This window comes from Coffea eugenioides, chromosome 11 (genome assembly GCF_003713205.1).
Source record: "Coffea eugenioides isolate CCC68of chromosome 11, Ceug_1.0, whole genome shotgun sequence".
NCBI lineage: Eukaryota > Viridiplantae > Streptophyta > Magnoliopsida > Gentianales > Rubiaceae > Coffea > Coffea eugenioides.
This window is the reverse complement of record NC_040045.1, coordinates 25247376-25319464: the sequence shown is the minus strand read 5'-3', so window position 1 is coordinate 25319464 and position 72089 is coordinate 25247376. Positions and strand designations below refer to the sequence as shown.

General features: G+C 36.5%; 2 protein-coding genes and 1 pseudogene across 2 annotated transcripts; 1 reads left to right on the top strand and 2 right to left on the bottom strand.

The window, feature by feature from the left end:
• Positions 1-31381: 31381 nt before the first annotated feature.
• On the bottom strand, positions 31382-32800 carry LOC113752119. The gene has a single exon (XM_027296256.1). It carries the CDS (start codon positions 32798-32800, stop codon positions 31382-31384), a length of 1419 nt encoding a protein of 472 aa, XP_027152057.1.
• A 3177-nt stretch (positions 32801-35977) lies between these two features.
• On the bottom strand, positions 35978-41260 carry LOC113751444 (probable disease resistance protein RF45). The gene is made up of 4 exons (XM_027295458.1): positions 40747-41260; positions 38469-40245; positions 36842-36982; positions 35978-36226 (listed from the first exon to the last, which is right to left on the bottom strand). Exons 1-3 carry the CDS (start codon positions 40967-40969, stop codon positions 36922-36924), a joined length of 2061 nt encoding a protein of 686 aa, XP_027151259.1. The 5' UTR covers positions 40970-41260; the 3' UTR covers positions 35978-36226; positions 36842-36921.
• Positions 41261-43867: 2607 nt separating this feature from the next.
• On the top strand, positions 43868-50956 carry LOC113752118 (annotated as a pseudogene).
• The last annotated feature ends 21133 nt before the right edge of the window (positions 50957-72089 follow it).

Below are 72089 nucleotides of genomic sequence, written 5' to 3'. Positions count from 1 at the left end.
ATAAGACTAAATTGGGATTTTTTCAACCTCCGACCTGAAAATTCACAATAAGAGTGTTCAGAATTAAAAGAGGTCATTCAGAAGGCCCAATGAGATATCTTTTTTCCTTCATTTAACCTCAAAATAAAATCAGTCACATTGATTGATAAATTGCAAATTGGGACATTCTTTGCTTGGAAAAATCCCCATTGGTTTAACCGGATTCAATTCACATCTAAGTGAAAGCAAAAATGTGCATTATTCTTGTTTGTTTTGAAAATTTGGAATGATACTTTGAGCATTTGTTTCACTACCTATACAGATTTTTATCACTTGCTCTCCCATTTGAGCCTATGAAAGAATAATTTCGTTTCAAATAAAGGCCTTAATGATCTCTACCCTATATTGGAAAATTTTCAAATATCAAATAGGGGAATGGATTTTCAATGACCGTTTCGTTACTTTGGTTGTCATGAAGTGTAAGAATGATACTTTGGCCATCGTTTCTACAATCCAAACACTATTTATCCCTTGCATCCTCATTTGAGCAAAAATTGGTGGTTCTTTTCGACTGCACATATGATCGCACCCCACATTGGGGAAGGAGATTGGGGAATTTTGAAAAAAGAGAAAAGCAAAAATGCTAGAATAAGGAGGGAACCGCAAATTGGGGAAATTTGATTCCACTTGGGGTCCAGGTTTGAAAAAAAGAAGAAGAAAGAAAGGGAAGAGTTTTGTCCGCACGGATCGCCTACGTTTCACAAATATGGACGAACAAGGGTCTTCCTCAGTCAGTTAATTCAGATACACGCAAAAAATTTTCCATTAATGAAAATTTCCTTTCAGAGTTATTGTAAGGAACGGAATACAAGTCAGGCCATCTTCTTTTCCAATCAAACATTCTATCCCTAGTTATCCCTTTTGAGCCTTCAGAATAAAATACTTCATTTGGCACCCTCTGAGAATCGCAAACCCCACACTGGGGCAAGTTGGGTTGAAAAAGAAAATTTCAAGAAGCGAAAAAGTGAAAACCCACAAAATCAAAAGGCAAAAGAAGAAAAGAGAACCTCAGTTCAAAAGTAAACTGGGGCAAATTTTGTGAAATTTCAAAGAATGGCAAAAAGGCCGAAAAGTCAAAAGGAAAAAGAAAAATGAAAGTGAAAAGCCTCAATTGAGCAAAAACTGAGGCAGATTTTGATTTAACCCTGAAATAGGGTTGGCGCAACAATGCGATCTCGGATTTTTCAAACCACTTTGAAATCCGTTTTCAAGCCTTAACTTTTCTAAGCACCCCACCTGACCCCATTACAAAAGCCGAAAGCCCTGACTTCTGTTCTTAGCAATGGCCCTGTTAAGAAAATTTCTGATGTCGAAAATTTTAGCTGTATTTCTGAATTGATTTGGCGTGAGGTTGACACTGCTCTTCATATGAAACCCCGAGAAGGTATTTCTGAAAAGAGGGAAAAAGAAAAGAAAAACGAGCGAAATGAATGCAAAAGAAAGATGCAAAAAGATTTGATGTTGAAAGACCCTGTTGGGTGATGATAAAAAGTCAAACAAAGTCCAAGAATCTGGAGTCCAGATGAAGGCAATGTTGAAAAATGCGATCTGTGGTGTAATGTCCTTGAAAGTTTTATTCTTTAGCTATCGTTTTCAAGCCACATTACAAGCTCATAAAGTCTATCGTTGACTTATTCCTTCATGACAATCCAAAGTGACGACTATGCTCGTAAGAAATCCATCAATCATTTGTGATCATAAGGGAACAACCAGTTTTTTCATGTTTTAGCTATCGTTTCCATCCGTGTTATTGCAAGCCTATAAAGCTCGTATGTGGACTACGTTTTCTTAAGAAATAAGGATGATAAACTCTTTGCTTTCACCAAGATGTGGTATAGAAAGGGTTACATACCATCTGAGCACATGAATAAGACAAATCTTGACCTCCCATTTCCAAATCAGAAATAACGCCATTACCCAAAGCTTCGATGCTAAGGTAAGGAAGAAATCCTTTGTAATTTGGCATTATTTTGAGAAATTCATCATGAAATTTTCTTTCTTATAGTGTTCGCATAAATGGAAAGTCATCCAAACCAATTGTTTGCAATCAAATGGGCCCATACTGGGGCAAAATTTTTATTCGCAAGATTTCACAAAATAAGCCCACACTGGGGCAAATTTTTTATAGTCCATTTGAGGATTTCGTCAAAGACTCAAGCAAGACTTTCAAATCAATCACGCTGCCTTTTTCTTGAAAATTTGAGTGCATGTAAGCCCCCTGTGCAGGTATTCACAGTTGAAGTCGACGAAAAGCATCTGGCGATGTGGAAGGCCGATGCCGAAGAAAGGAAAGAAAGAAGGGAAAAGGGCCCTACACTGGGGCAAATTATTTTTGAAAAAAATTCTCTCGAAAAATCAGAAAAATTCAAAAGTCAAAAATCGAAAATCAAGTTCAAATTTTTGTTTCTTGGAAAATCAAAATTTAATTTCTTATATCTTGACAGATCAAATCCAATTTCTTGACCAATTGGATGGCAGGATTGGGTCTTATCCTGCTGACCATTCACCAGATCACGTTGGGCCTGGATTTTGTGCCGCCAACTTCACAAAGATCACGTTGGGCCTGGATTTTGTGCCGCCAACTTCACAAAAGTCATGTTGGGATTGGTTTTAATTCAACCGCCGTTAGCATCGAGTCTATCTCACTAACGTGCGTGTTTTCATTCTACCGCCGTTAGCATCGAGTCTATCTCACTAACGTGCGTGTTTTACTTCAACCGCCGTTAGCATCGAGTCTATCTCACTAATGTGCGTGTTTTCATTCTACCGCCGTTAGCATCGAGTTTATCTCACTAATGTGCGTGTTTTATTCTACCGCCGTTAGCATCGAGTCTATCTCACTAACGTGTGTGTTTCATCCTGCCGCCGTTAGCATCGAGTCTATCTCACTAACGTGTGCGCTTCCGTTCTACCGTCGTTAGCATCGAGTCTATCTCACTAACGTGCGTGTTTTCATTTCAACCGCCGTTAGCATCGAGTCTATCTCACTAATGTGCGTGTTTACTTCAACCGCCGTTAGCATCGAGTCTATCTCACTAACGTGCGTGTTTTCATTCTACCGCCGTTAGCATCGAGTCTATCTCACTAATGTGCGTGTTTTACTTCAACCGCAGTTAGCATCGAGTTTATCTCACTAACGTGCGTGTTTTACTTCAACCGCCGTTAGCATCGAGTCTATCTCACTAATGTGCGTGTTTTTCTACCGCCGTTAGCATCGAGTCTATCTCACTAACGTGCGTGTTTTACTTCAACCGCCGTTAGCATCGAGTCTATCTCACTAATGTGCGTGTTTTCATCCTACCGCCGTTAGCATCGAGTCTATCTCACTAACGTGCGTGTTTTCATTTCTACCGCCGTTAGCATCGAGTCTATCTCACTAATGTGCGTGTTTTACTTCAACCGCCGTTAGCATCGAGTCTATCTCACTAACGTGCGTGTTTTCATTCTACCGCCGTTAGCATCGAGTCTATCTCACTAATGTGCGTGTTTTACTTCAACCGCAGTTAGCATCGAGTCTAACGTGCGTGTTTTACTTCAACTAATCGTGCGTAGCATCGAGTCTATCTCACTAACGTGCGTGTTTTCATTTCAACCGCCGTTAGCATCGAGTCTATCTCACTAATGTGCGTGTTTACTTCAACCGCCGTTAGCATCGAGTCTATCTCACTAACGTGCGTGTTTTCATTCTACCGCCGTTAGCATCGAGTCTATCTCACTAATGTGCGTGTTTTACTTCAACCGCAGTTAGCATCGAGTTTATCTCACTAACGTGCGTGTTTTACTTCAACCGCCGTTAGCATCGAGTCTATCTCACTAATGTGCGTGTTTTCATCCTACTGCCGTTAGCATCGAGTCTATCTCACTAACGTGCGTGTTTTACTTCAACCGCCGTTAGCATCGAGTCTATCTCACTAATGTGCGTGTTTTCATCCTACCGCCGTTAGCATCGAGTCTATCTCACTAACGTGCGTGTTTTATTTCTACTGCCGTTAGCATCGAGTCTATCTCACTAACGTGCGTGTTTTATTTCTACTGCCGTTAGCATCGAGTCTATCTCACTAACGTGCGCGTTTTCATCCTACCGCCGTTAGCATCGAGCCTATCTCACTAATGTGCGTGTTTTCATCCCACCAACACTCCATCTCACTTCAATTCATCTAATTTAAATTTCTGTTCGGGTCTATCCCGTGGGTCTATCCCAATTTTACATTTCTGTTCGGGTCTATCCCGTTTTTACATTCATGTTCGGGTCAGTCCCCTTTTTTTAGAATTCTTGTTCGTTGGAATCATTTTGCAGCCCAATAACACAGGTAAGTATTTGGTGTCCACTTCTTTGTCTCAAGTTTTTTCAAAACTCAGACAAAGAGGGGCAAACTGTAGACACCAAATTTTGAATAATTTGTATGTGGCATCTACTTCATGATTTTTATTTTAGATCGCTTGCATTTAGTTCATTGTTGTGTGTTTTGCATTTTTTAGTTGTTATTTTATTTTAGTTTTATTCATTTTGCCCTTTTAGTTTGTCTATTTATTTTTATTTTGTCATTTTAGGTTTTTAATCACTTTTAAGTTTTAGATTTTAGTTTTTAGTTTTTAGTTTTTTTAGTTTTTAAGCTTAGCATAGAGTTTTTTGAAAAAGAAAAGGAAAACATCAAAAATATGTTTTAGTCATTTTGGTTTTTATTCAATGCTTTCTTGAAAGAAAAATGGAAATGAAAAATCATAAAAAAAGGAGAAAAAAGAAAATGTAGAAAAAGATGGAAAAATGGCCATTTTTGTTGTTTTTAAATTATTTTCATTATTATTACCTGGTTTTTGTCAATTTGTTATTATTATTATATTTATTAAGTTGAAAGTTAAAAAAAAAAAAAAAAAAAAAAGAGTGATACGCGGCAGCAAGCTGCGTTTTTCGCAGCTTGCAAAGAAATGTTCGGCAGCTCCTTGGGCTGCAAATATAGAAGAGCTGGCTTGAAGTTTAGGGTTATCATGGGATATAAAAGGAAAGCTGAAAGGTAGCCGCAAGAGAGGGGAGCTCGGTTAGGGAAAAGAAAAACAGCAGAGGAAAAGAAAGAAAGGCTGCGGGCTTTAGGGAGAGAACCAACAGAGTGAGCTTCATCGTGGGGAGAGTAAGAACGGCAAAAAGAAAAACTGAGAGCTGAGAGATTGAGAGTGGGGACAGCGAGAGAAAAACTGAAAGAGAGAGTTGGGGTTAGGGGTGATAGGAAGAAAAAGGGCTTAGAAGATCCAAGAAAACGAGAGAGGGAATCGGGGAGGCAAAGGGAGAGGTTGAGAGAGTTGACGGGCTGTAGGTAGAAACAAGGGGCTAGGAGTAACAGCTGAGGGTAGAGGGCTGCAAACGAAAAAACGGGGACGACCAAGGAGAAAACTGGGAAGAGAGGGACGGCTGCAAACTGAAAGAAAACAAGGAGGAGGCTGAACATCCCCAGTAGATTTCCTCATCAGAAGCTGTTTCCCTATTGTCGTCGAACCCAGGATGAAGCTTCAACTCCAACGGCAGTGAATAGGTAACTTTCACCCTTTTGTTTGTCTATTGTCATTTCATATGAAATCTGAGTTCTTGCTCTGTTATGGGTCTTGCATCAATCGCATGCTGTTTGTGTTCTTTTAAGACATCTAAAAATTTGCATTTTAGCTAGAAATGAACGTCATTTAATTGTTCATGACCGGTCCCTTTTTGTTTCCCATTCCCTCCTCTCATTTATTTGGTTCAAAAAGCTTGCCCATCTTGTCCGTGAGTTGAAGAGCCAAGCAGATGCTTGACAATCTTGTTGGAAAGGCTATCTCTTTGGTCCTTATTGGTGTAATCTGGATTTGTTAGAGTTCTTGGTTTGCATGTCTAAGCTAACGTTTTATGATGATTCTGGAATCTAATGTAAGCTCACTGAATGGCTAATGAAGTTGTAAGATCACAGAGAATTGAGAAGAGTTTTGCTGCATTTTTGTTTGGGCCGTTATAAAATTTCTGCCGCCCCTTTGTGTCTTTAGCAGTCATCAACCTGAATTTTCTTATTTGATCTTGCAATGAGTGTCTTATTTGGCTTGGTTGTTGATTTGGGGAATGTATTATGATCATTTGATTCAAAAGTTGAGGTTTGGCTGGTAATGTTACGGTAATGAAGCACAGCAAGTTGCAAAGAAAAATTTCTGCTGCACTTTTTCCATTCTTTTGTTGATTAGTTCCTTTTAATCCCTGACGGTTTGCTTAGATTCTTTGCTTTGGACCTGCAACAAAGTCTAGCTATTGTTTTAGTTGATAGCTGAGAGTTAAAATCCTGGTATTCAGTGAACCTGTTTGCATGAAATTTGTCTTGAATGAACAAAGAAAGTTGCAGCAGTTTTGTTCTTCAGATTTTTGCATATTTTTCCAGTATTTTTGCATAAGATCTTTCCAAATTTCTGGCCATTGGATTGTGATCATCATGTAGTTTCGTTGCTCAATTTAAGTTGAAGTCTAGATGAATAGTTCTGGATTAAATCTGGAATCTTTACTTGAAAGGAAAAGGCAGTAGTGTGCGCCTGTTCTTGATTGTCGAAGGTTTTGCTGCATTTTTTTCTTTTTCTTTCTTTTGCTGTTAGTTTTTCTTTTGCTGGTCAGCTCCAATTTTGTTTGTTTCAATCCCACCATGAAGTTGTGGGTTTAGTTGATAATCTTGTTTGCATGGTAAACGGATAGAATTGCATCTGGACATTGCCGCAAGCTTGGAACAAAAAGTCAGCAGAATTCATTCCTTTTAGTTGCAGAATTTTAAGTTCTTTACGTATGCATGCATGAAATAAATTCTAAAATTGGACTTTAACCCCCCAAGTCTCTCCTTATTCCACTAGGACCCAATCAATTAAATAATTTCATCAATTTGGTCCTGGGTAATTTTAATTTTTGCAACTTCATTACCGGTTTGCTTCAATTAACTACCATGCTTTGTTTAAATTGCACTTCATGCATGAATTTAAGAGCTTTATGACCATGTGAGCCCGTGTTTGCATGTTTTCTTTAATTTTCCCAAATAAATTGGTACCTTGACCATTTCTTTTATTTTGGAGGATAAATAAGTGATTTTACTTCATTGGGGCCCAATTTCAAGGGAGGTACACTCTACCCTTTCACTTGCACTTCATTTGACCCTATGTGCTCCTACGTGTTATGTGAATATGCCTGTCTACTTCGCTTTCCTTACCTCCTTGCATGCGTTTACTTACTTTTGCTTTTATTTAATGTTTTTATGGGGTATGTGTACACCTCTTGGCTTGTAATAGATAGGGCTCGGAGAGCATCTGGTCCACTTCCCCTTCCCCTTGGTTGCTTGTTTTTGTTGCTACATGTTTAATTGCTTTATTAGGCTCTTGCATCTAGTCGAGCATGCTAAGTGTTACGTGCTACGTGTTTACGAGCGTTTTGGCATGTCTACTTGCTTTCATAGCCATGAATGAATGGAATGGATGAATGTACGTTTCCGCTAGTCCAACGCTAGTCGGAATTCATAGAATGGGCTAGTCCAACGCTAGACCCTTAGGGATTTCCCCTCGTTAGCACATCATTTGCCTGTTCACTACATATCATGCATTTTTTCTTAGTTTTATCATTTGGCATGATCCTCGAACCCCTTTTCCCTCCATTTTAGGATTTTTGCATTTCATGCTAGTTATAGGGTTCATTTTGCTTGAGTGTCCCCTTCTGATAAGGGAAACGAGCGAGTGTGGCTACTCGATAGCCTTAGCACGCTAGTTTCGCCTTCTAATCAAAGGGAAAATCGAAGTCGAAAAGTTAGGAGTCATTCCCATACCCGACCTGATGCATTCCCTTAGGTTCATTCATTCTCATTTATCACTTACTCATTCTTTTCAATTCACATTTTCCTTACTGTTCATTTTGATTTCTACTTCACCAAATTGCACTTAATTACACCTATATGCACTTATCACTATATTTCATACACTTGCACACAAACACTTGGAATTTTCATACAATTGCACACGTGCACCTTTTCATACACTTGCACACAAACACTTGGATTTTTAATTTCTTTCATGCACTTTCACACTTGCACACTTGAGTCACATTTGCATTAATCGACCTCTATGAGGTTTTCCTTTGTTGGCCGCCACAATTCATGTGGTTTGGGACCAAAAGCCTCACGAGAGACATCGTAGAATTTAGGATTGCATTTTCCTTTTCGTTTTGCATTCATATAGTCATATCCAACGTGCGAACATACATTGGGTAGAAAACTAGGAAAGGTAAGGTTAAGTCGCGCAACTAGCCTTGGCTAGGTCAAAGGGGTGCCTTGGATTCTATCCTTGCCTTCCCCTTTGTCAAACGTGACTCCCGAGCCTTTTTCTTTGGCTTACGTGGACTAGGAGTCGTTTTTAAAAGGGTTTTACTATTTTGTCTTTAAAAATTTATTTTTAGGTGACTTGGTACACCTTAATCATTACCAAGTGGCGACTCCAATTTCTCATTCAAAACCCTTTTAAAAACTGTTTTTTGGGTCGAATCGTCGCTTTTTCAAGTCCCATATTAGACCCATATCTTTTTCAATCAAAATTCAATCAAAAACATCTTTCTCAAACCATTTATTTTTCAATCAAAAAATGGGGCGCGACAACTATAATGTCATTCACTTAATAGATAATTCACAATATGATGCAAGGGTTAAATAAAATCAAGAAAAAGTAAAAAGGAGAAAGAAACCCAACCTCTTTTATTCTCTATCAATGACCATTCATTCTTTCTCCTTTTCTTTCACTCTTGTAAGAACGATTCTTTCTTCCTTTCTCTTATCGTCTCTATGCCCTTCCTTTCCTCTTACCTCTTCTCTATATCCATATATCTGTTTATCTTAATGATGACCAATCATACCATAACCATCTCTATTTACTTGATGAATATGGCGCTATTTTACTTGCAGGAGCATATTTCATTTTCAACTAAAGAGAAATGAATGTGCTTGTAGTGATGATAAAAAAATAAATAATGCAATTAATAATTAGAAGCATGGACGAGGAGGGATTAGTAGAAAATTTGTTGGGTTGATTGTTATCCTGAAAACTTGTATAGGATGTTAATAAATGCATTTTATTTTCTTTACTTAATTAATATTGTTGGTTCTTGTTTTGTTATAGATGGTTTACTCTGTTTTACGACGTTAATATATATTTCTATAGAGGTCAAAGTATCGGTCTACTGGTGGTGGTAGGTGAGATTATTTTTTGTTTTGTGGCAATGATGGATATTGAATTGAAATTTAGAGTGTGAGTTTGGTCGTTCTTTGTCAAGGAAGAATTGATTTTTTAAAAACATTTAGGCTGGGATGATATTACAAGACAGGATTGAGATTTTTGGAGCTGCTAAAATTCTTGAATTGTCAACCTGTTTGCTTAGTAGGTTTGTCGCATGTTTGGAAATCATTCGATTTGGCGTTAATATTTGAAGTGTTTGCTTGATAGTGGTGTTGTTGCAATTTTGGAAGAAAATGTTGAGAAAACTAATTTTCTTTTGTCTTTTTATAGAACAAGGGTAGTTTAGGGTGTTTGAGAAAAAATCTAGCCTGATGGGTCTATATTCTTACCTAAATAGTAAAAACAAGGGTAATTTCTAACAGCTAGTTTGTGAGTTTACTACAGAAAGGAAAGGATGAGAAAACTTAAGTTATGAGAGAAGAGAAGAGATGTAATTCTAATGTTATTTGGAAAATTTGAAAGAAATGGAATGATTTTGGATATATATGTTAATAAAAATTTCATTCAATAGTTTGTGAGGTTAAAATAGGTAATTTGAAAAAGTTTTGTAAGCTTCCATCAGTTTTCCTTCGCTTTCCGCCTGTTTTGGTCAGAAAAAATTTTGCATTACAACGGCACTTGGCATCCTTCAAAATCCGTTTGTTTCTGTTCTTTTCCATCTCACTTAAAAGTCCCAATTGTAAGAAAATCCACCTTTCTCTTCCTTTCTTTTTGATTCCTTTGAAATCTGAACTGCCAAACTAGCTGTAAAACTTGAGGGGAGCTTTCTGCAGCTGTTAGATACTTCAGGGGAGGTTTGTGCAATTATCTCCATGTACAAATTCTTTTGAAATTTCCACGTGGTGCATTATTATTGTTAGGCCCCACACGGTACTGGCCAGCTCGTTCCGTCCCCACACGGTGATTATTGCGGTGCACCAGACCATAATTAACATATATAGCTAAATGTGTGAATGCCATTTCCTCAAATTGAACTCAATTGCTGACGTGGCACTCTCCCATTGGTCAATTGGTGGTAGTCCTCCAATTGATTCCAATTTGATGAGTTGTCGTCCTCTGATTCGTTGATTGGTGGTAGTACTCCCAATTGCATCTGAAATTGATGATGTGGCGAGTTTTGATTGGATGAAAAGTGATAGTTCTCTAATTGCATATAGGATTGTACTAAAATTTTGCTTCTTCCTTTTTTATCCAACAAATCACATTAACAAAAAATTTGGGTTCCTTTTTTTTTTTTTGTCCATCAAATCACATCTAATTACCAATTCTTTGCAATTAATTGTTAATTGGTAATAGCTAATTTAATGTCGTGTTTTTTGTCATCATTCAACAAATTATGCTTAATTTATTTGTGCTAAAATTTTGCTTCTTTCTTTTTTGTCCAACAAATCACATTAACAAAAAAAAATGGATTTTTTTTTGTTGTCCATCAAATCACATCTAATTACCAATTCTTTGCAATTAATTGTTAATAACTAATTTAATGTCATGTTTTTTGTCATTCAACAAATCATGCTTTTTTTTTGTCATTTAACAAAAAATTTGGATATTTTTTTTTTGTTGTCCATCAAATCACATCTAATTACACAATTTTCGCAATTAATTGTTAATTAAATGTCATGCTTTTTGTCATTCGACAAAACACATTTAATTAACAAAATTGTTCAATTATTAGAAAAAGATTGCCTTCTTTTTTGTGGTTGCCCAAAAAACCAACTTTAATTATCAAAATTTTTTCTGGTTGTCCAACAAATCCCATCTAATAGTGTAAAGCTTTTGATCACCCAACAGATCGTGTCTAATTAACAATTGTTTGGAATTATTAAAAATTTTGCCTTCTTGTTTTGTGGTTGGAAAAAAAATGCATTTACTTATAAATTTTTTTCGGATGCCATAAAAAATGTCCTCTTTTATTTGGATTGTGCAACAAATTATGTTTCATTATCAATTTTTTCCAATTAAGTGTTAATTAATTAATTTAACCACTTCTAATGTTATTGAAACGGTGCTATATCCTCTGCTTTTTCTGTTTTTTGCCAACAGAGGACAAAGCAAATGATGATTATCAATTTTTACAATTGATTGTTAGCAATTAATTATTGCCTGATTAGTGCTGGTATGTTGGGTTAACAAAAAAAGTTATTTTTTCCCTCTAGCACTCATATTTACCTATTAATTTCACGATGCTAATTGTCGGTATTAAATTAATTTCTCGTTCCATTTATTCTATTGTCCAGGGTTTAATTGTTGGTCTTTCCTCATCATTCTATTTGTTATTGATGATAATGGTTACCTATTGTTAAATAAAAATATTTACCTATTTAACATATTAACATATATAGTAAATGTGTGAATGCAATTGCTTCCAATTGAACCCAATTGCTGACATGGCGCTCTTCCATTGGTTGATTGGTGGTAGTCCTCCAATTGATTCCAATATGATGAGTTGTCCTCCTCTGATTGGTTGATTGGTGGTAGTCCTCCCAATTGTTTATGAAAATAGTGATGTGGCCAGTTTTGATTGGTCAATTGTGATGAAATTTGTCCTTCTTTTTTTCTTCCCCTACGGATTTCTTTTTTTGCTATACTCAGGTGAATTGTTTTGTTTTTGATTTGTTAGATGTTAATGCAGTTTTTTTTATTTTTATCCAAAAAAATGCCTTTTTCTGCGATTAATGATTCGTTGGTTATTTGGGTCTTTTTTTTTTTGGGATCCAACGAATTATATTTAAAAAATGGGTTTTTTAAATCTCCTTATGTAATTTATTGTTCATGTTTACTTAATAATGGTGAAAAGATCATATTTAATTGGCAATTTCTTGCAGTAAATCGTATTTAAAAAATGTTCCGTTTAATTGCGTTTTTTAAATTGCGTTTTTTTCCTTGATGATGTTAACAACAAAATTGCCCTTTTTCTCTTTCGCGAAAATGCATCTATTTACCAATACTTTGCAGTTAATTGTTAGTAGCTACTTAATAATGCTTTTCGTTTTGGCCATCAAATGGATCGTCTTTAATTAGCGATTTCTTGCCGTTGTTAGAAAAAAAGTCTTTAATTAGCGATTTCTTGCCGTTGTTAGAAAAAAAAACCTTTCTCCTAAAACAAAATGATTATCAATTTTTACAATTGATTATTAGCAATTAGTTATTGTTTAATTGTTGGTTTTTCCTTGTCATTTTATTTGTTATTGTTAATAGTTACTTAATTAGTTGTCCTGCGTTTTTACCTATTATAAAAGAATACCTCTTTATTAATCTTTTCCTAAGAAAAAACTTCTTCCGTATATTTGCCTGGAAAGTTGCACTTTCCCGTTACTTGCATCGATTTTAGAATCTATTTTCTGCCTCAGCTATCACTTCCGATTACATTCATTTGGTGGACAGTTGTATTTGATGGACAAGTTAGGACGTCTATTTTACAATATTACCCACCCTTTGAATTTCAATTTGCTCTCTCTCTAATTGCGGTTCCTCTTTTTCTATTTCTTAATCAGGGTCATGTTTGTAAAAAAGCTATGGCCGTCACTGTGGAGTCCTGCCAGCAATCGCCTTTCACCTTGCTCTCTTCAGGGATAATCCGGTGCTTTCCTTTTGCACAGTGGTTTTTAGCATTGCCTGCCTTGCCATAGCAGGAGCTCGGCGGCTTACCATCATGATCGGTGGTAGATGTGCAGCTGCTGCATTTTTTCTTCTAATCCTTTCCAGTTGCTTTTTCGGTCGACACAAAAAAGGTGGGCTATCAACTTGCTTCTTCTTTTGCTCTCGCTTTTTCTAGACTTTCTCGTTGCTAATTTCTCAATTTGTTTCAGCTTGCAAAGCTGCTGTTGCTGGTGTGTTGCTGGTGAGTGTCTTGCTCCAACCTCATTTTACTTACTCTCTCGGCATTTGTTGTGTTTTTTCCCCCAAAAATACTCGGCTTTGTACCTTGTTATTTTTCCTCATTCATCCGCTTCTTTCTTTTCTCGCGCATTGGTTTAATTTTCTGCATTTGTTTTGTCTTGCAGAGCTCCTCTTGTTGCTGTGTTGCTGGTAAGTTTCTTCTATAAGCAAACATTTATTTTACTTCAGGTTACTCAATCATAATCTTTTCTTCAGATTACTCAACCATATTAAAAATCTTTTTTTCCCCTTTTCATTTTTCCGCGCATGATTCCTCTAACCCATCTGCTCTAATATTCATCCCAAAGACATCTTCTTTACACCCCCAATTTTAATTTGGATGGTCTGCATCAAAATTAGGGATGCCCAGATATTAGAAATTCACTAGCTTTTGCTCCAGTCTTGGGATTCAAATTTTGCATTCTTTTTTTTACAACTTTCTACTGTTCGATGTTTCCTGTTTCATTTAATAGAGTTATCTTTTTAATACAAGAGGGAAAAATTATGATTACTTCAGGTTACTCAATCATTTTTTTTCTTTCTTTTTTTTGGGCAGATTGGAAGTCAACAGTTGTTCGTCTCATATTTTATGAGAAAAAAGGTAGACCTGAGTTTTTTTCCTACAAATTAATTGGTGATCATTTTGTTTCTATCTTGGAGAGTCGGCTATTTTTCCCTTCTATCTTTAAGATCTGACAAATACTTTTTTTATTATCGATTTTTTTCCTATACACTATTACCTTTATTGTTGTGTGATTATTCTTTTATTGTGTTTTTCTCTAACTTGTTATTGATATGTGCCTTTTTCTTTTTAGAAAATTTTTGGTCCTTCTTCTCTCCGGCATTCACTTTCCTCATGGTGAGTTTTCTAATTTTTGCATCCGTGCTTACTTTTATTTTTTTTCCTGAGCTCTATTTTAAGTTTTTTATTATTGTTATAGGTGTTGTTGCTGTTTATATTTGGAGGATTTTTTTTGTCCACTTTTCTAATTTGCAGTTATGGTTTCTATATATTTTTCTCTATATATGAGTAGCAAAAAGTAGTTCCTACCTTTATATTTGATTTCAGGTTTTCATCTTTAAGATCGAAGAACTCGTTAAACGTGGCAAAAAAAGGTTATTACCTTTTTGTTTGATTTCATGTTTTTATCTTCGAGGCTAAAAGAACTCATGAAAATATAATGGATTTTAATGCCTTAATATCTACTTTCCTTGCTGAAAAGTTTTCTATGATTTTTTCAAAATTTCCCCTCAACTTATTTCCTAATCATTCACTTCAAGTAGCACAGCATACTGCATCGTTTATTTGCAAAATACCAAAACAAACAGGTAGCGTTTGTATAAATCTCCATTTTTGAGTTTGTGAAATAGAGGAAAAGAAAACGTGGTCTTAAATACCAAAGTTCATGTTTTGTAGCTACTGCTTTTCAATTGTGTTGTTGCAGTTTGTAAGAATTATTATGGTGCTCTCAACAATGGGGACCACGTCTGTTTTAATCGCTGATTTTCAATTTTTTTCTAAATGCCCTTTCTATGAGCTAAAGCTCTCAAGAGAATATCAGCAAATTTATTGGTTGATTTTTCTTTCTCTAAAATTTTTTTGTTTTTCCTTCGCAGTTGAGCTTTCACTGACACGCTCACTTTGACTAAATCAAACTTGTGCATGGTAATCAAGTGACTTCTAAGGTTTTCTTTTCTATCGTTGTGTATATTTTTCTTGGCTGTGATTCTTTATTTTTTTTCCTTATAGTTTTAGTCTCCAATTATCACTTGATGGTTATTTTGATTTTACTGGTTGTTTTTTGTGATTGTGATGGGTCCAGAAAGAGAGAGGGGTACAGTTAGTTCATTTTGCAATTTAATTGCTTGTTGATCTTTCCAGTTTCTTCATCTGTTAGAATGGTGAAATTTTTTTACATAATTTTTTGAAGCCAAAATAACAAAAAAGATGTCAAAATCTGATTTTAGGAGTTATGATACTTTCCCACGAGTCTAGAAGATTGGGGCTATACTGCATTTTATTGTGTGCATATTGGGATATTTGGGTCTTTTGATCTCTCTTTCCTTTTGTCTAATTTAATTAGATTTCAGCTGTCAACCATGTATTTTTCTTTAATTTTGTTATATATGTTTTTTGTTTTCCTAAGCAAGTCCCTCTATTTTTCAAGTGGATAGCTAAAAGTTATATATTTTGTCAACTATTATAAGCTATAAAGGTAAGAAGAAGGCATATACTAATGATGCGGTTCATGCTGCTCTACAAGTGATAATGTCTCTTCTTCTTAGAACTGATGGATTTTGAACAAAGATGTGTTTGTTAAGTTGGTGTATTCACTGGTAAGGTCCATAGAACTCGAATTTGAGGAGGAAATGGACCGTAATGGTATAAAAGTACTTAGTTTATAATATAGCTTGTAATCCAAACCTTTCAAGAAATAATTACGTGGCCTGGTGTTTGTCGATAGATTTAATAAACTTTTGTGCTAAATAGGTGCCATGTGTCTTATTGTTTCATCTTACACAAAATAATTTCCCGGTGGACACACTTGTGAGTATTGCACTTTCCCAAGTCCTTTCTTTTTGGGTGCAAATTTAACATTTTAAGCACTTTCTTAGGTGTTCTTAATTGCTAAGAGCATTGGATACAAGGGGCATATCGTCATGTCAATCGCCACATCATAGACAACCTAAAATTTGAATTAAGGTGTCCCTTGTTCACTCCTGGTAAGATCCTTAATGTGTTGTTGTAGCCTTTGCTAATTTTGTTGCATACTGCTAGGACCAAGAGAGGTTGACTGAACATGAAATGTGAGTTAAGTGTTCCCGAACATTTCGGGATTGTTATGATGTTAGTGTTTCTTCTTCTTGCTCTCTAATTAAATGGTGACATGTGCATATTTCTTAGCCTTTGGTTTCTATTTTTCAAAATTTTTTCTTTTCTATTCTTTTATGAATTTATTTTTGTTAATAATGTATTTTTCTGGTTTTGCAGGTGCAAATGATGAAGATTTTGTCTGCTCAATACTCCTATTAAGTTTCTTCTTCCAGGTGAAATAGATTTTAATATTTCAAGAAGATGAAGTTCTCAATTCTTGTGATTTAATGATAATTAGCTCTTGCCTTCTAGGCTGCCTACAAGTTTATGTTATTGGATTTATTTCCTATATTGAAAAAGCAGTAAATTTTTTGCTTCTTTCATAGATGTATGCTTACTATTGTTTTGAGTACGTGGTGCAATTTTAATATTTTTTTATTGTGTCCTATCTACTATAATTCAGATAAAAGATCTTGTCCTTAATTTTACGTTTCTCAGATATGAATGGAATCTTTCGGATTTGAGTTTGGACTAGCGGCTGGCCTTTTTTTAATCAAACTGGATTTTTTTGCTGGTTTTAGTAAAATTTTCTATATTATTTTCCTTTTGTTTCAATACATATTGCTAAAATCTAATTGGAGTTCAAATTCTCCTTTAGAATTTTCACTCCAGAAAATTACATATAGTTTATTTGATGATACTATTAACATGTTTACAATTACTAGAATGTCATTGAACTGTGTATTTTCAACTTGAAACTACAGCATTCCTGTTGGCCCAGCTTGTGCCTCTTTTTCCTCTCCCCTTTCCCGCCCCCAATAAAAAATTCCCCTGCACGCCTCTTTTATTTTGTGATATGCTATAAGAAGTCTAATTCCAGATCATATTCCTAGACAAAATATTATTGAAGGTAGCGGGGCTTTAGGCGTTGATTCTTTGTCTTTGTGTACAAGTAGGTCTTGGTGTGTGTTCTTCCCTTTCTAATGCTTGCACGGTAATTTGGATTTCTCAGTCAGATTTGTTGGTGATAAAGTAAATTATTACCTGCGTCGTATAGATGATCATTGTTTTTTGTTTTCTATATCCTTCACCTGCATTGGTAGTTTGGTTCGTACATGGCTGAATGGTTGAGGTTGTCAAACTTTTATACGATTAGTTTCTATTAAATGAAAGTTTTTTTTATTGACAAAAGATGCAAAAGTACTAATGCTCTTAGTCACTGAAGTCACTATGCAGTCTCTCATAGCAAACAAGGAAGATTTTATTTGATGAATATATGGAGCTGAAGCCTCCAATTGAGAAAAGCGTGGCATGGGTGGTTTTAGAATGAGATGTAATTTCCATAACTGTTCCAAAATTATGTAGTTATTATTATTTTAGAATCATTGTTCCAGTTTGCAGTTGTATTATTTCATGCTGTTGCCTGAACAGGCATGATTACACAAGGTTGAGAATATTTGGTAGCATTTGCAAATATTTTTTCACCTTCTGATGTACAGTAATTTTCCTTTTGCATTTGCACGCTGGGCAGAAATGGGGAATAATATGAAATCCTGCTACGCATTTCTGGGCACGTCTGAAAATTACACCGCGCATCGCGCGGTGTTCTCCTCCTAGTAAATCAGAATGGTACGGTGCTGGCCTGCTCGTTCTACGGTGCACTAGATTGGAATAAATTTGATTCAAGCATTATTGCTAGTCCAATGGAGACAAAAAAATGTAAAATATTTAACTATTAACAACTAAAAGTTTAACGATAGTAGATAAAAATTACAAAAACGGTATTGCTAAATGATGCGGAAGAAAATTGAAAGATTATTTTGTGAATACGAGTGTGTTTGGATAGGAGATTATTTTAGATAATTTTTTGAAAAAAATATTGTAGCACTTTTTTCATGTGATATATGTGAGATAAAAGTGTAGTTAAAAATGTGTTCATGATACAAGTAAATCAGTGTGTGTAAATAAGATGCAAACTAAACAATCTCGTAGATAATTATCGTGAAATATATCAAATGAAGGGAAAGAAAATAATTAGAAAATAAAAAATGAGGTCATTTTGTCATCCTATTTATACTTTACTTGTATCGCCATTGTGTTTTGTAGAGTTAATCCTAATCCATAAAGACCCAAATTTTTTCCGATTAGTCCACCTAAATTGGGTCTTGGATTTTACTCCATCATTTGAATCCGAACTCAGTTGTTGTTAGACATAGGGGTGGCAATTTTCGACACGACTTGAAAACACGACACGAACCTAACACGAAATTAATGGGTTTGGGTTGAGGTTTCGGGAATTCGGGTCAGAATCGGGTTGGACCCGATGAACCCGAAAAGAAAACAGGTCGATTTCGGGTCAACCCGTGGTGACCTGATATGACCCGATATGACCCGTTTACGAATTAAAAATAATTTAATAAACATAAAAATAATTTTATCTAACTAAACTAAGTTATTCTTTTTTTCAAAGGCATTAATTACTTAATCCTAAATGAATTTATTTAATTTGTGTGAAGTTGAAATTATTATATTTGGACAAATAATATATTATATTATTTTTTACTTTTATACTGTTTTAATTTATTTTATATTTTGTTTGGGATAAAACACTTTTACGGTGTTTAATTTATTTTAGATTTGGTTTGGAATTATTTATTTAAATTTTTATTACTTGATTATGTAATTAGTTTTGTGAGAAATTGATTTTATTAGAAATTACAGTGATAAATTAATAAATTAAAATTAAGTTTCGGGTCGACCCGCCAACCCGTCAACCTGAAATTTTCGGATTCGGGTCAGCATACCTGACCCGTCACGGGTTGACGGATCGGGTTCGGGTCAACAGATTTTCTGACGGGTTGACCCGAACCCGACCCGCCAACTTGATTTGGACCCGAATTGCCACCCCAAGTTAGACATCCTCCCCAGTTCGAGCCCCTTGCCAAGCCCAAGTTTTCTAGAAAGGATAGTTCATGACCGAGTAAAATGAAGTTCATTTGGAAGTACAATACTAATGTCCTATTTGGATTGTTATATTATAAAATATTTAAAGAAATACAATATAACGATTTGATATATATTAGATAAAAATATAATAAAAAATATATTTATTAAAAATATATAAAAAGTTTGATGATCCTTTTATTTCGTCAATCAGAAATTTCATTTGCCCGAAAAAGAAGCTTAGCCGTTGGATTCTTGCGTCACTCACGAAAACAATTTGATCTTTGAGCACATTTTTTTTGTTACTCCCTTTGTCTCATTTATTTAATCATATTTGAAAAATTCAACTTTTTAAAAATAATGATTTGATTATAATGTTTGTGTTTTTTTTTTCAATTTTACCTTTATAAATTCAAATTTTAAATTTGAATGATAACATGCATTTGATTAGAAAGAATGACTATATTGAAAAGAGATACTAAAAGGCGTTTTGACTTTTTTAATATGACAATTATTTTGGAACATTTCAAAATGAAAAGTACGATATTTTCAATGGGATGGAAGAAGTATTATTTATTGTCCTATGTGTTCTTTTTCTGGCAACGTGAATTATGGCCGCTTGACTTTCATATTTTCGTCATTATATTTTGGTCATTGGTTTTTATTTAGTTTTTTCATTTCAAATTGGTAATCAAACTACCATGACATCGCCCCTATTCCATCTAATTTAATCGATAGGTAAATAGTTTTTTAACTCTGAAGTGTGAAACCTTTTTGTTTTGTATGCTATTGAATTTCTTCATGTACAAAGCCTTTTGAAATTTCTTCAGTTGCATTATTGTTGTTAGGCCCCACACGGTTCTGGCCAGCTCATTCCGTCCCCATGCGGGGCGGTATTACGGTAATAATGCAACTTTTCTTTGCAACATTTTCTTTCAGACAGCTCGTTGGAAAAAGGTGCAACTGATAAGGCATGATTCCATGACATTTGTAAGAAGTTTTTTTTGGAGTTTAGCAGTGTAGTATTGGCGGTTGGCTGGCAATGGGGGCGGGGTCCGGGGGTGGGCGGGGGCAGGGGAATACAGCAATAACAATTAATTAAACAAAACGTACAGCAATGCAGTGAGAAATCTTTGCCAAATTCGGTCCATAAAAGCGAATTGACATCCAAAACCTTACTAATTCAATTAGGCACATGGAGAATTGACAAGGAAGTAATAAAGAATCCATCAAGTTTCTTGAGCAGTAGTACTACTGCACACAGCCTCTCAGTTTCTTGTTTGATTTTTAACACTTAGAACAGTTACTCGTTTCTTCATCTAACACGGTTCCTTTTTGTTCAAAGTTAAGACGTTGTCTGGATTGTAGTTTTCTAATAAAAAATTTTTATGTTTTTTTAAGGCATATTTTTATCATTTTTCTTTCTCACATATATTATATTGATACAATATATTTTTCTATAAAAATTTTTAAAAATAGCAATCCAAACGGTATAACTTTTGATTAGTTGAGATCAAACTATGCACTTTTGAGGCCCTTAAGCCCAAAAGTCGCACATGACTTAATAGGTTTTTCAAGCTGTAACATGGCCCTAATATACCATACTACAGAAGAGTTGATCTATTGAAGGCCTTAAACCCAAAAGCTTGTCAGGCCGTAGTAAAGTCTGGTTCACGTGTTGAACATAAGTGTTACAGCATTTATCAAAGTGCTACAATAAAATCTAATTCATTTGTTGAACAAAGTGCAAGAGTAAGCATTCCTACGAAAGAAAATGATTATATCAAAACAAGGCCGGAAAATTTTTCTTTTTTTTTTCCGGAAAATTTTTCTTACCTCTCTCTTTTTATTTCCATCATCCTTGATGCCTTGGCACTCGGCCAAGACAAGAATTGTCTCCACTAATTTGCAAATGACAAGAGGAAGAATAGCATAATAAAAAATTCAAGGGAAAATCGTTCAAAACGTCCTTATATTTTATAAGATGATTTTTTTCGTCTTTTACTTTTAAAAGTGTATTTTTACGTCCCTTACAAATTCACATTGACCAAATTTGGTCCCTGCCTAGGTTTCTGACTAGTTTTTTACTGGAATTCACCACGTGATTTGCATGTAATCATTTTTTAAGGGCAAAATTATCAAATCAAATTTTTACATAATCTGATTCATAGTCCCTCACATTTCACAAAATGTATTTTTTCGTCTCTAATATTTTAAAAAATGAATTGTTTCGTTTCCTCACATTTCAAAAAATGAATTTTATTTTTTCATCCTTCACATTTTTCAAAATGAATTTTTTCATCCCTCATTGATCATGTATATGAATAGCTTTTTTTCTATAAACCCACGTATATGTATATTTGATTTTACCTGAACAGTACAAATAACATGTAATTTATCTCTATTGGATTTCATCTAAACATGCTAATCATAGTTATACACATGCTATTCAATATATATATATATAGGGGTTTAAAACTAATAATTTTATTTGAAACCCATGTATATATTTATATGATTTCATCATTTGAACCTATTCAATAATTGTGACATTTCTCTTTTGGTAATAATTTATTTATTGAATTGTATAATAAGGTCATCTAATTAATGGGTCCTAACTCGAATTCTATAATTGTGCTAACAAATTTCAGTTTAAATATAAAATTTCTAATCGACACTATTAAAATCAACAGTTGAATTACTTGTCTTGTGATTATCTTAAATTTTGAAAATGCCAATCACTTATTTCTTTTTGTCATACTTTTCTTTTGTTTATTTTTTTTGTCGAAATTTAATTCGATATAAACACTAGATAATATTTAGGATTAAATGTCTTCTTTATTTTCAAATTTCGAGTAAAACAAAATGAATATAAGTGAAAAACTAACAATTTTTCTAACCCATGTATATATCTATTTGATTTTACTTGAGATGCATGAATAGTATGTAATATATATCTATTTGATTTTACATGTTATTCGTACTGTTCAAGTGAAATCAAATAGATATATACATGGATTTAAAAAAAAAATTATTCATACACATGATCAATAAAAGATGAAAAAAATCATTTTGAAAAATGTGAAGGATGAAAAAATTCATTTTGTGAAATGTAAGGGACGAAAAAATTTATTTTATGAAATGTGAGGGATTATGAATCGAATTATATAAAATTTGATTTGACAATTTTGCCCTTAAAATATGATCACGTGCAAAGCACGTGGTGAATTCCGACAAAAAACTAGTCGAAAACCTAAGTAGGGACCAAATTTGACCAATATAAATTTGTAAGGGACGTAAAATTACATTTTTAATAGTTAAGGACGAAAAAAATTATTTTACAAAATGTGAGAGACGTTTTGAACGAAGTGCTAGAGTAAGCATTCCTACGAAAGAAAATGATTATATCAAAACAAGGCTCGAAAATTTTTCTTACAAGCCAGCTACGTCACTCTCTCTTTTTATTTCCATCATCCTTGATGCCTTGGCACTCGGCCAAGACGAAAAAAATTATTTTATAAAATGTGAGAGACGTTTTGAACGAAGTGCTAGAGTAAGCATTCCTACGAAAGAAAATGATTATATCAAAACAAGGCTCGAAAATTTTTCTTACAAGCCAGCTACGTCACTCTCTCTTTTTATTTCCATCATCCTTGATGCCTTGGCACTCGGCCAAGACAAGAATTGTCTCCGCTAGTAATTTGCAAATGACAAGAGGAAGAATAGCATAATAAAAAATTCAATTCATTATGCTACCACAACAATTGCAGCATGAAGTAAGATACCACATGCAAAATGGCACAAATGTTGTCAAAAATCAAACCACATGAAAAGAAGAAAAATGAAATTCCATTCAACCCCAACAATCCTGCAAATTACAATAATCACTATAACATTAGCTTCAATTACAATAGGAGGGAGGATTGTCCCAAATGTAAGCATTCATCAACTACTTTTTTTTTTGTCAAAAGCATTCATCAACTACTTCATTATCCCAATTAATCCATCAGGGCATCTCTCTGTATTGTGGATGGATACTCTTTCAATAGCATTCCATTTGTGCAAAACAAGTGTGAACATTAAGTTCATATTAAGAGTCACAAGTAAAAAGCCTGAAGGGAAAAAAAGAAAAAGACCCAAAAAAAAGAAGAAAAAAAGAAGAGAACAAAGTAAGATTTAAAAAAGAACATAATATGCATACAAAAAGGTTTTAGGACATACTTTACCGAACGAATATCTATGGGTGTATTTGGATAGGAGATTATTTTTAAAAATTATTTAACCAAATATTGTAATACTTCTTGTGATATGATATGTTTCAAATAAAAAAAGGTGATTAAAGATTATGTTTATAATGCAAGCAGAGTAATATTTGAAATTTTTTTTTTCCAAACCGACCCCATGCTTTTTCTGCCCAAATTAGGTAGTCTCACAAAATTCAAGAATAGATATCCAGGACTAGGGATAACGGAAGTGAGAATGGAGTCAAAGTGTATAACCACTTGACAAAAGCAAAAATTTGGGTAAATCTAGTATTGCAGGTTTGATGCCCAAATTTGCCACATCTTTGATATTTAAATTAATGAGATGGTGTGACAAATTTTGAACTACTAAATCTACAAACACCGAATCTAACTAAGTGTTTGCCTTTCACAGATATGTCATGTTATGTTGTACTAAGAATTAAACTGGACAGTGTTGGCTCAAAAAAAAAAAAAAGAACTAAATCGCCTTGAAGGAATTAACATGTGCTCTTATTGTAGGAGAGAATTTCTCTTCATTATACTCCAATAAAATTAATTTAAAAATTATTTTCCAAAATCAACACCATTCATAGTATATTTTATCAGTTGTATTAGTTGTACATAAAATATCGTGTGAAATTGACGCCCTCTGATTAATAATTAACAATTTGTTATCATTTTGATTCATTTTTCATTGTTCAAATGTTTCATGAAAATTGAATGCCAAAGTATTCACAAAAAGAGTACCATTTTTAGCATGTTAATCTAGAGATCAAGAGAAAATTAATGACACAATCGGATGAATTTATGAGGTTATAAAATTTTAGATAAAGGTAAATAGGTAATCCATAGGGATAATATTTGTGCCACTACTCCAAGCTTTCACACCCAACGAAGCCATATACAGTTGAAGGTGGGTAATTGCACTCCCTCAACTTTGGTAAAATTACAACAGCATTAGGAAAATTGAGAAGATTTTAAATTATATTATACTTGCCCTCCTCCTTCCCCCCATCCCCAAATATGTAAAATGACCTTTTATAGTTGTGATAAGTGTGTATTTTGAGTACTTTAAGTGTGTTTTAGTTATTTTTATAGCTAATTAATTAGGTTTCTAGTGAATTATGCATTTTATGGTTTAGGTATGAAAAATTATATTTCTATGTGTTTAAAGTGGTGAAAATTTCATGTTTTTGTAGGTTTAATAATTCAATCATCAAATGCGTGATTTGAGAAGATGATTGGTTGATTATTGATGATTTAAAGGTTTTAAAGAGAATATGAAGTGCAAAATACTCAAGAGATGAAATGCAATCAAGTATACAAGAAGAGAAATTTGACAGTTTTGACATTTTTTGATGTTTCGGCTATATCTTGAGCAATAAGTTTTGGATTGAGGTGATTCTTAAGCCATTTTGAAACTAACACATAGCTTTATATTTCGTATGAGACATCGAAATCCAGTTCATGCGTTTTCTTAATCAAAATGTCAAAATACAGTCGGTCATTTTTATTATCAAAAGCTGAAACAGGGAGTTGATCAGTTAAGGGTATTTTGGTCATTGCTTAGTATACAAAGTTCTAAAACTTTCATGTTTTGCATAAGATCTTGTTCAGCCTTCATCATTGAGAAAATATCAGTGAAAATTGGTGCAAAAATAGAGCAAAATTGAAGGCTGGCCAGAATTAAGAAAACCTGCAAAAGAAGCAAAACGTGGTGTCATACGCGACCTCATGCCCGTGTTTTCATGGGTCACGTTTTCTTCAATTGCGGCTACAACTTGTTCTATAACTTGTACTCTGTTCACACAAGCTTTTTGACCAATTTGTCCGCAAGAATTTCGACTGGATATGAGCAAGTAAGCATAGAAACTTCAAGAAACAACTTTTGGTGATTTTAAGAGACAAAATTACCAACTAGAAATAACTCTTTTTGAGCTTGAATTCTCTATAGATAGGGGCTCTTGGAGAGCTTATTTTGATAACTTTGGAAGGCTAGAGACACTACCAACAATGTAGTTTTCGCTAGTTTTTCTTAGTTTATAAATATATTATAGTTAGTGTAGTTTATCCATCTTGTATTTGTAGTTAGATTTGGATGAAGATTTAAGGAACAAGATGGAGAGTTTGGAACTCATGTGACAAGGGTGACTACTTTCCTATCACTTTTTATTTTGTATTTGAGTTATGTTTAGCTACACTACAAGTATAGTCTTTTCTTTCATTTTCTTCATGTTTTACTAAAGTTTATGCTTAAAGTTATGGATGAACTTTCTATATCTTGTTAATAACATTTATTTGGTTATTTGATGATATTATTTTGAGCAAGCACTTTTGCCTTTCTAATCATAATTGAATGCCATTAATTATGATAATCTTAAAGTGTTAAGTTTGTAATAAGAATTGGGATTCGACACTAGTTCAAAGTAGTGTTAAACCTAGGGAGCTCAAGTGAGTAGCGGTGCACCTTTGTGGCTTTGGTGGCTTGTTCCGTATAATCTCATAGAAGAAATAAACTTGTAATTGATTTCATAGCCACGAGAGTAGGTATGACTTAGTTACAAGTATAGTTATTTCACTATGGGAGTACGTTTCACATACATTAGGAAATTACGCCATAATTAATCAAGATAATCATACTCAATTAACCAGTAATTTCACTTGTAAGAGAAGTAAGAAATTCCATAACCTTAGAAGCATTCTATTGTTATTTCTATTACTTTTATCTCATGTTTATATTGTAAATTTAATTTCTATTCATGGATTGGGACAATTTTGATTGTTCAATTCATGGACTAAATGGCCTGTTTAACAAATGAGTTTTTGGCTAAGTTTGTCTCCTACCAGTGTTTTAATAACTTTAGTTATAGCAATCTCAAAAAACTTCTCAAAAATTTTAAATTACACACTTCAAAACATCCAAAATACAAAAAAAAAAAAATTTACCTTCCTCCTTTTCCTTTTTTTTTTTCCTTTCCCACGTCAACCCACTACCACTTTCGGCGTCGAAAACCTCTTTCCCATCTCTTCTGGCGCTGACAGAGGTAAGTTTTTTTTTTTCCTCTTCTCCCTCTCCCTCACCTCTTCCCCTCCCTTCTTCACCTCTTCTCCCCTCTTCCCTACCACCTCTCTCCTCGCCTCTCCCTCCCCCTCCCCCCTGCGTAGATCGCATGGCCAAATCTGGTCGCTCAATCTCCCTTTCCCTCGTGCAATTTGGCCGCACGACCATATCTAGTCGGACAACTAGATTGCATGACCAGATTTGGTCTCGCAATTTGCGTAGAGGGGAGAGGGAGATTGACGGGGGAGGGAGAGGGGGGAAAAGAGGTGGCTGGGAAGAGGGGAAGGGAGAGAGAGAGAGAGAGAGAGGAAAAAGCCAAAAAAAAAAATTCTGCTACTGCCGGCTGTGGGAGGGTTAGGGGGAGAGGGAAAAATGCAAAAAAAAAAAAAAATTGTTGTTGTTGCTGCAACTTGCGATGGGGAGAGGGGGAAGGGAAAAGAAGAAGAGAGGAAAGAAAAGAAAATAGAAAGAAAGAAAAAGAAAAAAAGTTTTCCATGTTAAATATTTTTCTTATAACTTATATAGTAAAGCATAGTAAAGTTTTAGGTAAATATAAAAAAAAAACTCATTTGCCAAACCAATTATTTATATGCTGCCCAGTATACCTATAGCATAGGGACCATAGTGGGGAAAAATGGGTCAATTGTATCATAATTCAATCCTCAGTTTTCAGCTAAAACCCTTTTTTTTTCATGGTAACAGAATTTATTACCTAGTTAATTAGCTAGTAATTAATCCAAAACCAGATTGGTTTTTAGCTTAAAGTATTAAGAATCTAAGTCGTTCTTTGGCTGCATTTAGTCCCAATAGAATTTCTTGGAAATTTTTAGCTAGAGCGGCAGCTCTTCTACCTCAAGTCTACCACAGAATTTTTTTTTCAGAAACATTACTTTGTTTCAATTAGCTGTTTTTAGTGGTGCTTTTTGAAATATTTTACTGTAATAATATAGTTAAAAACTTTTACCGTAGATGAGGTTACTTTTTGTATTTTTGGTGTTTTTTAAGATTTTTTTTTATATTTTTGATGTTTTTGAAGTTATTTTTTGATGTTTTTGAGGCTTTTTTGTATTTTTGGAATTTTTGAAGTTGTTTTTGATATTTTTGAGGTTATTTTTATTTCATATTACTGAAGTCTTGTAGTTGAAAAACTTGTTTTTTTAAAAAAATCCTCAGTCCAAACAGAGCTCTTTTCTAAAAACTGGGAAGGGAGAAAAGAAAAGATCATTTGACTTTATTGCTAGGCCTTACCTAGTTGGTCCCTGAAGAAGCACGGAACTTCCCCGAACCGAACTGACCAGATGAGCTCGGCTTGATGGCGGAAAGAGCGCGTCCTAAGCCTGAAAGAAAGACAAGAAGGTGAACTGACGGGGGCCCCAAGTTTGTCCCCGAGGGCACTCCGACGGCTAAGTTAGTTTTCCGGTGAGTAAGGTTCACGGGAAGCCAACAGTCGAGAGTGGTTGCCCAGAAATTAGTGAGCGTACCGTCCGCAGTCGTTGTGTGTTACTGTTTATACCTGCTGAGGACTCCGACCTCCGTACGTTTCGGGACTTGCCCTGGATAGCTCCCAATCCCGCGTGGAGGGGGATCCTCCCCGCCCTCTGCGGGATAGTTCTCTGGAGCCCCGCGGAGCCCTAGCCGTCGTGCGACCTGGGCTGGTTCCCCATGGGCCCGGAGTTCAAGCCCAGCTCAGATCGCCCTGGGCTGCCACGTGTACAGGCCCAAGATGGGGCCTCCGCACTAGCCCCCTAGATTAGGTCAGGCTCCCAGGCAGACCTGATCTACTCCATTGCCACGTGGGAGCCCATCATCGCACTGCTCTGCCGCGGTCACCTCTGGTGCAGTGCTGACATTGGGAAGTGGAGTCCGCGTCCTTTCAGTTGTCGCGTCCCCTCGGTCTCCGTACCGCTATTAAATGTGTTCACATGAGACGGTTCAAATTCAAGCAACCGTTTTCCCCCCATCTGGCCCCCTATAAATAGGCATTCCAAGACTTTCTCTAACTCTATTTGCCATTTTTCGCTTCCTTCGTGCATTTTTCAATTTCCGGCAACAAGACTTCCGGCTTCCGGCTTCCAGCGCCCAGATTCCGGCGACTTCTCCATCCCTTTCTCCACTCCGATCACCAGTAAGTCCTTTCCCCTCTTCTTTCGCATTTCCTTTCCTCCTTTTGCCACCCCCTGCATTTTATGTCGGGTCACTCCGACGTCACTTCCACCGCATCCCAGACTCCGGTCCGTCGTATAGCCACCAGAATCTTCATTTCCTCTTCGTCCTCGTCTTCATCTTCATCTTCATTTTCATCTTCACCATCTCCTTCTCCTTCTTCATCTTCTGCTTCCAACCCCAATTTTTCCATTCCTGACTTGCTTGAGCCCATTGACATCATGAGCTCTCCGTCTGCCCATTCTCCTTCTGCCCGACTCCTGGAGGAGGCGGCCGAGCTCGATGCCTTCATCGAGCACTAAGCCACTTCTGTCCCCTCCCCCAAGTCCCCGCATAACTCCCCTGGCGGAGCCCAGGAGGGAGCGGGGGAGGACAGGGACTCCTCCGAGGGGACCCCTGCCGCCGAGCAGGGGGATGATCCTGAGTTCGACTACGGTCACCTCGACCGGGAGGAGACCACCATCTCGCCCGGGGCAGTGGCCGAACTGGCCGCGTCATTCTCTATTCCTCCGGCCTTCGAGCCGCGAGCTGCCGGCCCCACCGACCGGGCTTGCCGACCTCTCCCAGGCTTTGTAGCCGTCTACAAAGAGCAACTGGTCGCGGGGCTCCGACTCCCCATTCCTCCAGCCCTGGCCGAGATTCTAAGCTACTGGGGCTCAGGATCACCCAGGTCCACCCTAACTCGATCAGGATCATTTTCGGATTCCTGATCTACTGCCAGATCTGTTCCATCCCCTATTCTCTCTCTCTCTTCCGTGCTACCTTCGCCCTCAAGGCTTCTCTCCCTGGGTTGTACTACTTCTGCCGCCGCTCCGCCAACAACCGCGGCGGGAAGGGCGCCCAGAATCTCCTCTATGGGGTCTCCTCTTCCGTGAAAAACTGGAAGGGGGACTTTTTTTTCGTTAAAAACACTCACTTTCCCCCCAACGCGTGGAAGGTTGGGGGAGTCGGGGACGACCCCTATCCCGAGGACCTGGACCCAGAGGCCTTCGGCCAGCTGTTGGGCTCTGCGACGAAGCTGTACGCAGCCAAGTTCTCCACTGAGCAGATTTCCGCAGTCGGGCTGTTGGGGAGGCTGTTCGGGTCCCCCGGAGGGGTGGAGTTCTCCCCCGCCGACCGAGATACCTGTAATACTGCTCATGTTCCCTTGTTATCTGTTTTCTTGTTATCTGTTTCCTTGTTATCTGTTGCCTTTTTCCCTGTATTTCTCTGACTTGTAGCACTAATCCGGCGGTGTTCTCTGCAGTGAAGAGGCTCTCCAGGCTGCTGGGCGCGCCAACCGAGGAGATCGCCTCCACCACACAGCCGAAGGCGGCGAAGAAGGCCCCTGAGGCCTCTGCGACTCCTGGGAGCAGCTCGACCCCCCAGAAGGAGGCCTCTCAAGCTCAGTCCCCCTCCAAGCAGGCCCCCTGCAAAAAGAAGGCCACGGGGCAGAAGAGGGGGAGAGATGACGAGCCTTCCCAGCCTAGGAAGAAACCTGCGCAGGGCCCAGCACAGCGCCCTCTCCAGCTGACGTCTGGGGGCCCTGTCCACCTGGGGGTAGGCTCCGCGGAGGAGCACGCCCAGGAGAGCGCCCCCCGAGCTTGTGGCACTTCCGATGTCATGCTCGGCCAGCTCGACGGCCCACTTGGTCATCCTGCCCGAGACTTCGGGCTTGGTGAGTATCTGCCGTAGGGGCTAGCCGGTCATGGCGACGATGCTGTGGGTCTGGAAATAAGGTCGGAGTTTTCGGGCAGCATGCACCAGGGCGAGGACCAGTTTCTCGGCCGGCGTGTACCGCGTTTTTGGACCTTGCAAAGCGCGGCTAACGTAATATATTGGCCTCTGAGCCCCCCTGTCTTCCCGCACCAAAATCGCGCTAACGGCCTCATTGCAAACGGACAAGTACAGGAACAAGGTTTCTCCCTGTTCAGGGGCGATCAGGGTGGGTAGCTCGGCCAAATACGCCTTTAGGTCGGTAAAGACCTTCTCGCATTCCTCGATCCACTGGAAGTCCTTAGGCGCCTTCAGGACCCGGAAGAAGGGGAGCCCCCTCACCGCGGACTGTGAGAGGAACCTATTCAGGGCGGCCATCCTTCCCGTGAGTCGCTGGACCTCCTTCACATTCCGTGGAGGGGCCATGTCCATGATGGCCTGGAGTTTTTCGGGGTTGTCCTGAATCCCTTCTCGGGAGACCAAGAAACCGAGGAACCGGCCCGACCTAACTCCGAAGGTGCACTTCTTCGGGTTCAACCGCATCCGACTTTCCCAGAGGATGTTCAAGATCTCCCTCAGGTCGGGGACGAGCTGGTGTCCTGCTCGGCTCTTGACGATCATGTCGTCCACGTAAACCTCCATGTTCCTGCCAATCTGGTTGTGGAACAATTTATTGACCAAACGCTGGTAAGTAGCTCCAGCGTTCTTCAGCCCGAACGGCATCGTCCGGTAGCAGTAGGTCCCTTCCTCGGTGATGAACAAGGTTTTCTCCCGATCCTCCTCAGCCATCTCTATCTGGTGGTATCCCTTGAAAGTATCAAGGAAACACAAAACGTCAAAACCAACAGTAGCATCTACTAACCTATCGATCCTTGGTAGGGGGAAGCAGTCATTCGGGCAGGCTTTATTGAGATCTGTAAAGTCCACGCACATCCTCCAGGACTGGTCCTCCTTCTTTACCAGGACGGGGTTGGCTAGCCAGGTCGGATAGTAGACTTCCATGATGATTTTGGACTCCAGCAACTTACCGACCTCATTTCTGATCACCTCATTTCTCTCTGGGGCGAAGTTCCTCTTCTTCTGCTTCACCGGCTTAAAGCGGGGGTCTATGTTGAGGTGGTGGACGGCCAGGTCAGTTGGAATCTCGGGCATGTCCTCTACTGTCCAAGCGAAAACTTGGGCGTACTCCCTTAGGAGGGCCTTCAAGTCATTCTTCTCTCTGGGCGGTAGCGACGCACCGATGCGGATTATCCGGTCAGGCCTGTCCTCCCTCAATGAGAATTCCTAGATCTCGTCTTGAGTGCCCAACTGTCGATCCTCCTCCCCTGGGATGTACGGCTCCAAGCTGGTCGCCTGAGCGACCACCTTCTCATGTCCCCGGAGCATGGCGAGGTAACAAGCTCGGGCCACCTCCGGATCTCCATGTACCTCGGCCACTCCCTCCGGGGTGGGGAATTTGACGCTGAGGTGGAGCGTTGAGGGAATCGCCCGGAGGGCATTCAAAGCGGGCCGACCTAGGAATATGTTGTAAGGGGATGACTGTTTGACCACCACGAAGTTGACAGGGATGGTCCGACATCTGGGTGCTTGGCCTACCGTGACCATCAGGGTAATCATTCCCTCCGGATTGATGGGCGGTCCGGTAAAGCCGACCAGAGGTGTCCGAACAGGGGTTAGCTGTCCGTCCTCCAGGCCGAGCTCCTTGAACACCCTGTAGAACAGGATGTCCACTGCACTTCCCTGATCGACGTACACTTTCTTCACCCGATAATTATTGGTGACGACGTCTATCACGATAGCCTCATGATTCCCGGCTGCCAGGGGAACCGCGTCCCTCGGTCCGAAGGTGATCTCCTCGTCCATGCGCAGACGCTTCAGCGAGTCATCTCCGTCTGGGGGGGGTCGCCTGTTCTTCCGTGCTGTATGGCTGTCTCTTCCCGTGGGACCCCCGGCTATAGTGTTTATAACCCCTGCCAGGTTCTGGGCGCCCTGGTCGGGGGAGTCATCTTGAGCCGCGTAACGCTTCTCAGGTCGGTCCCGGCGGTAGCCTTCTCCACCCCTCTCGACGCGGTAGGTACGTCCGGTCTCCTGGCCCGGCCGTCCTGATTGCACAAACCGCCCCAAGAAACCACGCTGGATCAGGTCTTCAATCTCCTTCCGCAGGGCCCAGCATCCCTCCGTATCATGCCCTACATCACGGTGGAAGGCACAGTACCGGTCATGATTCATTTTATTCCGGGGCGTCCCCATCTTGGGCGGCCGTCCTCCGAGACCCTCCGCCTCCATCACAGCCAGGATCTGTGCCCTTGGCCGAGTCAGGGGGCTATACACTTTTTCCGGGAGCGGCGGTTGAGCGGGGGTTTTATCCTTAGAGAGGCGATCGAAGACGTTCTTCTGGGCTTGACCGTCCTTGGTTTCAGGGGGGTTTCCCCGTCCTCTCCGGTCCCCGAGTTCCCGATCTGACTCCCGTTTCAGGCGGCCGGCCTCCTCTGCGTTAGCGGCGGCGTGAGCCCGGGTCAAGAGCTCTCCCAGATTCTTGGGGGGCTGTTCGACAAGCTTGTAGTAGAGCTCCTCTACCCTTAGCCCGTTCATGAAGGCAGCCATGACCACCTTTTCATCCTTGTCCCTGATCTGCAGGCTTTCTGTGTTGAAGCGAGTCATGAAATTCTTCAGGGACTCGTCCGGCTTCTGCTTGATGGCCATCAGGTGAGCCGCGTTTTTAGAGTAAGTTTTCGAGGAGACGAATTGTTAACTCCGGATAGACCCCGGTGCGAGGCCCTGGAACCAGAGCCGGGCCTTACCCTTCAGGAACATGGGGAAGGTCTTGCAACGGAGTGCATCCGCGGCGGTTTGTAGACGCATGTGTGTCAGGAAGACCGAGAGGTGGTCTTCCGGGTCAGTCGAACCATCGTACAGATCGATGCTCGGGATTTTAAACCTCCGAGGTAACGAGTAGTCCTCTATATCTCGGGTGAAGGGCGAGGCCGCGTAGTTGTCCTCGTACAGTTGCGGACGCAGGATCTGCTCGAACTCGTCCCGGACGGGCTGCCATTGGGGTGGGTCCCGCGACCGGCTCTTGACAGATCGGGCGGGGGAGCGCTCGAGCCCATTCCGCGTAGGTTTCCGTGGGGAAGGGTCTCTTGGACGACTCCCCGCGGACCGGCCGCGGGAGTACATCTCGCTGTCCCCGACCACCGAGGCTCGGGGGCGAGGGGGAGTCCGTGGCCGTTTCCTTCTGGGGGGCTGATCGCGTGACTCATCCTCCGAGGGGTCGGGGAGTGGTTTTTTCTCATTCCCCTTTGCCTTGGAGGTTTGTGCACCACTGGCTTCGCCCCCCTCCTTCGCCTGCCGGATTATGTCTTCCAGCATGGGGAGGTTCTCGGTTACAAACTGGTAGATCTGCTGTCTCCGTTCCCCTGAAAGGGTCGAGCCCCCGGCGCCTCTGGCCGCCTCGGCCTCCACTCGCCGGGACCCCTCACGGGCCCCGGGATCAGTGTTATCCACGGTTCGCTTGAAACGTGTTCTCGCCATCAACACAAATACTCGTAACTCGTTCCCACAGACGGCGCCAACTGAAGAAGTACGGAACTTCCCCGAACCGAGCTGACCTGATGAGCTCGGCTTGATGGCGGAAAGAGCGCGTCCTAAGCCTGAAAGAAAGACAAGAAGGTGAACTGACGGGGGCCCCAAGGTTGTCCCCGAGGGCACTCCGACGGCCAAGTTAGTTTTCCGGTGAGTAAGGTTCATGGGAAGCCAACAGTCGAGAGTGGTTGCCCAGAAATTAGTGAGCGTACCGTCCGCAGTCGTTGTGTGTTACTGTTTATACCTGCTGAGGAGTCCGACCTCCGTATGTTTCGGGACTTGCCTTGGATAGCTCTCAATCCCGCGCGGAGGGGGATCCTCCCCGCCCTCTGCGGGATAATTCTCTAGAGCCCCGCGGAGCCCTAACCGTCGTGCGACCTGGGCTGGTTCCCCATGGGCCCGGAGTCCTAGCCCAACTCAGATCGCCCTGGGCTGCCACGTGTACAGGCCCAGGATGGGGCCTCCGCAGTCCCTTTCAAATTTCCAACTCCAAAAATAATACTGATAATATTAAAACTCAAAACAACAATCACTTGAAGACGGATGTATAAATAGTAAAAGTTCTGAAAATCTTTTAGTAATTGTCTTTATGGCTTGTTCCCCTAAATTGGGTCTTGGATTGGCTGCATAATTCGAACCCCACTTTGGCCGGACAGATCTTCCCAAGCACATCAGCCTCAAAGTCACTTCAGTAATCAATTACTAAAACCCATCCCTTCTCCTCTTTTCTTTGGTCATTCTCTTTCTAGTAAAGTGTATACGGAAATTATTCTGATCTAATTTAAATTCACAAATTGGTTTAGTCAATTGAGGTCCCAAATTTTTGTACAGGGAATGTTAGCTAGTTGATTATGCCCAAATAATTTGACACTAAATTCTATCGCCTAATTATCTACTTCAACGTGCATTTTTCACCCAAATTAATATTTGCATACTACTTCGCATAAAAGATAGGGCCTGGGTCAACTGTGAAACTGCAAAGTTAGAAGTTAAAAATCCCATTTAGATTATTATATTTTGAAAATTTTTGTAGAAAATTGTATTGTAATAATTTAATATACGTGAGGTAAAAACATGATTAGAAAATATTTTTAAGGCAAATGTAAAAATATTTTGGTAGAAAATTGCAATCCAAACACCATTAAACAGACGACTTGTCACAATACTTGTTGATGCAAAAATCCATGAAAATTTCATATTCAATGGGATGAAGTGAGTAGCTATGAGCATAGCTATGACTAAGAGTCGAACGACGTTAAATATTATGTGTCGTTTATCTTTCATACCTGTGGTTTATTTCTTATTAAATTATTGTATATTTGGTATCTCAATAATTATCTATTCCGCATTTAGATTCTAACACTTTGGATAAGTCTCCAGGGTTGTAAGACCGGTTATTGAATGAGTCGAGTATTTCCAACAGCTTGCCCAACCTATCTAACCGCATCTTAGGGTATTTTTCCAACACATTATCAATTAAACCAAGAGAGGAGGGCGAAAGGGGCGGATAGTGGCGGATGTAGAAAGTGTTATTGATATGTAGGGGAGAGAGAGAGAGGCTTTAAATTAACAAAAGGTGCTAGAAAGATTTAAATTAAAAAAAAGAGAGAGAAGATTTAAGTTCAAAGAAAAATTCTAACTGCATAGGAAGTTTAAAGAAATAAACAAAATTTAAGCAAAATAAAAAACAAGGAACGAAAGTCATTTGTTGATGCAAGAAAAAGGCACAAAAAAAAACAAACTGATTTGATTTGATTTGTCTACATGCATGTAGCTGTTTGTTGTCCTTTATTGAAAAGTATTGATAGATTTCAAATTCAATACGAGTAAAAGCTGTGAATTGCAGAAAAAGGGATGGAATCAAGAAACTTGCATTGGGTTGTGGTCGAATTGCTCTTTTTTGGGAGAATGATGGTTCTTATTAGGAAAAGTAAATTGCTCGAAATACTTTAGATTGGTTATGGTAATGTTTCTTAAAATACTAGAGAACAATGTGGTGGTGTCTAAATCATGGAAATTCAATGTTCGAACACAATTAGTTTTCCGTTTGGCCAACCCAACGATGTTTCTTAGCTTGGTATTGTACTTATTTAGATGATCATCTTATTTGTAACTAAGGTTAATAAAAAAGTTAAGGGAATTGGGAAAGTTTCCTTATTAATTTAACCCTCTCTTCTTAAGAACACAAGAACATAGATGCCCTCCTCCAACTGCATTGGGGAATCTTGCACTGAATCTAGCTATATGCCAACAACTTGTGAGCACAAGAAAAGTTTGAGCAGCTAAACAAAGTGAGACTAACGAAACCAAAAGCTAAAAATAATCACACATTATCTCCTTGTTAATCAAACACTAAAGTGAAGGATCAAATAACAAATTCGTATCTTTCCCTAATAGCTAAGTAAAGATGCTCGCAATACATACAAATGCTAGCTACACAAGAAGATCTAACCAGCTTGCAATCTTGTTGGCCATTGTCATGCTGGTTTCAGATCATCTGGAGTCCCATAACAGCTGCTATGTGCAAAGAAACTTACGACACAGAAGCTGCAACATGCAAATGAAAGATGGTGCAAGACTTTAGGCAAGAGTTTTCAATACAGAAAATTGGTAATAGAGGCAAGTATTGTTTTCTAGAGAAACCTTAATAGTTTAACAAATGTTCCAGAGTTTTAACTTTCTTTGGTGTCTAACCATGTAGAATGAAACTAGAAGAAGGACTTAATCAGTCAAGCTTTAACAATATAGGAAACAAACTTAATCATGCACCATAAGATTAATTTGTATGTATAACAAGCTTTATTAAGAATACAATACTCTGCCTTTGTACCTTTTTTGGGACAATTAGCAGAGAAAATTTTCATATAAATGCTAGTAATTGTACAGACTAACATAGTGCCAGCTTTTACACAAAAATAAAAAACCACAAAAATGAACGAACTTTAATTCAGAACCTAGAAGAGTGGACGAAAATCACATATTTGTGAATCAAAAGACATCACAGATTGAATTTTGAAACCAAAACTCTATAATTCCACTTCAAATCACATTAAATTTTAAAAAAAAATGTGCAAACACCATATGCATCCATGTTACAAATCAATTACTCTATGCATTAAAAATTGCAGGAAAAAAGAAAAGAGATTAAGTAAGTCTAATTACCTCACATTTGAATCGGATGAGATCAGGGAAAGCCAGGAGATTCAGTGTAGAATTTTCTTAAGAAAAGACCCAGGGCTTCGTTAAACAGGATTGCTTGGACAAACAGTTTCTACTTGATAACCTATTACTCCTTTAACCCTTCTGCACAACGACACGAAAATGAAGGGAAACAACCACAAAATTGAGCTCAATCTACAATTAAATCTTACAAATTTTCTTCAAAAAACTGATACAGAAGTGAAAACTGCGAGAAAGACGGGAAAAAGGTTAACAGAAGGACTACAGATAAATAGCCACAAAATTGAGCTAAATCTTACAAAATTTCTTCACCATTTGCCGTAAAACAGGGGAATGACAACAAAAGAGTGTTATGACAATATTTTAGTGATTTTTGTCGTAACAAAAATGTTAATTTATTTATGACAAAATTAGATGTTGTCGCGAGGTGTTGTCATTTAAATTTGATATATATCAGATAATATTTAAGGCAAAAGAAGCTAAACAGCAAAACAAATCTGACTCCACGGCAAATATATGGATTGCATGATTTGTAATTTAAAAATAAAAAAGGAAAAAAAGATGATAAACAAATATAAACAGGACAAGCAAATCAAACAAATGTAAAGTCTGCCAACTAAACTTATAAATTTATAACCAATAAAAAAATTGTCTTGCATCTTTTCCTACTTAACTTATATATTCCATTATATTCAATTGTAATTCTTTGGCATCTTATATTCAACAATCCTTTATATATATATATGATCGTAAAATTTATTCAATTAGTAATAAAAAATAGTGATCTTAAAATTTTTCTATAAATATCTATAGTAAATTCATTCATCTTTAAGAAAAAAATTGATATCATTGCTGCAAAAAAAAGAAAAGTTACTAAACCCAAACCAAAAGAATCTCAAAAAAAAAATTTCCACCAACATTTTGTCCTCCCAAAATTTTCCACCAAGCTCTGATTGTTGGTTTTGATATCAATAAGACTTGAAGGCAACACGACGATTCTTGATCACCAAATCCTAAACAGATTTTAAGTTTAATCCAAGATATTTGATTAAATAAAGATGCTAATCTAAAACAATTAATGGGAAGCACAAATAGTTTAAATAGTTATTAGGCATTTTTTATGCAATGCAACGTTTTTTTTTACGAGTACATTATATGACGGTAACACATATTGATCTATTTAATTTAATTTATGAGAGAATATGTCAACCCATTTCCAAAGACGAGGAAATAAGGAAAATATTTTGATTTCACATGGAAGGCAATGCTTTCAAATAAACTTACTTCCTCATCACCAAATTCCTTAATCAGTCACAGAACAGGATTAGATGATGTTTCAGATAAACAAAAATAAATATTTGCAAGATAAAACTAAAAAGAATCTCACCGAACAAGTACTATAATCCAATTTCTTCCGAAGAGGAAAAAAATTAAAAAATACACAATAGTCATTAAAAAGACAAAAGAAAATATTGAATGATGTTGGTGAAGCTTATCAAAATTGAGATTGGAACTAGATGCTAAGAAAAAGGGAATTCCAAGAACCGTAAATTGAATATTAAAAAGAGAAAAATTGGAGGAGAAAAATGTAAAAGGAAAAAAAGAGTACCTGTGGATTTTAACTGAAGGCACGTGGCTTATTTTATCACAATCTTCTCCTTGTTGACCATTCTCGATCCTAACTCTATTGTTGAATTCTTCAGGCATGCCCGCTAGAGAGACCTCTTCTAGCGTGGTCAAACATCTCAGCCCATCTGGAATCATTTCCAACGTTGTACAGTCCTCAATCCATAAACCTGAGAGCTTATGCATGGCCCCCTCATCCACTTTCCACTGCATTAAGTTACCCAAACCAAAAAGCATGAGATCTTTTAGTTGGGGAAATCCCATCGAGTGGCAGCGCATTTCTTGGCCCAGAAAAGATTTTGGCCCAAGTTCCAGTATTCTTAGCTTAGGAAGCTTCTCGAGTGTTGCCATTGGGTCTTCCTCAATTCCGCTATAAGTCAGGCTTAATTGAGTAAGTCCTGCAGGGTGAGGAACCGTCTGGGATTGGTAATCTGGCAACTTCTTGCATAAACTATTCCTGATCTCTAATTCATGAATATTCCTACTAAACAACACCCTTGAAAGAACATCCAAACCCCTGTTGCTGCCAAAATCAAAGTCATAGATTTTAAGTGAGCTGATGCTCAAGCAGTCCAAGTTTGATATATGATTGATGATGTGTTCCAGGTCCTCGAGATTTTTAAACACATTTGCTTTGAAAGATCTGAGATTCGATAATTTGCATACATCTTCAGGATAGCAAAATTTGTTATCGAATGATTCAAGTATCTCCAGCTGCTTGTTCAACCGCAGCTTAGGCTGAGGGCCCAACCACCAATTCGGAAGATAAAGATATCTAAAACGTTCCAATTTCCATAGGACGTTTGGTATTCTACAAGAATTATCACTACCAGACAAATCGAGAGTTTCCAAGTACTTTAAATTGCCCAAGGAATATGGCAAGTTTATACTTTGACCTCTCAATCTCAAACATCTCAAATGGATAAGCTTACCGACATATCCCAGAGGTGATTTGAGATAACAACTTTGGGAGGCCATGTTGAAGGATAACATTGCCAAAACCCTGAGCATCTTCAAATTCTTGACTTGGGACATTATTCTCACCCCTGGAATAGGTAATTGCCCTTTGCCTGCCAACGGATCACACAGGAATGAGCAAAGATGCTTAGTTTGTTCTTCTGGCGGAAAGTTGTATTGAGAGACATCCTCTGGAAGCAAACGAAGGACTAAACCATACTGTGCTTCAGTTGTAGGAGGAGAATCTTGTGAAGGACTTCGATCGACCAGCTTATACAAATTCTCCTCTTTTGCCTTGTCTAAGCATAGATCTCTCATAAGATCATGAAGACGACATGACTCCAACTTTGTTACTGCATGCTTCCCCTCCTCATATGCTTTAATTTCAACCATGCATCTTATTGCTAATTCTTTCAAGTAACGCTCTGCAACATCCATCATCGTTTCTTGCTCCCTTCTATCATTCTCAAATATCATACTTTCTCCCATCCACATTTGATATAAACTCTCCGCTCTAATGTCGGAATCTTCCCTGAATTTACCCAAGTAAAGGAAGCATGGTTTTAGTAGCCAAGGGAGGTCATAGTAACTGTAAGCTAAAATCTTTGGCACCTCTCCTTCTTTTCCAATTTTTTCTCCCCTAGCCAGATAAGATTTGATATTCTCATGCACTTCCTTCCATTCCTTGAGGGTTTTTTTAGTTCTAAGAATTCCACCCAAAACCACCACAGCCAGTGGAAGACCTCTACAGTTATTCAACATTTTCTTTCCTAACTCTTCCATCTTGCCCAAATCTTCACAACCTGTGCAGCATTACACAAACTGAGTTAATATCAACTACGACGCATCTATCATTCATAAGCATCATGTATCATTAAACAACTATACGAAAAACTCGATAGTCTGTTAACCGATAAGTTTCCCAATCCAAAGATTTGAGACCTATCAATAGTCTTGGAAAAAGGCTATCTTAAGACGCATTTTTAGTTTTTTTTTTAATCTACTGGACTATATGAATCTGAAAAAAAGATCAAGTTGTTTTAAGTAAATGGTGACAATACAAAAGAAATTATGTTTCCATTGTAGTATTTCAATTGTTAAAAATTTCAGAAAGGCTATAATAAAAAATTGGCACTGATATATACGGAACATGTTATATGTCTTGGTTAGCAAGTCAAAAATATACTTAAAATTTTTCGTCATGCAGATGAAATTGTAGGACTCTCAGTCTCTCACACACACATAGATACACATATCCTTGTACGTGAAATGAATTTAACGTGAATAAAGCAGAAAATGTTTACCTGCACCGTTACTCTTCCACAATGATTTCTTTCGTAGCAACTCCCAACTTTCTTCCTCGGTCAAACAAAGCACTTTGTGGTGATAACCATTTGGACCAACATATGCTGCCACGTCTTCATTACGAGTTGTGAGCAAAATTTTGGATCCATCCTCCGAAACTGGGATTACGTCTTTTAGACAATCCCAAGCTTCCGTTGACCAAAGGTCGTCCAGGACTATCATTTATTATCTTGCAAGTGCTGTTGAAGCAGCCTTTCTAGCCCATCTTGTTTGCTCTTCATTATCTGATCGCTCTGTTCAGGTATAAGCTTGAGTAGAATGCCTTGCAAGAGATCGTTTGGTTGCCATTGTTGTGACACACAAACCCAAGCAAAACCTTCAAAATAATCCTTCAATCTTCCATGGTGATATACCTTTCTAGCAAGAGTTGTTTTGCCTATACCACCCATGCCGAAAATCGAAGCCACGCTTATTTTGTGCTCTCTTTCAACCTCATTCCAACCGCATCCTCCTCAGCCACAAAGGAGTGAGTCTTCCTTAATTGTTGCAGCCTGGATGGAGCACTCGACTCTCCATCCTGGCCATTACATTTCGAGTCGAGTGCTCCATCCAGGCTGCAACAATTAAGGCGGACTCACTCCTTTGTGGCTGAGGAGGATGCGGTTGGAATGAGGAGAGTCGAGTGCTCCACACCCAAAGGAGTGGTTAAAAAATTTTGAGTACAGTTGAATAGTTTTTGGTCTTTCCACTCTCGTCATTTTCGATGTAACCTCAAGCAAGGACTAGGACTAAATGTGTCGCCTTCATTTATCTGCTTATGATTAGATGTAAGTTCATATAGACTTTTGATACAACTAAAGGTGGGGCCTAGTCCGGTCTCACCATACAAACAATCATTAGCAAGAAATTTAATGCACATACTAAACTTATCGTGCATGTAATATTTTGTCTGTTGATCACAAAGCTGGAATTTTTTTCGAGGGACCATCATCCGAAGACAAATACACATATGTATGAAATTCGTTGTGAAGCTTTTGGGTTTAAGGGCCTCAAAAGTGTGTAATTTGATCTCAATCAATCAAAAGTTGTTTCATTTGTGTTGTCATTTTTAGGAATTTTTATAGAAAAATATATTGTATTGATATGATATATGTGAGGTAAAAAAATAATAAAAAGTGTAATTAGAAAACGAAAAAATTTTGTTGGGTAAACTACAATCCAAACAATGTCTAATAACTTTGAACAAAAGGGAAACCATGTTAAATAAAGACAAAAGCAGTTGTTCTAAGCGTTAAAACCAAACAAGACGATGGAGAGGCAACGTGCAATAGTACTAATGTTCAAGCAACTTGATGAATTTTAAAAAATTACTGCTTTTTAATATGATGTATGTAAGATAAAAAAATAATTAAAAAATATATTAATGATACAAGTAAATTAGTGTAGATAAATAAAATATAGATAAAGTGCAAACCAAACACACTCTTTATTACTTCCATGTCAATTCTCCATTTGCCTAATTGAATTAGTAGTGTTTTGATCATGTCAATTTGCTTTTATGCATTGAATTCGGCAAAGATTTCGCAGTGCATTGCTGTACATTTTGCTTAATTAGTTGTTATTGTTGTATTCTCATGTTTTTGTCTCAAAATATTCTTTGAGTAGATATCATGTTGATGTTGTCATAAAACTTCATCCAAACTTTGGATTTGATTTTGGAACAAGATAAATTACTTTAATCCTTTTGGTCCTTCACTGCAAAGCTATATACTAATCTTGACCACTATGTCATGAGATTTTGATTTAGTGACTAGAATTAAAGATGCAGCTACAAGAGATCCTAGATTAAAGTGTCAATATATGTGAATTTCTAATTTTTTCCATTATTTGTATGTTTATTTATAATATTATTTAGTTGAGTGTTACTCCGATCATTATATAAATCTTGTTAAAGCTAAAAAAAAAATGCACAAACTATCAAGGTATATACCATGATCAACAATCTTCTTTGTACACATGTATTAAACTGATAAAAAGAAAAATATTTTTTATTTATTTTTCATAAAAATTCACCTTATTCATTTTTAGTTTAATGCGCACTTTTATCTTCTTTTTCCTTTCTATTAAACTTTAATGAGATTATACAAATAGTGACAATGATAGAAATTAAGAAAATATTTTCTTTAACAGAATCCTTAGAAAATTTTCTTGTCCATGTTGGAATTAATGTTTCTCTACTCTTTTTTGTTTCTTCTTATCATTAGACTTTGATGCGAGTAACAACAATACAAAAAATCAGTAAACTTTTGTAAACACAAAGTGTTATTAAATTTTGTTTTGTTTTACCCTCCCTCCCCTCCCCACACTCTTTCCATCCCCAGTTGCCAAGCTTAGAAAGTATTATTAAACTCTGTATTCGGCAAACTAATTTCATCATCCTTTTAGTTTATATAACTTGACAAAAGGATTGTATTCATATTTTCTTCATTCAAATATATACATACATACATACATACCTATATATATATATATAGCCAAAACAATTAAAAATAGATAATATGCCTTATATTTAAACGTAAAGTATGAGTATAGACTTTAGTCAATTCTTAAGGGGGGAGTGAAAGTTATTGTGCCTGGCTCTAGCATGAGAATTTAGAACCAAATTTACAAGACTAAAGACAAAATAGCACTGTAAATTACTCATTACTCCCTTATTTTTGTATAATACCACATGGCTCTTTGGTGTTTTAAAATATTCACATAATCTCGCTATGATTTTATGTAAAATAGAAAATAGATGGAAAGCGTATCTGGTTATGGTGATTGATCGAGACACGCTCCAAAAGTGCGTGTGATGACATTAAAATATCCACTAAACCCACCTATCATTTTAAATAAATATTCACTTAACCCATTTGTAGTTTTATATTTATCCACATATTATCCTGTTGAATCCCCCTATAGTTTGAAACAAAGAGGTTAAACTTCCATTTAAGGTAAGTGTTTTTTTCTTTTTCTTTTTTTAAGTGGGAGGTCTTAAATTAGCGCTTAAGTTAGGGTAATATGAGCATTTTAATTAATGCTGTTTTGTAGACTATTTCCATCAAATTTTCACTTTATATGGAACTACAAAGGTTATGTGAATAATTAAAAACTTTGAAGGAATATTGGTTAGAGGCTTATAGCAAGTGATAAAACCAATTCTAGCTGGCTTTTTTTACCTGAATTTGGGATCTAATTGGTGTTGAAGGTGCAATTCACTATAGGGTCATATCATTCTTGTAATCTAACTTCTGGTCATCACACATGTTTTAGGAAAATAATAGGCGCCAGATTCTATGACGATTTTGATCTTTCTACCAATAAACCAAATAAGCGTCAAGGCTCACCAAGAGATGCAATAGCTGGAGCAGCAGTTGCTAATGCCAGTTATTATGGCCTTGCAAGGGGCAAAGCAAGGGGTGGAGTACCCTCTGCTAGAATAGCTGCATACAAGGCCTGCTCAACAGATGGTTGTAGCGGTTCCACCATCCTCAAAGCAATCGAAGATGCCCTCAGTGATGGGGTGGACATCATATCAATTTCGGTCGGTCAGAGTTCAGTTTTTCAGCCTGATTTTCTGAGTGATCCAATAGCCATTGGGGCTTTCCATGCTGCAGAGAAAGGAGTAATGGTCATATGCTCAGCTGGAAATGAAGGGCCTGAACCTTATACCGTTGTTAATTCAGCACCATGGCTGTTCACTGTGGCAGCATCTACTGTCGACCGTGATTTGCAGTCCATTGTGATTCTTGGAAACAAAAGATCCTATCAGGTATATATAAATTAAGAAATTTGTGCTGTCTTTTCTTTTTTCCTAATAGGGAAGGGATGGAATTTAAATTGCGAGAAGGGGGAAGAGGGATTAGGATGTAGGATCTCTAAATCCTGAGATCTCATTCTTAGCTACTCGATTAATTAAGGTTCAAATAAAGACTACCACATCAATTAGCTAGGAGTATAATTCACTTCGTGTTTAATGTTATGTTTGTCATACTATCAGTCGATCTGGAATGGTTTCTTCGTTATTTCATAAACCGAGTCTATAATGTCCAGGAAAATCTGAAATTTTGGTTTATTTACTGGACCCATAAATCAAGCATCTAATGTCTGGGACAGTGCGGCCTATTCAATAACTTTTGAATATAAATTACAAGTCCAAAATGCTTAGATTATTCTAACTTATCAATTTAATGCATCGCATTGACATTTATTACAATCCAGCATTTAAACACTTCTCTAAATTAGTTTCACTTTTAAAAAAAATCAACACTTGAGACCTCTCTTAACGGGTGTCCAACCCATATTCGAATATAAGGCTGGACTTCCACCGAGTTTAGCAATTTACTCATTTTAAGGGTTTTTGTTTTATACTGTTTAATTTCGTATCTGGAAATACTAAGATAAGATTTGGTTATTTGTCATCGTGTTTAGACTAAAGAAAGTATCACATTGGAATTTGACACAATTAAATTATATTGATTGTGCCTGTGAATGTATTTGGCTGCTGCAACACATGTTGTGTATATGACTATATATATGCTTATAGATTTGCAATTGAGTCTGCTTTTTTCACAAAATCTAGAATTTCATCTTTGTTGTTCCAAACAATGTAAAATAGGGGACTGCAATTAATTTCTCGCCTCTCAAGTACTCATCAAAAGCTTATCCTCTTGCATTTGGAGAAAATGTTGCAGCTCCTTTTGTCTCTCCATCAGATGCAAAGTAATCCTTGGTTTTCTAATACAACTTTTCTATTTGTCCATCGGATGACATGTTGACTTTTTTAAAAAAAATTAAAAAAAAAAAATTTCCGGTGAGGATGGGTGGAACTTTAGAAGCAGAGAAGGGGATTTGAACCTGTATGAATGTTGACTTCTTAAAATGCTTAAACATAAATAAGACCAAAATTGCCAAGGAACAACTAAATTAAGTTCGAATTAGACCATTGTTGAACTTTTTTCTTTTTCCTTTTTTGGAAGAGCAGCGGTTGAAAACTGTGTGAAAAACAAGTACAATTAATGTGAGTGGGGACTTTTTGATGAGTCTGTACGCTGCCTGCGTTTGGAATTATATAACTAGAATATATAGAACTTATCCCTGGCACTCTTTTGCTTTCATTTTTTGTCTTAATAAAGCAATTTTTGGCCCTTAACTTTTATGGACAAATTATCCCTAGCAATTAAGCTCCCCTTATCTTGTCATTTTGTCTTAATGAACTAAAATGGAAAAATAGTGAGAACTTATCCCTCAGTTATTTAAGTACTTGTAAAGCTATTCAACTTTTCTTTTAGGGAGAATGTTGTTTTTCTCCCCAATATTTGGCCTGCATGCGAAACTGGTCCCTATTGTTGAATGATCAACTTAATTTGCATATAGTATTATAATTTCATTCTAAAATCCTCAACATCAATATTTGGAATTTATGGGATTATAATGATTAAAAAATACTAGGGACTAAAGGTGTACGTACAGTTAAAATCTGTTAACTAATGGAAATTCGACTATGAGAGTAAGGAATTGTTGAATTTTCATCAATTGTCATAAATCTATCTAAACTTAGAAACCATATTCGACTTGATTGAAACATTAGGAACTAATTAACATAATACACAGGCAGACCAAATATTAGAATTAGATCTGCATTTCTCCGTTTCTGTTAGCAAAGACATGAGTTTATGGGTACGATAATCCATCACTGCATAGCCAAACTTGTGTGAATTCATGCAAAAGTTTGTTTCTCTTCTTCCAACTCATGTAATTGTTTAATATACGTACGAATAATAGTAATTAAAAGTGTATCTCCTCTCCTAAATTTTTCTGGATTGCAACTATATATGTCTGCACTTCTCGTACAACACGTACTTTTGTTTCATGTACAGTTAATATTTCTTATGCTATGCAGGAATTGTGCTCCAGGGTCGTTAGATAGCAAAAAAGTTGCTGGAAAAATAGAGTGATTTGTTTGAATGATAACCCAACAATATCAAGGATCGATGATCAAGAAGCTGGTAGTAGAAGATGCAAAAGCTGATGAGGGTTTGATATTAATTGATGAGGAAAAAAGAAGTTCACTACTTGATTCCGGCATATTTCCATTTACAGAAGAAGTTGGGAAGCTGTCGTCAGGATCTCCAATTCTCAACTATCTAAATTCGACCAAGTAAGAGTAACACTTTCCTCTCTAAATCCATGCATGTGAAGTCATTTATTTTAATTCAAGAGTAGCTAGCTTTTCAATTTTGCCGAGAAGGCTTTGTTTAGTGGCTAAAAATGAAATATTAGTAATTAGAGAGGTCTTGGGTTCTAAAACCCATATCCCTTTCTTACTTCTTAAATTTCACCTCCACCTCTCCCCTGTTAGAAAAAAATTATCTAGTATACATTTTTAAATTTAAATTATCTAGTATCCTTCTTCTTTACTTCATCAGAAGTTGCAATTTCATTTTTTCTCAATAATCTTAACTATCTACATATATGGCTAAGTATATATGTATACATCAAAACTTACACCTTGTAAACATTTTGACTATTTAACATATTTTTTTGTAATTTCGTCATGTTTTAGTATCTTCAACTTGTTTATCATTTTTCATTTGATATGTGGATTCGTTGTTTAATTGAATCTATATTTCTTTGAAATGTCAAATATGCATTTAACTCAATGCTTTTGGAACAACTTGTCCATCTTTTATGGAGGATAAAATGTTTTTTGGTTAAATTCCAAAAGACTCCATTTATATTTTGTGGAATGAAAATTGACACACGAGTTCAATAAGATTAAAATTTATACAAGTATTCCATAATTTATATAAACAATATACTTGTACAATAATTTTAGTTTAACTGTTACATATATAGTGGGTCAAACCCAAACCAGACCCATCATTATTTCCACGAGTCTTAATCTAATTTTTTTTTCCAAACTAATCACACCTAACCAGACAGAGACCCTCTAAGAGTTCTTTATGGATCAGAGTAGAGTTTTGTTTTGAATAATTCAGATTTAAAATCCAAACCTACATAGACCCATGCACCCATATTTTAACTATTAATTAAAAAAAGTAGTGCAACTACGTATTGTAACCTCTTAGTAATTAGAAAATACTTCTTTCTAAAATAGTATACTACTAACATTTATTAAAGTTTGTTTGAATGACATTCTATGAATAGTTTCCATGAGCAAATTTCAAATTGTATGATGACGTCAATTTACTTTTATTAGAAGGTGGGAAAAAGTGGAAGAGTATTAAACGAAAGCAAGTTTATTCTTTCAATGTAAATATAATTTTTGAAAGAAAAAATTACTTTTTTTTTTCCAGGTCTGGAGGCTAATCCCTCTAGGTTGGGCAGAACTTTGCCCCAAAGATACTCAACAACGGTAGCACGTGAGGGTTGAACCTGAGACCTTGCTATAACTACAGACGACCGGTTCCAGCCGAGCTACCCACGGGAGGTGAAAGAAAAAATTACTTGATATAGCATTTATGCTTTTAGTTTTTCATTATTACGTGCAACATTTTTTAAGCATTGATTTTATTATTTAAATTGGTAATTACGTTAGATTTAAGCAATCTTTAAATTTAGTATTTTTTTTTTCTTGTTTTTATCCTATTGTCTCATTATTTTTAATTGCAACTTATGCCCATGGTTACCTAAAGGCATGTAATTAAAACTTTTAGATACTTATTCATAGTAAGTGGCTTGCTTCACAGATCATCATAGCTTATTCACAAGGTAGATAAAGTATATGTATTGCTTATTATCAATGATTACTTAATTGGGGAGGGATGGATTGGATAGTATGTAGGGAGGGAATGGAAACGAGAAGTCCTGAGTTAAGATCTCACATTTACACTAACCTTCTTTAAATTTTAAAAGATTGACCTATATGTGATCAACTTTTTTGAATTCCTCTATAAATTGTAAAACTCGGAAGTAAACACTGGAAAGGAAAAATACATATATTAGAGAAGTTACACGAGCCATTTAACTTCTTTATGTAAAGTATGCATTGTAGTATCTCAAGAATGAATAACATCTCAACGGGCCAATACAACACACATCGCATTGCATTTTATATCAAAGATTTCGATTTGATGAAAAAGTTTAGCAATTTAGTACTTACAATAAAAATTAAGGGTGTGGAAAAATATAGAAGAAAAAAGGATTAAAAAGAAAAAGGTGTCAAGGTAGGCGTAAATTGGAGGAAAAGATCAAGTCTCATTAGCGCTATTCCACTCATAGATCTTGATCAATCATAGAACCTACCCAATCTACATTTGAGAAACATTCAATAGAAGAATGACCATGCTTACCACACAATTAGAACCTAGTCATTCTGCAAGTAATTTGGATGGTCACAAGTAATTTTCTCTAAAACAGGAATCCAACAGCAACGATACTTCCAACATTTGAAGTTCCCAATTTTAAGCCAGCTCCAATTATTGCAGATTTCTCTTCAAGAGGTCCTGGAACACTGACAGAAGACATTCTTAAGGTTATATAACAGATAAAAGTACAAATTTAAGTTTGATTCAAGCATTTAATTTCAACATCACTATTGGTTCATTTTTAAACTAACATTAAAATTTGAAAACATATATTTGTAGCCTGATATTGTAGCTCCAGGGGTCGCAATTTTAGCAGCAATGATTCCAGAAAGTAATATGGGTGACCTTCTTCCTGGAATGAAGCCATCATCGTTTGGCATAAGATCTGGAACATCAATGGCTTGTCCACATGTTACTGGGGCTATGGCATTTGTTAAATCTATTCACCCAAATTGGAGCTATTCAATGATCAAATCTGCTCTGATGACTACAGGTATAATGACCCCAAAAAAAAAAAAAAGTCGTCCATTAATATTATCATGCATTGTTTTGAATACTTGTACCATATTTGGGAGGAACATTGGTCTACAAGAAAGATAAATAAAAATAAGTTGCAAGAGGACAAACATAACACTGACATAGAAAAAAATGATGCTTATTAATATTTTTTGTTTCTTATATTCTTCTCATTTTGCCTTGTTGTACATAAAAATTTATAGGATGCATTTTGCACTCCAAAATGAGTTTCAAATACAAATAAAATAATACATGATTATGTATTGCGTCTAAGTTTAGCAAAATGAATTGATCAAAGTTTGTCCACACAAAATACACTAGTTTTAATTAGTTTATGCATTCCATCGGTTGGGAATATCGTCTATCACAATACTTTAAATTGTTTCATGCACTTCTATGCAAAGACATATAAAATACTAATAAACAATTTTGAGATTCCAACGAAAATTTTAATCGTCCGTACGTCATCTTGTTATGCGTTTGCGTTGTGTCTTGAATATTGACTTAATTATTCAAATAATTAATATCGTTTTAGTTTTGTTTAGTTAATTTATAATCACAATAAAGCACTAGAATATAAAAGCATTTGAGCATTATGCCTAAAAATAGTGACAACGGAAAAATGTTATCATGTCATGGTTTTAGGGTGAAAACGGAAGAAACCCTCGAATTTTTTGCTGTCACTTTGGTCTACATGCCGTGAATTGTAACTTTTTCTTTATCAGCTCAACAAAAGTTTTAACTTATTTTTCTTATTGCAGCTACTACATCTAACAACTTGGGAAAACCAATCACAAATACTTCAAATTACAATGGAAATCCTCATGAAATGGGGGTTGGGGAAATCGGCCCTCTTGGAGCTCTTCATCCTGGTTTAGTATTTGAGACCACTACCAAAGACTATGTGCGGTTCCTTTGTTACTATGGCTATAAAGAAAAAGCTATAAGATCAATGTCAAATAGAAATTTCAGCTGCCCAGGAAAGGAAACTCTGCCAAAGAACTTATCTCCAACGTCAATTACCCTTCCATATCAATTGGCGAACTCGACAGATCCCAAGGTGCAAAAAGAGTCAAAATTAAGAATTGTGACTAACGTTGGTCCACCAAATGCTACATATTTCTCTTCGTTACGAGCTCCACCTGGTCTGACGGTCAAGGTGATTCCAAAGAAACTTAGTTTTACAACAAGTGTGAATAAATTACTTCTCAAAGTCTCATTTGACAGCAAATATGCCTCAAAGGGTTACAATTATGGGGCTATACCATTATTCGATGGCTCGCATGCAGTTCACATTACATTTGTTGTAAATGTAGTATAAAGCAACATGCAAATTTCGCATGATAATAATTGAAGAACTTTTTTCCTCTATATAATTAACTTCTATATGTCTTCACCCAACCAGATATGTGGAATAAATAATGCGCCCTATTGGAGCAACTTGTTTATCTATACCTAATTATCCGTCTTTTCAAACATATGAACTAAAAATCTTAGTGTTTGCTTCTTGTTTTTCATGTATATATAGAATCATTGAAGAACAAAAGACTCTAATAAGAATAATTTATTCCCTCAAATTGAAAACAAAAATATTACCACTTCAAATGCTCAAAACAAACTTATTCAACTAATAGGTAACAAAATTTTGTTATTATTTAATCGGTCACTATCAACTCAATTAAATTAATATTAATTAAATTAAATTAAATGTAGATCCATGACAAGTATATTAACAATCGAGCTTATAAATTGGCCACCGCTACGTTGAATAATTCATAATGACCCACTTGGGCGGCTTATATATTAGAGTGTGGCAACCTAACCAATCCCTAGTTGAAAATAGATAAGTCGTTTGCCTATCACTCGTTGGGGCTTTAAGCTTGACAAATTGAATGTATATCCATGACAAGTCCATTAACATTTGAACTTACAAATTGGACACTACTACATAAGTATGAAGACAATTAAAGATGAAAGGTCCACTAAAATTTAATTACATTAGTTGACCAATTTACTAGTACTTGAGCAACTAACATATTAAGGCGAGATGACCCAACCCATCCCAAGTTTTTTTCCCCTTAATTTCTACCTATCCCAAGTTGAAAATAGATAAATCTTTAGCCCCTATCACTCCTCAAGGCTCTAAACTTGACAAATTTAACTAGAATCTAAAAGATATCTGCACAAGAGAATTAGTTTATAGGAAAGCGTAATCATATTATTATTCTCAAATGTTCAATGACTAATTTAAAGTCCAATAAACTATTACAATTACATCAACCATAAAAGTAATCTGATGTGGCCAATTGAGTACGTTATCAGTCGGCTTTGGATTTTGTTCATTTATTGGCAGACTTCGAGTTCGTCTTTTTTGATTTTTTGATTTTTTTGATTGAAGAAACACACAGATGATGAAAAATACAAGAAAATTAACAAATTACATGGCCATACAAGATTTTAAATTTTTTTATGGAACCATTTTTTTTTACTTGTTTTAAGGTTTAAGACAATTAGATCTTATCCTGGAAACATTTATTGAACTAGCTAATAGTATTACTCTTGGTATTATTACAGCACGACTAGTGAATAATTATTTTAGAAATTTCTTACAATACACAATTTTACATAATTTTTGCAAAAAAAAAAGAATAAAATGTACAACTAAAATTTAATAATTTTATTTCCCAAACAACTTATGACCAGAATTTTTGACTAAGTACATATATCAAATAGTCATTCACTAAGTATAATTTCTAAAAATATATAAGTATGAATATATATAAAATAACAATAAAAATGCAAAAAATAAATTAAATAAGTATATTTTCATTTTAATAACACTTTACAAAATATATTTATGATACAAATCTAATCTAGAAAATGGTTTTCTATTCAATTTGTCCTACATTTTAAGGAACAAAAATTTTTTTGCATATCATGTAGAAAAGAATCTTACCATAATTACTAATTAGATTCTCTTCATATTTTAAATTCTGATAGTGTAAGAGGCATAGTTACTTGACTTCTATATTTTCAAACACGTTTAGTTTTCTAAATTTGTGCAGTTTCAAAATTTTAGACATGGCTAAGTATTGTGTCAATGTTACGACAAAATCATTAGATTTTAATATGAGAATCTGCCAGTAGTTTGTGCATAAATTTTTTTTTAGTATCTTGGTGTGTTTTATAATAAAATGAATATTAAAATAATTTTTACTACCACTACCAAAATATCAAATTGACTTTGCAAATTTTATAAACATTTTTAATAATTGTGACTCAACTTAGATCTCATTTATACATTTGATCTTTCCTTAATGACATGAAGTTTCGACGATGAAACTATATTTAAGGAGGGCACAATGTGAAACCCCGAATTTTCTGTCTCTCTTGTTTAAAACTAGTTAATTAACCAATATTATTGATTATTTTACTAGTAGTTTATTTAGTTAATTATTTCTTTTAGAGGGTGATGATAATGCCCTATCCCATCTCAATCACTAGGAGATAGTGAGAGTTGGATAACTAACTCCCATTCTATAGCCTAAGTAACAGATGCAATGTGTTTTTGCTCTCTCCATCAAACCAACACCAAATATGCAAATTTAATAGATATATCATGGGAGAGAAAATAGGGAAAGACATGAACTAGTAGATATTGTAGGAGATAAAGTGGGAGATAGAAGTTAGTTTGAGTGGCGGAGTTACGTCAAGAAGAATGGCTATACATGGAGTAACTCCAACTATAATTTGTCTAATTGCAGTTAAATTTCTACAACATTAAGAAGAAAACCATAAAAGTGGAGAGTAAGAGTTTCAGTAGAAGAAAAGTTGACCTGAAGAGACCTAGCTAGCAAAGGAAGAGAATACAAGAATTCAACTCCTCTGATAAGTCTTTGAACTCTACTTCTAATTTTCCTTAGTTTTCTCTATCACTAATCAAAGATTTTCATCCCCAGGAGCCCTAAAACTTGGGCTAATTTCTTAGATTATTGATTAGTGACTAATTTACGTAATAATTGTATGATATTTTATATTATTTTTAGTCACTTTGGTTATATTATTGGAAGAATATGAATCATTTTGGCTATAATTGGTGAAAAATGCTTTTAAATAATTAAATGAGGTTTTTATCACTTTTTACTTGGATTTTGTGTATTTTGACAGTTTTGACACATTTTTGTATTTCGGCTATAACTTGAGTTACAATGATAGGATTGGGATGATTCTTGAACCCATTTGAAGATAAGAGATAGATCTACAACTTTGGTGAAGACATCTGAATCCAGTTTGAAGGTTTTCCAAGTCAAAAAGCCGAATTACAGTAGCCAATTTCTACTGTTCAAGGGTATTTTGGTCATTTCTCAGCCCACACAAATCTAAATGAGGTGATTCTTGATGCATTGGAAAGCTAACTCAAAGGGCTACAACTTTCATGTTTTGGTCAAGAGCTAAATCAGCTTTTATCATCAAGAAAAGTTCAGTTGAAGTTGATGTAAAATTGGAGCAGAGCTGGAAATTGAGCAGAAAGTGACCAAAAGGTCACTATAGCAATCCGGCCGGAACTTGGCCGGATTGTGGTCAGAGAAGGGTGCTCTTTACGCAAAAAACTCAATTTCACCTCTACCAACTCACATGTGATGCTAGACATGTGAAAATCATTTCCAGCTGTAAAAGGGAGGTGTAAACCTCACTTCTTGACCAACTTTCATCATTATATAGCAAAAGCTTGCAAGATTGAAGAGGAGAGGGAGAGACATACGGGAGAACTTGGAGAGTGTAGAAATGTAGCTCTTTCATCTTCTAAGTGTTAGTTTAGCTTAGTGTAGAGTAGTATAGATCATTCATTCTTGTATCTTGGCTACATTAGGATGAAGATGGAGATGAAGATGGAGGAGTTGAAGTTCAAGTGACATGGGTTATCTCTTCTCCAACTCTTTATCTTTTGTATCAGATTCTTAAGTTTGGTTAATATACAAGTTCTGGATTTTGTGTTTATTATGTGTTTTAAAGTTTATACCTTGGGTTTGGTTGAACTTTCTATGATTGTTAGTGTTTATTATTTGGTTATTTGATTGCTATGATTTGAGCAAGTTATTTAGCACTTTGGCTCTTTAAATCATGATTAATCTGGTACCATTAATTGTGATTATCTAAGGTGTTATTTTTGCAATGAAAATTGAAATTTAGCACTGGTTCAAGAAGTGCTAAACATAGGGAGTACACTCACGAAAGTAGGGGTGCACCTATGTGGTTTTTAGTGATTAATTTCATGTAATTTCACTGAAGAAATGAACTTGTAGCTAATTTCATAACCATGAGAATAGGTATGGATTAGTTATGAGTATAGTTGATTCACTACGAAAGTAGGTTTCACATGTTTAAGGAAATTACACCATAACTAGCCTAAATAGTAGTACTCAATGATCCAAAAATGGCAATTGCATGAGTAGTTAGAGATACCATAACCTAAGGAGTTTTCATTTGTTATTTTGTATAATTTCAGTAGATTTAACTTGTTATAATTCATTTTATAGTCTAAATAATAAAGAAACTTTAGTAGTGCCGGTAATTGCAATCTTCCTTGTGGGATCGACCCTTACTACCCTATATTCGCTCACGATTCGTATACTTGCGATAAATCGCGTGTGGGGTATTTAGGAGTTTATAAATGTAAAACTTGATTAGGATGAGCTTAATGTTATATGTATATCCCGCGCTCGTCAAGTTTTTGGCGCCGTTGACGGGGAAGATTTGGCAATATCGGTGTGAAGAACAACTTTATTAGTTTAGACATTTCATTAGTTATAGTGTGAATGTTATTTTCTATTATTTTTGTGTTTTATGTGTGTATGTGTTTCATTACCTATTTTTCTTACTAATTTTGCTTTTGAGGTTGTTTAAAAGCAATTTTAGGTGATGAGAAGGGTAGGTCAATTTGGAGGACAATGCTTGAGAAATGGAAGTTTAGCAATGGATGGTTACTAAGTGCAAAGCTCCTTCAACAGAGGTAACCACGAATTTACTGAATGTATGTCTTTTGAAGATGGTATAAGGTGCTTAAAGACTAAATTTGATGTTATGATGTTCAAGTTCAAATGGACACAATTATGCATGAAATTGAGCAAGGGAGGAATGTTAATGCTTTTAATTCTTATCATGTGATTTGTGACTTGTGTGGAGGTTATCATGCTTCTAATACATGTAGACAAGCACAACATGTGGATTATTATGATGAATTAGAGCATTACAATCCTTGTTTTGATCGATATAGTGCTAATTGGAGCAATTCTCCTGCTTATGGTTGGGATGATCAATGTATTTATAGTGATTATTCATATTTTTATGATTACCAACCTGAAAGTGTCCAATATGAATCAAAACCATCTTAGGAGTTGGCAATAGAGAAGTTAGCTAATACACCTCTACCTTGGGAGTTAGAAAATGAACCATTAGCTAATGATTCTAATGCATCTTGGGAGCTAGCTGTAGAAAATTTTTCTAATCAATTTGATTTAGCAATAGAAAAGCTAGCAAATACAACTTTCGATCGTTTTGATAGGATTGAGGAAAGAATAGATGAATTAGCTTCTCACTTTGGTCGAATACATGAGCAATTGAGTGCATTGTGTGAAGTTATTTCCTCTAATAATGTGCAAAATGATCCTAGCATGAATGGTGGGAATGTTGTATGTAAAAATGGATTGCATTTTGATCAAAATGATGATTCTAACTTGTGTTTCAATGAGGAAATGTCCATTTCACATGATAATATCTTTAGAACTAACTTTGAACCTCAAGAGGTGAGTTTTAAGGACTCAATTTTCACCCCTCTTGAGGAGTGTATAAAAAGTACAGGTTTTAAAGATATTCCTGCCCAAGATACTTTCATGGCATTTCCTTTGGTAAGTTCTCAAGTGGTGCATATTCAAAATAATATCTATGAAACACTTGGAATATGTAAGTCACTTCCATCTCTCACATCATTAGATCATGTGGCTTTTTCTATTAAGTCACCTTACAATGATCCACCAAGGCCTAAAATGGTGGATTATTCATTAACTAAGCCTCCTTGATAATGAAGTAATATAGTCAAGCTAATGACTATAAAGAAGCGCTTGTTGGGAGGCAACCCAACAATTTCTTGTTTTTAGTAAGTTTTAGTTGTTTAACCAGTGTTTTGTGTGTTTTGTAGGTGGTAATGGCAAGAGTTCATGCAAATGATTTCAATTGCAAAAGTGTCTATATTGAGGCAAAAAGGGAGTTTTTCATGTTCAATTGTTACATTTCATGCATTTAAAGTGTTTCATGTTAAAGTTATATTCATGCATGATCATGTATCTTCACGTGTATTTGGGTTAGAAAGATACATTTCTAATGTTAAATTTGGATTTATTCAAAGAACATGAAAGCAGGTGGAATGTGGAAGGTTGGCCAAGCAAATTTGGAGGAAAAACTGCAGAAAACAGCTTTTTCTGCAGCAAATCCGGCCAAATATTGGCCGGATTGAAGGCCGGATAGTCAGGGGAGAAAGAAAAATATTTTCGGGCTCACTGGCCAGAATCCGGCCGTAAATCCGGCCGAAAATCTGGCGAAAAACTGGCCGAATAGTAAAAAAAAATAAAAAATACTGTAGCAATCCGGCCAAGAATCCAGCCGGAAATCCGGCCAGAAACTGGCCGGATATGCAACAGCAAAAAAATAAAAAAAATTTTTGCCCAGAATTCCTCCACGAATCCCTCCAATTTATGGCCGGATTGTGAATAGTAACTAGCGTAAGAAGAATCCGTTTCACGGATTCCTCACAATTTTTCTCCCTTCTTCTTCAACCCAACTCACACACTAACACCTCAAACACATACCACTCACTAAAACACCACTTTTCACCATTTAATCTTCAAATAACCTTCACCAAATCACTTTCTCCCATCTTTTAGAGTGAATTTCATAGTTCATATTTGTCGCGCCCCATTTTTTATAAGAAAAATAAATAAATTTAAATAAATTGGTTTAAAAAGTGAATTTTTTATTTGAAAGATGAATTTTGATTTACAAAGAAAGTGGGTCTAAATGGGACTTGGAAATGCGACGATTTGACCCAAAATATAGTTTAAAAAGGGTTTTTGAAATAAAAATTGGAGTCGCCACTTGGTATAGAGTTAAGGTGTACCAAGTCACCTAAAAAATGAATTTTTTTAAAGGAAAAAGATAGAAAAGAAACTCCTTTTAAACGACTCCTAGTCTACGTAAACCAACGAAAAAGGTTCGGAAGTCACATTTGACGAAGGGGAAGGTAAGGATGAAATCCAAGGCACCCCTTCGACCTAGCCAAGGCTAGTTGCGTGATTTAGTCAAAGATTTTCTTATTTTAACCAAAGCATTTATCACATTTGGATGTACTATATCAATGCAAAACCTAGACCTAGGGGGACATCGGGGGGCAAATTTCTCTTCAAAACTTGAATGGTGCCAATCACATTAATTGTGACGCCCAATAATGACTCTTTGGAGAGATCACGAATGATGCAAAAGTATGAGACTCCAAGGAAAAGAATAAAATAATTATAGAAATATACATGTCTTAAAGGAATGCATCATATCGGGTACGGGGGACTAATGTTCGTGACTCAATTTTCCCTTTAATAGAGGGAATACGAGCGTGCTAAGGCTAGAAAAGCCAAACTCGTCCATATCCCATATTCAAGGGGTTTTTCCCTAATCTAATCAAGCAAATGCCCTATCCTAATCTTAATTCTAGAATGAAATGCAATTCTAATGTTATGTATCACACATAAGGGTATATATATAGGGAAATTAGGGATAAGGGCTATACGTATAAGGAGGGATGTCATGCAACATGGTGAAAGAGGCCCTAAAAGTAAAGATATGCATGAGATGAAGTGATTTTACCATGCAATCATGATCTAATGCGCGAAGGGCTCCTAAGGGCTAGTGTTGGACTAGCCCACATCTACGCTCTCTCAGAAGCATTGGACTTGCAAGAGTTCGAGGGGACAACCATGACTAGCATTGGACTAGCCACGGTTACGTGCATTTGCATCCATCATACACACATATATAAGCAATGTGCATAATTAAAGCAAGTAGACATGTGAGCACGTAATTCACATAACACATAAGCATGCATATCTAGATGCCAAAACCTAAGAAAGCAATTAAACACATAGCACATACGCATGCAAATCACATGAGGCAAATAAAGCTAATAAAGCCCTAACTATTACATTCGGGGAGGAAGCCTGCTACAATCTAAGAGGGAAGGAATTAAATGAAATGATATAATAGCCTAACTATTACAATTGTGGCATTCAAGTGCCTTTCAAATGATCAAAAATTGAACTAAAATAAAATAAAAATACTAAATTAAACAAATAAAGCGAATAAATAAATAAACAAATAAAATGAAAGCATTCAAATGGCATGCAATTGAGCACATAAAGTCACATAAGGTCAAATAAAGTCAAGAATAAAGGATAGAGTGTACCTCCCTTGAGTTGATGCCCTAATAGGGTTTAATTACTTATTTACCCTCCAAAATAAAAGAAAAAGGTCAGGGCATCACTTTAATTAACAAATAACCACAAATGATAAAAATGAACATGAAATTGAATCAATTAAATCATGTAAACAACCCACATTTAGGAAGTTAGAAGAAGAAGGGACTTAATTGCAACAAATTAACAAAATTCAGGGGCTAAAATTAAAGAAAAAAAAGTCTAGGGACCTAATTGCAATTATATTAAGGACCCAATTGAAAGAGAACTAAAGTTTTTAGGGCCTTAGTACAATTGTTAGAAAGTCTAGGACTGATTTGAAATTTCGTTTCCAGATTCTTAGTGGCTCAAGCCATTGGGCCGTTTTCTTATTTGTTTGGGCCTAAGACTCTCCCAGCCCAACGGACATTCAGAGCAAAAGGAATGGATCAATCTATTATTTATGTCCCAAGCTTGACCAACAAAACCGGTGGGCTTCTACCCTCTAGCCCAAACCAAAAAAAACCCAAAAATAAACTAAACCCATTCTAACAAACCCAATCCAAATAACCTCTCAACCCAAAACCCATTTCACTAAAGTCCAACATGGAAAAATCAATTAAAATTATGAAACTACAATTATAGCCTAAAATCAATAATTAATCTACCCCAAAAGACTAATTAAAAGTGAAAAGATGATTAAAATTTAAAGGGCGAAATTGGTTTCATTACAAACGTTTTTGGGCCATATCAGAACAAAGGAAACTTGAGGGGTTCCAATGCAATAAAAACAGGGACTCAATCGAAAGAATTATGAGAGGTTTGGGGCGAATTATGGAGTTCTAAAAATTCTGGAGGTAAATTGCAAAAAAACAAAAATGAAAATGAAGGAACTGAAATCATAAATTTAATCAAGCAAATGTTCTTCTCCGAACTGGCTCAATGTCCGCTGCTATTTCATTCCTCTTTGCAATCAGAAAATTCAACTTCGGACTCCAATCAACAAAAGAAAAACAAATGACTCTCACATGAATCTCCTCCGAATCCCTCTCGTGTCATTAACTTGATTGAGCATAAGGGAACAAAAAACAGAAAAAGATCAAAATTCTTCAAAACACAAGGAAAAGGAACTTGCTGATTTTATCCGGTTTCTTCACACGCAAATGCAGACAATCATCTTGAAGTATAACTTCACTCGGACATTTTAACAAACAGTGAATGGGCATGGAAAAATTCCAACAAATCTCTGCTCAAATTACATTACAACCGGCCCCAAAATCATCCAAAAAGCAAGGAATTCAGTTCAAAATTTTATCAGCAACCCAAGAAAATTCAACCTAATCGATACATAAAACATGTATGTTCGAAAATTTCAGCCAATTAACAGAAAAATTGCACTAAAGCAAAGCCACGGAGAATCTGTATCAAAAGCTTGAAAAAGAAACTGAAATTTTTAAAGAACAAGGGCAGCTTACAGTGCTCTGCTTGGTGAAATTTCGCCGATAATGACGACGGATCCCGACGAGGTGATGGAGGCGATTCCAGTTTCTGTTTCCTCTGTTTTTGGCTTCCTTGTTTTCTTCACTTCGTTTTCTTCCTTCCGTTTCTGTTTAGACAAAACCCCTTCCCACTGGCTTTTCTTCCTGATTTCTATTCACCGAAACCCCTTCAATTTCCCTTTTTGCTTTCCAGCCGCCCCCCTTCAATAAGGAGAAATTGAGCTGCATCAGCGCCTCAGTGGCGGGCGGTCTCTAGGCCGGTGGCGTGCCAGGCGGCGAGGAGCTCGGAAACGATGGCGATGGGGGCCGGGCATGCGGTGGTGGAAGTGATGGAACGGTGTAATTGGTCATCGTGGCGATGACCGACTGCGAATGTTCAGGCGGTGACATGGAAATTAATGGCAAGAATTCTGGGCTTATTTAGGAATTCATGATCAAAGACTATTTTGGGAGAATTTGGATGGATCGAGTTGAGGAAGATTGGGAATTTTTTGATCCATTTAGGATTTAGGGTTTGGTTTTTTTTCCTCTCCCCGTAGGTCTTCTTCCTTCTCTTTGCTTTTCTCATTTTGCCCCCAAGCCCCCTTCCTCTTTTTCTCTCTGCTTTTCTTGTTCCCAAGCTCTGTCTGTCCGCCGCCCTCCTTACCAATTTTTCAGGTTTTTTCCTTTTCCTTCTCTTCCTCTGCCCTTCTCTTTTCTTGCCCTCTCTTTCACTCTCAACTCTGTTTCCCAAAACCCCCGACTCTCTGTTTTTTTGGTTTTTTCCTGGACGAAGCCCCCTCGGTCTCTCTCTTTCTCGGCCTTTCACTCTCTCTTTTTCCCCCTGTCCCCTTTCCATGGCTTTTTCTTTTCTGGCCGCCGTTCCCCTTTTTCCTTGTTCTTCTCCTATTCCCTTTTTTTCCACTCAAAAACCTCCTCTCGCCCTTTCTTGCCGCCCCATTTTACTCTCCAGTTCTTGTTTTTTCCAAGCTCAACCGCCTCCCCCTTTCTATCACTCTCTGTTGTTGCCCTCAGCCCCCTTGCTCTATTTTTAGCTGCAACCTCTCTCGGCCTCCTCTGTTTCTTTTCTGTTTCTTTTCTTTTGCTCGCCCCCTTGAATTTTCTTCAGTCGTCCCTCCACTTATTTTAGCCGAGCCCTTTCTTTTTGTATCTTGCCCTTAAAACTAACCCTAAAATGAAAGGCCAAGATCTCATCCTCAAAATAGGTCCATGTGTCTTATTCTTGTCCCTTTGATTGATTTTTCTTTTTCAAAAATTTAGTGCCAAAAACTCTTAATTCAATTAAAGTAAGACAAGAGACACGAATCAAAACAAAAATAAAATCAAATCAAATAAAGACCTAAAATCGAAACAAATAAAATAAAAATTTAAATGATTGAAGTTTGAAATCAAAATTTGGTGTCTACAATATTCTTTCAATAAATAGGCATTATTTCTTGCCTTCACAAGTCTCAATCAACTACCTAACTTTGGACCAAGACCTTGACTAACATTAGTCTTGTCTTTACTTTGGTGTAAGTTTCCATTTCAATCAAAATTCTTGATTTCATTCCAGCTGAGGATGGCCGAAATTCTGATTCCATTTTAGCTAAGGGTGGCCGAAATCCTTGACTAGAAAAGAAGGGAAAAGAAGCCAAAATAAAGGACAATTGAGGGAAAGCCAAGTGTTGGCATTGTCAAGGCATTCTTTGACCAATGAAACTTCTAGTCCTTATCTTGCAAATTCACCAAACATCCCTCATTTTGATTTCTCTCTTGGCGTAACCTTCAAGACAACAAAAGAAAGAAAAACTGCTCCAATTTCACCTTGATTCCAAGCTATAACTAGTAGGAAATCACTCTCTAATCAAAAACCAATTCATAAGAAGTTACACAAGGAAGAAAGGTGGGCTGGAGTGGAGCTATTTTGGGAGAAAGCAAGCTGTATTTTTCTGTTCATCTTGGGGATTCAAGGTATTCTTGGCAAGGAACTACTTTTTCCTTTTAATCTTGCATTTAAGTTGCTATATTACTTGAATATGGAAGTTTTATAAAAGATTTCATGGGTTGTGAAGTTGGTGGAACTTTTCTAGCTTTGATTCATATTTTCCAGCCATGAGATGATTATACCTAGCTTTGTTATGGACTTGAGAGAGATGATATGAAGATTTCTAGATTTAATATGACTTTTAGCTTCCAAATAAGGATTTTCCAGTTTTAGTTCTAAATTTCCAGCTTAGGGTTTAACTTTCCAGCACTTAGTACTAATTTTGCCCTGTTTTAAGAACCACACAGACCAACACATTCATCCATATTAGAGGCCAAATCAGGCCTAGGTTAAAAATGAAAGTTGTAGGGAATGGAGTTAGGAAGCGGCCTGTAAAATTTAAGTTCAATCGGAGCCATGTAGCATGTTAAATGACAAAATTACCCCTGACTGCCAAATGCGCTGTTTCGCGGACAGTTTTCTGTCTCCTTTGAGATTGCACATTTGACCTTGAAAATGACCGAATTGGATGTTGATGCCTTCATAGGAAATGTAGCCCTCTGTCTTAGCTTAGAAACAATATGATGTTCACACCAATCCGATAAACATAGCTCTAGTTGTGACCAAAATACTATAAGATGTCGAATCTGCCATTTAGCCTTTTGTCTTCAAAACTTAATTTGCGGTTGTATTAGTAAACTTGTGCTGTACTTGGATGATTTTGGAGCCTAATTGAAGAGCTATGGTGGTAACATTACTTGTGTGTGATTTTGGGGCTGAATTAAGAAAAATAATGAAGCCATAAATGACTGAAAAATAGGTAAATACAAAGGGCATGCTGCCCAAATTTTCACTCGAGGGTTAGGTAGATATACTCGCGACTTGAGTAAGAATTTGAGGATGAATCTAACTCAAATTGTCTAGGTTATTCGAGTCCTTTTTTTGTAGAGGTATATAAGCTAGAGTTCGCCTGAAACTTGTACCCTTGGAAAAAATAAAAGTAACGACTAATAGAAATACGTTTTCCTCGTCACTTCGATTCAAATGTAGATTTCAAAGTTTTAAGAGCGAGCATGAGTTTTACAAATATTTTATTCATGTCCTTTGGTCTAAATGTACTCTTTTCACTCCAAAAATCATCTTTATACATTGTACTAGTAGTTATTCGGATTTTCTTTGATTCACCTAAACTTTGGATGGTTGAACCGTAATATTTTCTCTTGGTTATTCTTAGGGTCCCTTGGTGATTGAGGGTATTATCTGAAAGGATACTTTGGACGTTATTTTGCTTAAATGGGTGAGTGTTCTTTGTACGTTATGCTTTCATCGACTATGTGGCTTGTTGTGGATGTTTGATTAAATGTTAAATGTTTTCAATGATTGCTAAAAATGAATTTTGCTAGGCGAGTGTGTACTTTATCGCATTCGATCTAAATGAATCCAAAATTTTCTATGATTAAATGATTATATGCTAATTGTGCATGAATATAAGCCTTTTGGCTGAACTGGGCCTTTGCCCTTCGTTGCTAGTCGATTCGAGCCAGAAGCGGACTCGGTCGGGCGATTGGTGACCCTGGGTGAATGTTTGGTATACTCGAGTATTACCACGAAATCTGGTGGAGAATGGCCAGTAAATTGGCTAGTAGGGGAGATGGAATGAATGAACGAATGGCAATATCAATGGAGGGATTTTCACTTACAAAATACATTTTGTTTATATTGGAGGAATAAGGAAATGGTTGGTGAATGAAGGAACAAATGGCTCCACGTGAGCATGTATCCTTTTAATAAATGTGCTATTATTGCTTTTATATTGTAAATATTTTCTGGATTATTTGTTATTCAATGATTAATGTCTTGGACTTAATTATGTGATTATGTGTATAGAACCTCACTGGGCTTTTCACTCATTCCGTTAGTTTTGTTTTCCTTACAGGGGATGCGAGCGAGGGCGTGAGACCTGTACAGATTAGTACGGTCTAGTTCTTTTGAATTTTTGCGATTTTACTCGTGCTAGCGCTTGGATAGGGTTGGATGTATTTAGAATTGAGAACCTTTTTATATTTGGGTTTGTATTACTATTTGAGATAGAAATGTATGCAAGTATACATTCTAAGCTTGGGAACTGTTATTTATTATTAACGTTGCACCCTATTTTATTTGATGTAAGTGAGTGAGTCCTGACGAGAGTTGGGCAGGCGGTCCGCTAGACCCTGGGGTACGCCCTAGGAGAAGGTGGGGCTGTCACAAATCAAGATTTGAAAAGATATTTCGACCCGCTGATATACATTAGATCTAGGTTTGCATTCATATAATGACATCCAAATGTGATAAGTTTTTTAGGTTAAATTAAGAAAATTTTCGATTAAATCATGCAACTAACCTTGATTAGGTTGAAAGGGTGCTTTGGATTTTATCCTTGCCTTCCCTTTCTTCAACCGTGACTCCCGATCCCTTTTCTCTTGATTTTCGTAGACTTGGAGTCGTTTAAAAAGGGTTTTCTCTACTTTTCATTTAAAATTCATTTTCAGGTGACTTGGTACACTTTAACTCAATATCAAGTGGTGACTCCTGATTTTTCTTAAAAACCCTTTTTTAGACTATTATTTTGAGTCAAAACCATCGCATTTTTTAAGTCCCATTTTAGGCCCTTTTTGTTTATTTATTCTCAAAAAATCAAAAACTCCTTTCACTCGAAATTAATCAAAAAATTCATTTTTACAACTTGTAAATTTTATTTTTTCAAAAAATGGGGCACGACAGCTTAGCGACTCCACTGAGAACTTTAGAGAATCCAAGCATTTGATTTAGTCAATCCTTTTTTTTTCTAACCTTTATATATATATCTATATATATATCACATTTGGAGGTTTTAGGTTGCATTTTTTCTTTTTTAGGGTTTCTTGCATTTAACACGTGCAATCATCTCGATATCCGTGTATGTGATAAATAATGTATTTATTTTTTTTCATTCACTTATGTTTATATATCAAGCTTGCATCTTGGGAAGGAGGGGATAGCCACCCTAAAGCCTTCACCCACATTTGATGGTATTCAATCCCTCCCTTCAAAAGAAGCACTTCATACGTGCATACGTTTTACTTTATAATCCCTCATATCTTTTTACTTTTAGTGGTTGTCATACCACTCTTCCTTATTAGGATTAGGATCGATCCACTTGGACATGTGACCGTGGTACGACGTGGGCGTAGCAATGTCTGAGGGATCACTCGAACCATCAACTCTTAAGCCTTGGGATTGAAGACCCTTCGCCTTTGGTCTGAAGGTTTGGGAACCTGAAACTTTATAGAATCTAGATGCATTAGTGAGCCAACCTCATGCATCCATATTAGAAATTATCTAGGATAGAGTCAACTTTAGGAACACTAGGCACGAGGGGAGGGATTACACCCTTCTTTCTTTAATTGCCTTCTATTTTTCATATTATTTTTGCTCCAATATGTTATGTGTCATCTATCAATTGAACTAACATTTTTTTTGTTCTATTGCATTCAAAAGCCTTAGAAATAAGAGTTCTGGCATGATACTCTTTTACAACCTACCCTCTTAGATAGGTTATTGCACGTTTAAATTTCGATGTATTGCATTTGTAGATTAATAAGTGCACATCATTTTAGGCCCACCTGTGACGACCCGACCTTCTCCTAAGGCGTACCCTAGAAGTTAGCGGACCGCCTGCCTGACTCTCGCCAGGGCTCACTCACTCATATTAACTTCAGAGATAACATTGTGGTATACTAAAATCACACGTTCAAATCTTTTACAATACCAAGTTTAATACAAAACTTCAGTCGTAATATGATACTAGATAATTTACAATCACAAAAGAATTCATGTTAACTCCCTAAGCTCCCTCATTCGTTTCTTGACCACCAACTCCTGTAAGGAAAACAAAACTAAAGGGTTGAGCTAAAGCTTAGTGAGGTTTCCATGCAAGCAACAGTCAATAAGCACTTAAACCAGATAAGCCAATAACAAAATTAAGCAATTAAGGAACACTTCACTGAGTAAAATAAAGAACACTTCACTGAACAATCACTTTTAAAAGGATACGGTGCTCGCATTAGAGCCACTTCCCTCTGGGAGTCATTTCAATGTCATTCAGCATTCATTTCAGTGTCAAGAGACACTCATTTCAATATCATTGCACACTTATTCAATATCATTGTACATTCATTTAAATATCATTGTACACTCCGCCGATTCACCTCCTTATGTCCTCCAAAACAATAAACAATCCCCTACATTCAATAATCAGTTCAATAATCTCCCAACTTCAGGGTAATACTCGAATATACCGAAACAGTTACCCAAATCTTCAGTCCTATCCGACCAAGCCCTTTGCTGGCTCGAATAGTCCGTTGAACAGAGGGTTTTGGGGCCCAGTTCAACCGATGCGGTAAAGTACACATACGTCTTATATTCATGCACATTTACAGTAACATTTAGTCAATTATCAACCTTCAACCTCAACTAAGTCGAGTGCGATAAAGTACACCCCTGACTTAAAGATGAGGGACAATTGAGATACACTTTACAAGGAATCATTAGCAATATCCCATAATAAGCACTTTTAACACATAATTTTAATTAAATAAACATAAACAGTTAAACACACAATTCGGAAACACTCACCAAATATCCAAATAAATTACTCTTGAGTCTCGAGTTTGTTTCCTGGCTCACACCTATTCCCTGGGATAAGTGTATAGGTCCAAAGTAAATATACAATTTGTAGATATTCATTTATTATTTATTACCCTATTATTTGAACTATTAAAATCCAGTTTGACTTTAAAATACAAAATATAATGTATTCAATATTTGTTCTACATTTTATTTCTAAACTTATTGACTTTGTCATTTTAACCAAGAAATATACATATTTTCTAAGGTTATGATTTATAAATATTTAAATTAGGATTAAACCATTTCTCACTCTATATCTTAAAGTTAAAATAAATAAACTTTTCATCCTTCTTTTCTTTTCATTTTTTTTTTCCAAATCAAATTCTAAGTTGTCTATAATTTAAGTTTTGTATAAACTTATTAGTTTTCTTGTTTAAATTTCTTAAATGCTCATAAGCGGAGTTTCACAATGAATTAGCTTAAATTTCAAGATTTCATAAAAGTTTCATTTCTCCCTTCATCCGGTCAGCATAAACAGTTTTTTTTAGCTCAAATGTTCCTTAACCTACAACTCCACTTTTTAATTGCTTAAACTTTAGTCACCTAGTATACATTTCATTCAAGGTGAATAACTCATAATTTCAGCATGTCGATTGACCACATCATATACAAAATTTGTCATCTTCAATCGCAACCATTAACTAGGCTTTCTAGCAATGTATCGGTCCAATATTCGGTATGTTTCCCTCAAATCTTTCCTTTCACTCTCACGTCCCAACTAGACAAGTTAGTTACATTTATTAAGCTACAAAGTAGCTTTGTACAGAACGTGGAAAATTTGTAGCTAAACTCAAAGGAAAGACTGATCAAAACTCTTCCCTCTCTCTCGGCCATGAAGTAATTCAGCAGCTTGATTCACAGCTTTCCTCCTTATTTGCCTTAGTTTAACTCTACTCATAGTGCCAAACATAGTTGTTAAACTACAGAGCAGCTTTGACTATCATCTATGAAGGTTTATAGTGTTGGAAATTGGAGGAAAACTAGTCAGAAGATAATTTCCTTCCTCTCGGCATCCTAACAGATTGCACCAGCTTTCCTTGCCAGTTTTAGCTAGAATTTTCTAAGGCTTGACCATCGTTTCCAAGTTTTAAAGGTCAATAGAGTGTATATGAGAGCAGGGACAAAATATTACACAATGTTTTACTCAAGATGGCAGCTAATTATCATGAAATTTTCAGATATTACATGTAAGTTTCAGCCCCTCTTTCTCTCTACCATTAGACAAGTTTCCAGCAACATTACTTCAGAGTTTTGGTGGAGTTTCCATCTTTTTCTTGCCCGAAACTCCAAACACACGACACACATTCTGTCCAACATGAATTAAGGTCAATGTCTCATAATTTCAACAGGTTATTCAACCAAATTCCCCTGCAAAAACTGCCATCAGCTATCGTGGTCTTCAAGTAGCTACACAATCCAATGCAAGCCTGTTTTCCCCACATTTTCTTATTTTCCTCCTCCCAACTCCAACTAGAGAGCATTTTATGCAAGAATATAAGGTTACCACCAAGATCAGAGAGCAATGCTGGATCAAGTTTTAATTTTTTCTCAGCTAGAGTGTAAGAAGCTGTTGCAGCAGATTGCTACTTTTCCTTCAAGGTTCCCTTTAGTTTCAATTCATGGTTGTGTTACTTGTTGAAGTTAAGAGCTTATGACATGCTACAGTTCTATACGTTTGTCTAGAGGTTAAAATTTGCAGAGGACAATCAAAGTTTCCTTCTGTTCTCTTTCGGCTGCAGTCACTAAATTTTCAGCAAAACAATAGTTTATCATTAATATTTGACATTTTCTCCCCTTTTCTTCTTCAATTTTTGGTCTCAATCACTCATGCAGTCGATACTTAATTTGTTGCAGGTTATCCTAAGCTAGACAGGATAGTTCTTGACCAAAATTTCAGAGGAAAATTGAATAAAATCACAAGTCTGCACAAGCCTGCTACATCTGGTGCATAGCAGCCTGCACCAGGTTACTTTCATGCCCACAGTTCCAATTCTTACAACTCCTACGGTTAATCCTTCTTTTACTACTTAAAGTGGACGTATTTCATGCTTTCCTAGCTGTAGTTCCCATTTTTCTGATAACTAGCCACACAATTAGCACTTATCTCATGGTTAGAAGTCAGAACTTCCTCTTAGCAAACAATCGATTCAAAACAAAATTTCTCCTGCAACAACACTTAGTTTTTCTTGGCTAGATTCCAGCACACACAGCATGCAAGGAATATCTATTCGGTTACAGGTTTACTTAACAAAACGTGAGTCTAAGATTCAAGAGACTAACATAATCAAAGCTTATTTCCGTCATCAGTTACAAATTCCGATGCTTAACAGCATGCATCAGCTTTCCATACTCAAGCTTCTCAGCTCCTACCAGGTTAGTCACTTATTTACTTCATCTGCATAATCGAATCTTTCTCCTATCGAACTTAACCTGCAGCTTATCCATTCATTCATTTTCTACCAAATAAGCTTGAGATTATTGTAGATTCTTAGCATTATCATCCCAAAATTTTTAAAACAGTTACAAATTCCAGTTCTGCAATTTTCACAGTTTCTGCTTAATATTTCCTCGTACCAGAACCTAAGTTACTGGCTAAGCTCAAGTTATAACTCATGTATGGTTCCAGTTATACTAAATAAGCAGAAAATTAGTGAAGATTCTTACCCCTTTTTCTCACTAAAATTCGATAACAAGAGGCTGCTCTAGCTTCCTGCTTCAGTTCCTTCAGGTCCTAGCTCCTCTTCTCCCGCTTTCCTTGCAGTACTTTTCTTGCTTTTGTTTAGTTGGCAATGAAGCTGGCCAAGCTTCCTCTCCCACTCTCACACTCAGTTCTACACTCTCAGTACTGTCCAAATGTATCAGCAGATGGTTTTCTCTTTTTTTTTCCTCTCGGTTGTTAGGTTGGGCAGAAAAGGTTTGAAGCTTTGCTTCTCTACTCAGCTATCGCCTAAGTGTTGTAATTGGTTTCTCTTAGCTTTCTTTCGGTCACCGCCCAACTTATGAAGCAATCTCTACTTGCTCCACTAGTCACTGCGTGGACCTAGCAGCTCATTGGCAGCTGCCTTCCTTTGGTTCATCTTTGATCACCGCCCAATTATTTTGGCAATTATTTGATCACCGCCCAGGCTTTGTTTAGCCTTACTTCCACTCAATTCCAGATTCTCCCATTATTTGTTTTTCCCCTCGGTTCCTGTTGTCAAAATTGCTAATAACTTATCTTGCTTGGCCTGCATGGTTATTCATTTAGGTTCCGAGGGTAATTTCATCTTTTAACCTTGTTTGTATTTCCCTGGAAAAATTTGCTTACATTAATCTAATAAATTTTCATGCATTCGTTTTTAAAGAAATTAACTGGACATGTACTTATTCAATTATATAATAAATTCAATTATCACAATTTACAATATGCCTATCATATGTTTATTTGATTTCTAAAATTTTCTACACCATTCTATTATTTTGTTTATTATTTTTTTTTCTAAATTTTCAATTTTATAGGAATTCAATTATGCATTTAATTTAACCATTTATTTGTTATATATAATATTTCTAATAACAAGTCAAATATAATGAAATAAATTCGAAGTATGCACATAATTTTTCGAGTTCTCACACCACCCTGGCATACAAAGGGTCCTTTTAGGTCATGTTTTCATTTCAAATTGCATATTTAATTATTTTGATAAATTAGCGTCATGCATAAACCTTAGAGAGAATGCCGTATAGGGAATCCTACGTTGGGAATAAGCCACTTTGTGTTTCGGATATGTAATCCAATGAGACTTGCTCGTTTATATTTTTTGTATCATCTAAAGGGGTAATGCGCAAGGTAAGGTAAGATCCGATCTTTTCTATAATAATAAAGCAACTTTTGCACATTAGCATATGAGCATCTAACAATCATCTTTTGATCATTTTATCGTAGTTGGTAAAATTTCCTTGCGTAAAGGACATTAAGTTAAAGAAATTCACAAATAATTTCTCATTGTTGAGATGATAAATATATCGAGACCAAATCTTGATTTTAGAAGGCTCATAAACTAATGCATTGTAACGAAATTCGTACAATTTGAAAACCACAAATGGGTTGACAATTGAGTCAATTTTTAAATAATCCATTTTACTAGTTTACTCACTTTTAGGGCAATCTAGTCAATTTTCAAATAAGCCATCAATTCCATTTTTACGAGTTTATTCGCTTCTAGGATGATTAAATCGATTTTTTTTTGGATAAACCATCCACTCCATATAATCTATTTGATCAATTCATTTTTAGGATAATTCAGTCAATTTTTGAATAAATCATCAATTTCATTCAATTCATTTGACTAGTTTACTCATTTTTACGACAATCCGGTCAATTTTGAATAAATCATCAATTTCATTCAATTCATTTGACCAGTTTACACATTTTTAAGGTGATCCGGTCAATTTTGAATAAATTATCAATTTCATTCAATCCATTTGACCAGTTTACCCATTTTTAGGGTGGTCCAACCAATTTTTGAATAAATCATCAATTTCATCCGATCCATTTGCCCCGTTTATTCTCTTTTAGGGTTTCGATCTAAGGTTCACTGAATAAAGTAGTCGAGACATTGCAATCTTTTCAAGAGTAGGCCCTTTCACACATCACTTTATGTGTTAATCAAAGTAATCAATCCATTCGGACTTTGTTCTCATTTTGTTAGGACAAATGTCTCTTGCCACTCCAATTGACCAAATTTTTCAAATTATTTTTCACTCGAATATCAATAAGTTGAGCGGATTCATCAAGTATTATAT

What these genes read in the sequence shown, in the direction of transcription:
- LOC113751444 (XM_027295458.1), bottom strand. Translation starts at nt 40,969, where the DNA reads ATGATAGTCCTGGACGACCTTTGGTCAACGGAAGCTTGGGATTGTCTA. An exon ending in GTGGAAGAGTAACGGTGCAG is followed by an intron (nt 40,246 to 40,746) that starts GTAAACATTTTC and finishes AATGCTGCACAG; the next exon opens with GTTGTGAAGATTTGGGCAAG. An exon ending in CCTTCAGTTAAAATCCACAG is followed by an intron (nt 36,983 to 38,468) that starts GTACTCTTTTTT and finishes GTCGTTGTGCAG; the next exon opens with AAGGGTTAAAGGAGTAATAG.
- LOC113752119 (XM_027296256.1), bottom strand. Translation starts at nt 32,800, where the DNA reads ATGGCCATCAAGCAGAAGCCGGACGAGTCCCTGAAGAATTTCATGACT.